The following is a 72,089-nucleotide window of genomic DNA, read 5'->3' as shown; positions in this document are numbered from 1 at the left end:
TGTGTGTGGGGTGCGTGTCAGGGTATGCATGTGGAGGGATGATACATATGTGTGTGTGGTGGGGGCTGGTGAGTTGTGGTGTGTGAGTACAGGCACATGGATACCATGGGGTACATGTAAAGGTCACAGGACAACATTGGGGAGTCGGTCCTTTCCTTCAAAATTGTTGAGGGAGGGTCTTTCTTCTTTCTGTTGTGCTGCATACACTAGGCTAGCTGGCCTATAAGCTTTGGGGAGAGTCTACTCCAGCTCCCATCTTCCTGTTGGCATGAGTTCTAGGCTTACAGATGTGTGCCAATGTATCTGGTCATTTGTTTTATTTAACGTGGGAACTGCAGGTTGAGCTCAGGTTCTCAGGCTCACATGGCAAGCATCTTAACCCACTGAGCCATCTCACAGGCCTCTCCTAAACCACTTATAGTGAGGACTAAAAAAGGACTCTCAACGTCTCTCAGAGGTTCTCCAAGGACAGATGCTACATAAACCCAATCATTGTTGCTATGTGGAAAAAAATGTCCCCATCTGCTTTGTTCAGCCATAGATGGGGCTTGATTTTGAGGACTGTTGCTATTCTCAGTGCTCCAAATAGACACAGCAGCTAAATATTGCATGAGATAGACACAGTGGCATCAGTCACAATGAATTACAACCCCCCCAACTTTCCCCCAACCTCCACATTTTACATTCTTTTTTTCTTCTCAGACTTTAAAAACGCAGCACGACAGAAAGGAGTGCACATGACCCTGTCTTTCCTGTTAACACAAGGAGGACCTTTACCTCTGAGGTCAGGCAGGGCTCGCTTGTCTAAAGAGAAACAGCCAGCAACAAACCACAAGAGTCCAGGTGGCTGTCGCCATAGATTGCTCTGTCTTTTTCTTCATTTGGCAGCATTTCGGAAAATGATGCTCTCTCCTGCTAAGGCCTTTCTCTTAGAAGGAGAAAATTGATTAGGTCATGGAGGTTTCCATAAACGCATCAGGTAACTTTCTCAGCAGCTCCTGAGGTAGTTAAGTGAAGAATCAGGACTCAATCAAAGAACGCTACCATTTCCATTTGTCTAACAGATGCTTCCTAGCTTCTAGATGCAGGGTTATTGCTCCATGATTATTCATGGCCCGCTGTGTTTTGGTCCACCCGATATAGAGACATACAGAGACACAATCTCTACTTTGACCTTTGCTTGAGATCATAAGAATAGCCAAGATAAAAGAATTCTTGCCGATTTTGCCCAAGAGCATCATTTTACTGATGAAAACATTTTTATCGATAAAATCTGTCCCAAACCACTTCCTTCCACTCCTCACTGCTTGGTATACTCTCACTTGTAACTTGTCCTCCTGCCTTTAGAAACTATCTCTTGGCTAGGGGTCAGCTCTGGGTTTACATGTTAAAGTCACACATTTTCCCTCCATAAGTTTTAACTAACAGGAAATGGCATGGTGGAATTTCCCCTCGCATTCCATGCCGATGCCCAGCAGAGTAGAAAGTGTCCATCCCGATGACTGCCACTGCTCTCAACCCACTGAGTGAGCTGGGTCAGATCCATCTAAACTCTCGTGCTTGCTGCACAAGCATGAGGGCTGGGCTCAGATTCCTCGACCCCATGTAAATGTTGGGTTGGCATGGCAGCCTTCCTGCATGTAGCCTTGGAAGATATGGACTGGATTCCTAGAGCAATCTGGCTAAATCAGGCCAGCCACATCACCCAGCTCCAGGTGTGACTGAGTGACTCCACCTCATTAAATAAGGTAGGAGGGTAACCAACAGCAACTCCTGATATCACGTACACCCACCAATATTTTTCCCCCACACATGAAAACATGCATACACACAGAGAAAAAGAGAGGTAGAGATAGACGGAATGAGAGAGAAATGGGAAAACAAGCATACAATACACATTCATTCAACAAATATACCATTTAAAATATAACTTCTCCTTGTCATTTAGTATACGGCCTTTGATAGACATATCAAACCTATCTGTAATTGAATCTTTTTAATTTATATAGTGGAGAAATCACAGAAGTAACTGCTTCATTGACCTCTTGTGAGAATCAAATGCATGACCATGTAAAAACACTTATAACTGAAATTGGCACATAGTACTTAAAAGATGCTTATCGTCACTATTATCGTCATTAGTGTTATTGCTATTTCCTTGTTCTTCATTGGACTTTGTTTCTTCATCTGCTGACACTGACTTTCCTCCTATTGGTTAAATATGGGTCCCAGTTCAAGTTCTTTTCCAAACAGCCCTTTTGGATTTGAGCCAGATTCTTTTCTGAGACACCAGCCGCAATTTTACTGAAGCCCCATGTGTGTACATATCAGTTCTCCCTTAGGGTTCCTTCATTTCCATATGAAGCATGGGATATAATCTTGCTTAAATAGTTGACCTATATATTGCATGATTGTGCTGACTTCAAGTCAATACAACTGAGAGGCATTTTTCTACTTGTGGTTTATTAATATGGCTTATGATATACACGAATACAAAAATATACCTTAGTGATCCCAAATTTTGATCTTTATATCAAATTAATCATCCTCATCCTTGGAATTTTTTTTAAGTATTTTAAAGCCTGGTTCATGTATATAGTTTAATCCCAAATATTTTAATCCATAGTAGGAGTGTGTGTGTGTGTGTGTGTGTGTGTGTGTGTCTGTGTGTGTGTCTGTGCATGTGTCTGTGTTTGTGTGTGTTCGAAATGGTAAGACTCAAGTGTCTGTTAGCTGGACCAACATTATCCAGTTTCCCTTACCCATGTGGGTGATTACTTTTCATGATCAAATGGATAACCCGAGAGTCTCTTTGTTCTTTTATGTTCATCTTAATGTTTTGGTTCTATGTAGATTATCCCCCAATTAATGACGACAGCTGTTCAAAAGAAGTATGTTAGAAAGATTAACGCTCTGAATGTCAAGAGATATAGAATGAACTTGACCAAATGTGTTTGATGGTGAATAACCTACTTTGCATCTTTGGGTTAATTTTCACATCTCAAAACTGAAAACAGGGTTTGGGGATTTAGCTCAGTGGCAGAGGCCTTGCCTAGTAAGCACAAGGCCCTGGGTTTGGTCCTCAGCTCCACAAAACCAAACCAAACCAAACCAAAACAAACGAAAACAAAACAAAATAAAAATCAAAAACCAACCAACCAACCAAACAAACAAAAACAGACAAAACTGAAAACAATGATCCTAACAGCATTAAAAAGCTCATTTTGAGATTCTGAGACCATCTTGATTATTAAGCATTATTCCACAACCAAAATAGTCAAAATACTATTTGATTTTGCTAGATTTAAGCTCGTAAGTGAAGACATCTTGACAGTATTTTGGATGTAACTCCTGAAAATATTAGGTTTTTAGCTTCTAAACATTTATGTTTATGCACACAAATTAGTGCTGCCCTTAACATTGACCAGAGAAGTTTCTCTCTGCCATGGTCAGAAATCAATGCAGAGAGTTATAAGGGGTCAACATGGTGAGAAGAAGTGACTGTGGAGTGCTCAGCCCTAATTGAGCTGTGTATCTTAATTTCTTCCCTGCCCAAACTAAGGCTCCAGGAACAGGTCTTCCAGGCCTAGAACAGCCATCAACTCACAAAATTACTGTGGCTATGGTTGCCCCCTCAAGAGCAAGTCATGATCAGTCAGCACCCCAAAAGGCAGCACTAACTGGACTTGATGGGCCACAAGCAACAATAATGATGACAATAAAGAACAGAGAATATGTGAAGTCAAGAGGAAGTATATTGGGGGTTCACACAATCCAGATACATTGTTCACCTGTTGAAATTGTCAGTGAATACAAAAAATATACGAAAATCTATTTTTTAAATTAAGGTTTTATTTTTACTTTTATTTGTGTGTGTGTATGGGTAGGCATAAGTGCAGAGTTATAGACCAGAAGAGAACTTCAGATCCACTAGTACTGAAGCAACAGGCAGTTATGAGCTACCTGATGTGGGTGCTGGGAACCAAATCTGGGTACTCTTCAAGAGCAGTATTCACTTTTAACTGCTGAACCATCTCTCCATCCCCACAAAGAAAGAAAATGTTGATTTTAACGATACTTTGAAGAGGGAAAGAACTTGTTTGCATTACTTGGTGGTAGAAACACTGATTTTGTGTGCATAGGTCTGTTGGCCATGGAATTCCAAAGGCTTCCCTAAAACCTCTTTATGGTTTAGTAGTTGTAAAAAGAATGTTACTGGAAATTCATATCTGACGGTTTCTATTAACCAGATCTAGTTGGTTGTAAGTGACAGAAATACAAGTCATTTTTAGGTCTAACTCATCGGTGTATGTACATCCAATGGACTTGATGTCCTACCACAGCGACCATTGTAAAGCAGTGTTTACTGTCACTCTTACCTATATCAAGGAAATGGAACCATACTAGATGTCCATCAAAAGTTGTTGTACAATTAAAATGTACACAATGGAATCACATTCAATTATAAAGAAAAGTGGGATTATGAAAATCAGAGAAAAACATATAGAACTGGAAAGCATTGTGTTAAGAGGAGTTGTAATGCTGCCTCCACAAGACGAAAATCACATGTTCTCTCTTATGTGATGATCCTAGCTTCTGAGTGCTTAATGTGTGTGTGTGTGTGTGTGTGTGTGTGTGTGTTTATGTGTATGTGTAGGGTGTAGGGGGTGGGAATAGATGTAGATACAGCCAGGGAATTAGAAAAAAGAAGTCTATGAGATGGGAATAGAATCATTAAGGAAGGACAGTGGAAAATCTAATAGAGAACACACTAGAACAGAAACAGAAGGGACGATTCCAGGGGCAGACATGCACCGTGGGAAGTAAGGGATAGAAGAAAGATACGGGAGGAGTGGGAGAGACTGGTGGGAATCAAGCAGAGTTAAGTGTCATGAAAATACTGCAAGGAAATTTGTTTCTCTTTAAGCTAAGTTAAGAAGTATTTTAAAATTAAAAACAAAATTAGACACAGTTGTGTAAGTAAATATGTAAATGTTTTAAAACTATTTGAATGAAAATAAATAAAATTTGTTTAGGCTAAAGGGAAGGAGACACTTGCAGCTGAACTTTGAGGATAGCTGAAGTGGAGACTAGGAAACTGTATGGACCTCTTGACCTGTCCCCTTCATGCACCTTGCTTTGCTTCCTCTACATCCCTAGGCATATGGCTGTTGTGTATCCTTGACTTTGCCACCAAGGAGGGAGACATTGTCTCATATTCTGACTTGACAACTCTGAGGGAAGACCACTTTGGACACTCCTATGTCCTCAGCCAACCATGGAGAAGTATTGTGAATGGAAGACACCATCCCTAAGACATTGCCGGATTCATAAGACATCCACTCGGTCAGAGGAGGGAGTACATATCAGGATAAGAATATGATGGGATGAGAGAGGCCAACTCATGCCTATTGCACTGTTCCCCAGGCATTAAGTTATAAGTACGGTATATAGAGTTGTAAGCCAACTGTGGGTAATGCAATGAATCAGGACCCAGTTCTGCCGCCAAGTACTTATATGACATTAAACCATATTGTCATCTCTCTCTGAATTTTGATTACTAAAAGTGGCTGATTGCTCAGTTTAACTAGGCCTTCTTGAGATCCAGAAATCAGTATTATTCATATTTACCCCTTTGGAACTAAGTATCCCTTTACAAATGCTCAATGGCATGTGTTGTTCAGTTGCTCAAGGAATTGAACACAGGGTTTTATGCATCTTAAGCTCATACTCTACTACTGAGCCATATCCCAAGTCCTTCTATAGAGATTAATAGATGAGCAGTATTTTTAGTAAGACTAATTGAGGTACTTAGAACAGATAAAATTTTTAATGACGAAAAGAAAGCAAAAAGAACATAAACAGGAAATATATAATAAGATACGATATAAGATCTTATTAGAAAATGATGATGATGCATTTGACTCTATATGTTTTAACAGTCAGTTCAAAGATGGGAGAAGGGAAGACAATCCTGCAATTAGTGTTACCAGATTTTAAAAAAAGTAACAAAACAATAATAAAATAATAGGAAGCCTAATTAAATTTAAGTTTATCATAAAAATGAATAATTGTAGTATTCTATCTTTATGCTGTATTTGGGATAACATACTAAAAATTTATTTTCAAAGCAACACATTTCTTATCTTGATTTCTTGTGACTGGGCAACACTATCTATAATTAGATTTCCCATGCTCGGAATAGAAGAACGAAGCCAGTTGCTTGGGTGAGGTTGAGATCTTTATAAGTATAGGCTTCTCTAGGGAGTCATTGAGGTGTTTAACTGTGCTTAAGTTAATGGACTTTCTTCCACTCTCCAAGTCTTCGTTGTCCATCTCTACAAGGGAAGAGTTTGACCCAGTGATCCATTATTTTTTTCCCGGTACCAGTGCCCTGTGATCAGTAGACTGGGACTTTTCCTGCCCTGGCATGGACCTTTTAGGCTCCTATGTTGCTAAAGGCTGGCAACTGGAGGCTTTCACTGAGCTGGGTTCTTTATTTCATTCAGGAGATGAAACTGTCATTCTAGCTGTGACAGGTGGCTCTAGAGATCCTGGCTCCCAAATCACTAGAGAACCATGTCCTTTATCTCTCTGACTATATATGTCCTTTCTTCGTGGGACACCTGGATCCACAGAAGCAAAGATGATTGAAGAGAGGTCACAGAGTCTGAAGCGAGTTCACTTTAAAATCTAAAGAAAGCTTAAAAAACAACCCAATTTATCCCAGAGTGCCAGGCCAGCGACTTGGTGAGTAATTCATGCCCATCTTCAATAGCCTTCCCAAAATGACATGCTATCTCATAAAAAGGTAAGCCAGAGAACATTCTAGAAGCATGCTCAGTTTTCCATAGTGAAACCCAAGAATTAAAAGAGGGGGGAGGAGACAGGGACAAGAGCTTGTTACCCAAGATAACGTTTTCTGGGTTTAGTTTTCTTTTTTTAAGATGTATTTTATGATTTATTTATGCGTATGTGGTAAGGATGTATGGACAGATGTGGGCAGGTGGCTGAAGAGGTCAGAAGAGGGTGTTAGATTCCCTGGAGCTTGAGATGCTGGTGTTGTAAGCAACCTGTCACAGAGGCTCTGAGTGACCTCCGTTTTCCACAGGATCAGCTCATACTTCCAGACAGTGAGTCACTGAGCCCTCTCCAGCCTTTAGATCCATTTCTTAACCATCACCTTACTAGGATCATTTAAAGGCTTCAAAATAAAAAGGAGCCTGGTAGATTCTTTCTCTTTCCTGGAATAGACATCATGTACCACTTATAAATGTAGGCCTCTCAGTGGGCTTCTTCTAACCTCTTCACTGGGCTTCTGACTGCCCTGAGAGGTCCTCTTAGCAGTTGTACAGTTGTGTTCATGTCCCTGAAGATGGCACACATTCCCACACTTGGAGCTTTCAGGGTTTCCCTCTGCCTTCAAGACCCAGCTCAAGAGACATCATCACTTCTGAGAGCCTGTTCTAGTTGCCTTGAGAGAGCAGCCATTGCCAGCAGCTGTGAGTATGTCCAACTCTTCACTGACACATTTCTCAGCCAGTGACTCATGAGGCTCTTGTGGCCAGTTGGTTTGTCAGCACTTAGCATAGCATGCAGCACAGCATGTAGCATATAGTCAGAGCTCAATTATTTATTAACGGAAATAAAAGAGGAAAAAGAAAATATAAAGCAGAGAAGAGAAGAAAGAGTATTTTCTATTTGTTGACATTCTCCAGAGAAACAGAAGCAGTGAGAATGTGTGGGAGAGAGGGAGAGCATGTGTGTTGATCTCAAAGGCCTACAAGTTACAACAACCTGCCCTCTGGAAGCTGGAGAACCAAGAAAGTGTATAGTGTGGTTTGAAAGGCTGAGTATTAGGAGCACCAGAGGCAACCAAAGTCAGTGCCAGTTCAACCACAAACAGAGACAGTGAGTCTTCCGTCCACCTTTTCATTCCGCTAGACCCTCTACTGATGGAGCATTGGTGAGGTCAATGTGTATCACTCAGCCTGCTGACTCAAACATGAGGTATGGAAAGATACTCACAGACATGCCTAGAAATGATGGATCCTCCAAGGTCTGGGGATCCCAAGAGTCAATCAAATTAACTATTGCACTGCTCCTTCTTGTCTCTAGAAGTAACAACAGCCACTGGAGTTTTGATTATCTGTGTTATTTTGCTTGCCCAGAAGCAATTTCATTGCACTTGTTTGTGGGCTTTAAAAACAATTAATTTTAATTCATTTTAATTATTCTTCAATAGGGAAACATTAGGACTGTAGTTTATTATTGCTTGGGCTGTGCCTTGCGGGGTCTAATTCATGGCTGGAGCCATTTTGGAAGATGTCTCATTGTTTGACTTGGCTTCTTCTGTGATTTATCTTAGCTTCTTGAATTTGTTTCTACTCTTTCCCCAGAACTGTATAGGCTTAGCTAGCTGCATAGAATACGGAATAAAGGCAACATGGCAGCACCATCCTTGTTCACATCCAGTCAACTTACCCCATGCTGCCCATATTCTACTCCTTCTCAAATACATTTCAGGTTTGTTTCATCCCTCTAATCACCCTGTGACTGCACTGAACCAAACTAAACCTCTCCCGTCTGAACTGTTGCCTCAGCCTCTGGGTTTACAGCCTGCTCCTGTTTGTCTTCACAGAATCACATTTAGGAAGGGGCTCAAAACTCCATTAGATGTTGTTCAGTTGTCAACGTTGGTCACATTCACTCTTCAACACAAAGAAATGTGCTCATTGAGCAAGATGCCAGTCAGGCTGGAGGACATTGGTCTAATGAATACACTTTGCATTTAGCTACATCTGTTAAGTTCTCCTCTGAAAGTGAGGATACATTCTGTGCTGCTGGGGAAGGATTAAAAGTTTCACATAGAAACTTGCCTTACACAATGCGACCTGTCGCATTACACTTCACTTTCAGTGTCTTTCGTACTTGCTGGATTTTGTGGACATGGGTTCATTTGTTTCAAACTCTCCCTTTGATCCCTAACCTGCAAAGTGAAAAGGTCTCAATAGATTAAGGTCTTCTATTTGTCTTCTCCCCAATTACTATATTCGTACATTATGCCTGTAATCCTTATTTCAGTGAACAAGGCTTGACTGTTTCCATGTCTGACTCTTCACCTATCCTTCAAGGCAAAGAGAGTCTAATTCAGCATTGCACGCCCAGTGCTTGCCACTGTTCCTACCCATGCAGCACAATAATTAAATGTTTGGGAGAGAGAAATTAGAAATGAGCCAGAGGAAATGACACCTGAGCTCACCTGGTGAGCATTAAAACTTATCCAAATAAAGGAAATGAACCCTTTCCAGAAAAGGGATGCAAAACCCTTTGCTAACCTGTGGACCTGTTAGTCTATGACATAGGGACAGTCATAATGCTGGCAAATGAAGATCCTGAAGGAACTTGTGGACAAAAAATGTTTGGAAAACTTCTTATATTTGTTCATTTATCATAAACACACTTACATAGATGTTGCCTTAGGGTTTTACTGCTGTGAACAGACACTATGATTAAGGAAACTCTTATAAGGCCAACATTTAATTGGGGCTTGCTTACAGGTTCAGAGATTCAGTCCATTATAATCAAGGTGGGAGCGTGGTAGTAGGCATGGCGCAGGAGCTGAGGGTTCATCATCTCATCTTGAAGGAAAAAAGAAGACTGGCATCTTCAGGCATCTGGAAAGAGGGTCTTAAAGCCCACCCCCACAGTGACACACTTCCTCCAACCAGGTCACACCTACTCCAACAAGGCTACACCTCTACATAGTACTACTCCCTGGGCCAAGCATATTCAAAGCACCACAGACATATTCATATACATATTCATAGTTGTATTAGCACACCACACCAAGTCTTCAGAAAAGTTTTTAGAAGTCACATGATCACATTCGTTTATTGTGATAGTAAAATTGGTGGCAAAAGAGAAGGTGGATTGAGAGAGAGTCATGGTTGGAAATAAGGAGGGCATTGGAGGGAGTAGCTGGTGTTCTGGCCACAGGTAATAAAGGAACCGGCCAGAAGACATTGTGACAGTTGAAAGGAAGGGATATATCACAATAGTTCTTAGAAGGTAAAGGTGAGTAAACTGGATGTCTAATTAAGCAAGAGACAGGAGAAGAATGAGAGGAGAAAACATGAATCTCATTCTTTGTTGGGTGAAGGAGCTTCTGGTGGAGACTTCAACGTCAGAAAAGGAAAGAGGAACACCCTAGGATGCATTTATGAGCAATTGAGGATACAAAGACCTGCAACCAGACACTGTAGCAAGTGGGAGACCTCAGAACACTGAGTCCTAAATGGGATGCCTTCCACCAAATCCCTCCCCTCAGTGTTATAGGAAGTGTATGGGAGATGAGGCAGAAACAGGGTAGGATTCAGAGGGGATGGAGGATGCTGAGGAAATAAGGCCTTGTAGACACAACAGGACTGATACATATATGAACTCAGAGACCATGGCAGCATGCAGAGAGCCTGAACAGGTTTAAGCCAGATCGAGTTCCAGAGCAGGGTGGACACAAGCCCCCAGAAGCTATCTCCAATTGACAACTGCTAGCAAAGGAAAAGTTAGTTCTTTCTGCAAAGTCTCACTGGGTATACAAACCACACTTCAGAGTAGGCCCCACGAGACAGATATGCTAGACTCCTGTGTGCAAGCATAGCAGAGTATCATTAATAGTATCAGGGGTTGGCTCTCTCACAAGGGAAGAGTCTCAAGTTGAGGCAGCCATTGGATGGATGTTCTTTCTGTCTCTGCTCCATCTTTATGCCTGTGTATCTTATAGGAAGGACAAATTTTGGGCTGAAGGTTTTATGGGTGGGTTGATGTCCCAGTCCCTCCACTGGAAGTCTTGCCCACCTACAGGAGATGAAAATGGATGCAGAGACCCACAGTTAAACATAGGCAGAGCTCAAGGAGTCTTGTTGAAGAGACAGGGATAGAACTAAGTAAGCCAGAGAGATCAAGGATTCCACACGAAGACCTATAGAGTCAACTAACCTGGACCAATGGGGGCTCACAGAGACTGAATCACCAATCAAAGGGCTGGACCTAGGCCCCCTACACATTTGTAGCAGATGTACAGCCTGCTCTTCGTGGTGGTGGGGGGTCCTCTAATTGAAGTTGGGGGTTGTCTTGGATTCTGTTGTCTGCTATTAGATCCTCTTCTTCTAGTTGGACTGCCTGGTTAGGCTTTTGTAGGAGAGGATGTCCCAGGATGAGGTGGTAACCAAGGGTGGGGGGCTTCCCCTTCTCTGAGAAGGAGAGAGAACAGTGGGGGTAGGGATTTGTAAGGGGAGACTGGAGGAAAGGAAAGGAGGGAGCTGCAACTGTGATATAAAGTGAATAAAAAAATAAATTTTTAGGAAAAAAGGGTAGTCCCAATATTCAACAGTAGATGAACAACACAGCAAACTCAATGGTATTTTTGGAGAGGTTTTTGTTAGTTTGTTTTTCCCTATTATGGTTTGTTTGCTTTTATTTTATCTTATTTTATTATCTTTTATTTTATCTCTGGCTTCTGCTTACTCTATCAATACTGGAACTTCACTGGAACTCCTCTTGGGTATCCTGTTGTTGCTGTGTCATGGAGAGCCTGTAGCCTTGGATCTGTAGAACCGGTCACTTTATGCACTCCAGCAGTTCATTGATGAGGTAGAAATTGGTGTGAGCCAACCCAAAGCCCTGGATCTGGGCCTGAGAGGTATCTGAGCTGGTCAGCCTACTGGCCTCTCCTCTCTCATGCCCTTGGTGACAGCTCACTTGCAACCCCTGCAACCAGAGCCAGCTCTAGCATGTGGCCCAGGTGAGGTACAAGGCCTGTTCTCTCTTGTGTGGCAGCCTGTGAGGAACAGGGATAGCTCTCCAGCTCTCAAGACCCAGGACCAGCACTCTTTCCCACCATAGGTGGCAAGGGACAAGGATTGGGGAAGGCATCTCTCTCATTTACATCACTAAGGGTCGGTGCTCTTTCCTCAGGGCTGGCTCACATGTACCCCCATCATCAGGGTCAGTTCTACTAGGCCAGTGCTTGTTGCAGGGCTAGCTCTCCTGCTCCCATGACCTCAGGGCCAGGTCTCCCCCCTGCTGCAGGTGGTGAGGGGCAAGCAGGAAGGAGCATATTCTCCCTTATAATGCCACTGCATAGAAAATGATTGGTAGGGCCTGCTCTCTCATGCTCCTATCCTCTGGTTGGCTTACTTGCAGCTCCCACAATGTGCAGGGCCCACTCTCGTGAGTACTGTGGCTGGCTAGGGGAAGGGTCAGCTCTCCAGCTCTCAAGACCCAGGACCAGCTCTCCCCTGATGCACAGATGAGAGGTGGTATCATTTGTGCTTTGCCCTTAGATATCAACAGCAGCAAGCCAAGACCAGGGATGTTCATCTGGCCTTTCGTGGTGACAGACTCCTGCTGCAACAGGACTATGAATCCATACGTGGGCCCCAGTGTCAGCACAGGCCAGGATCCCACTATGGTCCTATGTGGCATCACCGGCTGCTCACATCAGGCTGTTCCTCGCTACCCTCGACTCTCCAGGTCTGCCTCTTTTCACTGGGCCTATATCCTTCTGTTTATATTTCTCTTCCATTTCTCCACCAGTTACTTGTCTTCCTTAGTGGTGCCCAGGGTCTCTGGCTGTTTGGGCTCTGCTTTTTTGCTGCCATAACTGTACATTATGATGCATGTGCAAGGGTTATCTTGGGCATGGTCTCTCTGCCTCCAACCCCCCTACTGGCCTACATAACAACAGACTGGTGGTCATCTCGGGCTAGCCTGTATCTAGGTCCTGTGGTGCCAGTTTGGTGGTTATCTTGGGCTAGCCGCTTGCATGGCCCACCCCAGTAGTCCCTTGTGAAGGTCTTCTGTCTCAGACTCACTCCTACCCCAGGCCTGAGGTCCCAGGGAGGTTCTTCTATTTTCTGGCTTGCTCTACATCCTGGGAGCCCAACTGGGCCTGCTTGGGGCTAGACAGGTGGTCATCTCAGGCTAGCTCCCGACCTGGGCCTTCTGGGGCTGGACTTGTGGTCTCACTTTTTTTTTTTTTGAGAGTGTTAGGTTACTAATCATTCAGATGTTCATAGAACACTGAGCACAGACATAGTCTTTCTCCTCTCTATGCCACCTACTGAGGACACCCAAGTAACACAGCAGCCACACCTGCAATGCCTCTAGGGGCAGTGCCTGTTTGTTTTCTAATGAGAAAGCCATAGAGGTTATGGACTTGGGAGGTAAGGGAGATTTGGGAGGAGTTGAGGGAGATGATACACTAATCAAAATATTCTGTAGAAAAAAAACCTTTCAATGAAAGAAAAGAAAGATATGAAGAAAGACAAAAGCAAAATTTAATCATCAGTGTTCAGAGGGTCTCCACCTGCACATGGCTGGCAGACGGCCATGTCTACCACTCTGTAACTTTGGGGAGGTCTTTGTTACAGGTGTACCGGAGTTAACCATATCCATACATAGAACAAAGTCACAGAAGTTGCTTACAACCCAGAGAAAGTGTGGAATAAAGGTAGGAGCCAAGGCTAGGAATTCTGTTTTCATAGCATAGTCCACAAGATTCACCTTTATCTTATTTCTTGATAGTCATATCTATATATAGGAGGCTATAAACATCCCAAGTTCATATTGAATGCTCCCATGTAGAAAAACATTTATGAAAAATAAGTGCAAAGGGATCTATGTCTTTGAAAGGTAATAGTAATATTTATTTATTTAATGTGTGTATGCATATGTAAATTTGTGCACAGTGTACACATTGCCAGTGGAGGTCAGAGGACAGTGTCAGATCCCCTAGAACTGGACCCTCAGCTGATTGTATGCTGGGAAACAAACCTTGGTCTTCTTTAAGAGCAGAAAGTGCTCTTAACTGCTGGGCTATCTCCCTATCTCAGTAAGAGTTAAAAACAAACAAACAAACAAACAAACAACCCCCACAGAACTAATGACTCCATTTTATTTGTTTCTTATGCTAACCTTATTTTTTTAATATTTGCCATGACAGTATATTGCCTAAATATAATTATTTATAAACCAAATCTCCCCAGGATTTTTTTCAAAATTAAAAATTATAATAATTACATTAAAGTAAATTTATCAGGTGATTAAAATCTGCCTCCTCTTCTCAAGTTCCAGAAAGAAAACATAGAAACAAAAATCCTTGATCTGGGGACATAACTCAGCAGGCAGAATGCTTGCAGCACAAGTGTGAGGATGTAATTCCAAGGCTCCAGAATCTATGTAAAAGCTAGGTGTGTAGCATGAGTATCTATAGTCATAACTCTACAGTTAAGGAGGGAGGTAGCAACAGGAGCAGCCCTTGAAAGGTGGCAGGTCAGCTTGCTTGTCCTATGCAGCAGGAAGAAAACAAAGCCATCTTGTCTCAGAAAAGGTAGACGGTGAAGACTGACACACAGGGTTGTCTTTTGACATCCACATGTACCACGTTCACACCACCTGCACACAGTAAAAACCTCTACCTGAGAGGGCGCCAATGTATCCATCACAGAAAACAAGAACACAGAAATCTTCCCTTTCAGATGGACTGTTTTGTTACACACCTGTTTAATGCTACATTTGTCACTTAGCATTGCTTACACCAAATGCCTAACAACAGAAACCTAAGAAACAAAGAGTTTGTTTTGGTTCAGAGTTTAAGCTTTGATTGCTCATTGGTAAGGAACGGATTGATCAGGCAAGGCATGAAGCATTTGGTCCCATTCCTTCTATGCTCTGAAAGGAAGGAGAGATGTATGCTGATGCCCAGCAGACTTTCTCCTTGTATTCAGTCCTGGGCACCAGCCCACATGTAAGGTGGGGTGAGTTCTCCCAGATCAGTTAACCCAATCTAGGATCAAGAGATTTGTTTTTTCAGTGACTCCAGGCTCATTAAGTTGACAACCAATATTCAACCACCACAAATATCCTACGTTCTAGTTTTCATCTAGAAAATGGAACTATACCACTGTTGAGCATTGATTGCTCTTCTTGTCATTAAAGCCATCGATCCTGTTTCCTTGTCAGGCTGAGACTTTCTGCCATCATTGGCTGTGGTAACACAACACATCTGATGACCCATACACCAAAAGGAAAAAAAATTTCTATTTCCACGCATTTTATTGATAAAAGTATTAAGAATAATAATTTGTAGGGACTGGAAAGGTGGCTCAATGGTTAAGAGCACTTCTGGTACTGCAGAGAACCAAGGTTTGGTTCCCAGCATCTATGTCAGCTGCTCACAGCTGCTATGGCTTTAGCTTCTGGGGATCCCATGCCCTCTTCTGGCACCCACTGACATTGCATTTACATGCATAAACTTACACTCAGATACACACATATACGTGCAATTAAAAATAAAAGTAAAATCTTTAAGTAATAATGTGTATGCTAAAACTTTTCATTGAACTGTCATCTCTCCTAGAAAGGTAACTTTTTACGGCTCTAAAATGACATGTTTAAGAAGAAAGAAATCTAAAGAAGCTATTCAATTATATTTCTGTAACAATCATAACAATGTCACAATGCTGTGGTCACATGGACAAGGACTTGAAGGGCACTCCCATGAAGACATTCAAAACAAGTTCTGTCCTTATCTTTTGAGTTCTTAAGAGGGGTTGTGAATTCCTCATAAAAGCTTGATGTGATATGAATTGTTACTCCTGCCAATGTCTTTTAGAGAGTACGAAGCAGGCTTGGGAAAGCCCAAGATCCCTGTTAACATGTGGGGTTGAAACTACCGAGTGGGCTTTTTTTTTTTTTTTTACTGTGTTTTCTATCAGTGGTGTTGAATGCTTTTACATAACTTTTAATATTTGCTAGTAGGAATGAAATACTGAACTGCTTCTCTCAGGAAATGAATATCCGGTTCATTCCAAATTCTGTGGTTAGAAATGTAAGATTTAACACCACGAGGCCATCTCTTCTTGCTGTTACTACTGTGGAAAATGTCTTTATGTCCCATATCTTGGATTTTGAGGTGATCTAGTCACCTCTTCCTGTATGTTTTCCCATGAATACTTATGACAGGAGCTGAAGATCTCTATTGATTCTTATTTGGGGACAGTGTATCTGCCTGAGCCACCCTTTGGACTGAAACTGTATGTGCCACGATTGGGCTGTGAATGCAGAGGCTTTGTACTGTCTTTGTTGGTTGGCTCCAGCCCCTTTAAGACTGCTAATACCAGCAAGCTCACTGAATCAGAGAGAAAAGACTTGAAGACTCACTTAAATGATTGACCTATTTCTGGGCTCTCTGTTGTTGCAAATTACAAGAATATACTGTGTGCATTTTCAGGTAATTTGACACTATTACCTTAAAACTCACTGGTTGCACCTCCCCCTGCCCTGCCTTGTTTAGATGGAATATCTGACCTTTTCCCTTGGCAGACTGCTTCTCTTTTCCAGGTAACTGGTGATGATTTTATACCCTGGATGATAATCAATATGTAGAAGCTGTCTTTATTGATTTGGATAAAACCACCAATTACGGCTATTTTGAGCAGAGCTCAATGGGATTAGATGTGATTACATGGCAGTGGAGTGTGAGCCTATCAGCACCCAGAGGCGGTTGTGCGGCTATTTAATATTTACAGAAGTAATGTGGATGAATGGTGACCCAGATCCTCCTATTCTGTGGATACTGTCTCCAACCCTCATGGAGCAAAAACCCTAAGTGAGACTACCTGGCTATACACACTCCAGATTGTCTGTGTTTAGAATTTAATGAGTCTGTCTCCAGGTTAGCAAACGTGGACTGGATCAAAGACAAGCAACCCCTATTGACCCAGTCTTTACTGTGCCATTTACCCAGAATGCAGCAGCAATGACATTTTCAAGAACATGTAGATTTCAGTCATATCTCTGAGAATGTCAGTTAGCAGGAAGAGAAAACAAAGTCAGAAGAGGTCCTTGGAGATAACAGCCTGATCAAAATCCCCATATATCCTGAAAATTACAGATTCACTGGCTATAGAATTCCCAGAGACTTCCCATCATCTGTTCGGAGAGACCTCTATACCCCAGCAATGAGGAGCATGGCACACTGCAGTGATGGGGAATATGGAAGACACCTCTATACTGCAGGGATGGGGAGTACGACATAGTCCAGGGATGGGGAGCATTGCAAATACATTTATATTTCAATGGTGGTGTGAATGGCAAACACCTCTATACTCCAGTGGTAGGGGATGGACTTTGGAGCTAGCCTGATACTTTTTATTGAAGTTGTTTCCTGCAGATTACCAAATCTTTCTATATTCTTTGTAAAACAGGAACATTAGGGAAATTCTTATAACTGCACTTGACCTCCATCATTAGCCTTCTATCTGCACTGAGAAAGCAACCCTAAGCACATAGCATTCCCTATTCTTTCTAGGTCTGTGTCTATGCCTACATGCCTTCACCTGTATTAGTTATATTAGTTAAGGGTTGTGATGGCCATGGCCCATGAAAGTTACTCTCTGACTGTGACTTGTTCCCCAAACAAATAGAAACACATTTCCTTTGTTTCTTTTCCTGTTGCTGTGATAAAATCCTCTGACAGAAACCACTTAAGGGCAAAGGGGTTTATTCTAGCTCATAGTTCAGAAGTATAGTCCATCGGGTCAGGGATGTCAGGGAGGCAGAAGAATGAAACACTTGGTCATGTTGCATCCATAGTCAAGAAGCAAGAAGGCACGCATGCCAAGGATCAGGCTACTTTCTGTTTATCAAGTTCAGGGCCTCTTCCTGGGGAAAGGTCCTGCCCACAATCAAGATAGGTCTTCCCACATCAATTAACATGATCAAGATAATCTCACACAGACATGCCCAGCTTCTGGATGATTCTAGATTCTACCACACTTGACAATAACACTAACTATCACACACATATTTCTTCAAGAACTTCAAGAATGACAAGCTAAGGTCCTAATAAGATCACCAACTTATTCATGGTATCATCATTCATGCATTCATTTATTAAAAATAACTTGTTGATCTTCCTCTATTTACTAAAAAGATATTGTTCTGAGTACTGAGGTAAAGTGCTGAGCAAAACTAATGACGAGCCTGATATGAAGACTCCTACATCTCTATGAAGATGGAGAAACACCAAGCTTATATAAACAAATAAATGGGACAAGATAGCCTGAATGTTGTGGAATTACAAAGCAGGATTGAATACCCCAAAATAATTAGATTGGAGACATTGGGAGAATGCTGATAATTTGATCAGATTGCCATCAAATGAAAAACTGGAAGCCAAGATGGGTCTGTCCATGTGGTGTTCTGGGGAGAGCTACAACTAAGTTAAGAGGTTGAAATAGGCTGGAATGACTATGGGCAATGAAAGCCAACCCAGAAAGTGAATTAAGCACAAAGGAAGAATCTTCTTCAGCATCTATGGTGTCATGGTTACCATGAACTCCTGTTTCAAGATAATGGATTGATTCAGGAGCAGTCATGACTTGACTCCTTATTCCAAGTCATTATCTCATATCCTTAGACCATCCTCTATACATAAAACTCAGAGCCCCTTTTCATCAGTGGATGGATTTCCAAAGGAAATCCTAGTCCTTCTCCATACCCATAAAACTATAAAAAACCTAATATCTCAGATTACATCAGGTATGCTGATTCACACATCTAGACATCTTGGCATGTATTGATTTCATGATGCCCAAAAGCAAACAAGGATGAACTACAGAATGCACTCTGAATTTACCAAAAGAAGAAAAAATCAGTCTTGTTAAGTTAAAAAGAAAGAAAGAGAAAGAAAGGGAAAGGAAGGAAGGAAGAAAAAAAGAAAGAAAGGAAGGAAGGAAGAAGGAAGGAAAGGGAGAGACAAGAAAAAAAATACTAGGAAATACTAATCTCGTTTGCTTTTGGAGAGCATTTCTTACAACAGTTGCAAGCTTTTTCAGATCCAAAGACAGAACAATCGGAAACTCCCGGTTGTGCCTTCTGACCCCATCATTTAAGGCTGAATGCTCTTCTCTGAGACACAGTGATGGTTGCTGTTGCATAATGGAGTTTTCTAGCATGCACTTAAGCCCTATTCACACAAAGTGGATCTCAGCTTGCAGCGACGGTAGAGTGAGAGGTTGTATGCTGTTGCTGATGAGAGAAAACTTACCTGCTACCCTTCTAACCATTCTGACACTGACCTGACATATGGGAGGCTGAAAGAAGATAGTAATGAGGGTGATGTTGGGTGAGCCAAGATGCATAAAGATCTGTAGCAATATAAATGCACACACTTTGCTTCTTACATATAAAACTGATATATGGATCACCTTTTGCACCACTTTTGAACATCCTGACAAGAGCAATTCAAAAGATAGCAAATGCATTAAGGTCAAGGGTCTTCAACTTCAGAAGAACGAGTGCAGCTATGGAGTAGGTCCCCAGGTCTGAAGCAGCTTTCTCTTTTTGTGGACATGTTCGTGTCCATCTCATCACCAAAGCAGGAAGCTCATCTGTTCTGCTTGGTTTTGTTCTCTCAGCTTTGGTTGTTTGACCATCAGATTATACAATCACTGAAACTCAACACACTCCAGCTCAACTCAGCTACTGAGACAGCAAAACATAGTGCTTTCAAAAACCTGCCAGTCTCCTGAGAGTTGAATTGTATAATGTCTGTAGCTTCCCAGCGCTTTCACCATCTCCAGGCTGACACAACTAGACTGATGGGCTCTCACTGGGTGATATTTATAGTTACTGAGAAAGAGAATAAATCCATCTGAGTCCTCTGTCTCTGCCCACTGCCTGATCCCTGGACAACTCCTCTTCTCCACCCAAACAAGGCTTAGAGCCAGCACAAGGGTTAAAACCACCGTTCTTGCCCAAACTTACCAGCAATGTACCCTTCCCAAGCCGCCCAGTCTCTCTCCACATGTTTTCACATGTGTAAAATGCATGTTTGTAGAGCTGCTGAGAATTAGGAATAGTAAGGTGTGCAGCAAATAAAATACATAAAAGTTCCCATCACTGTCCTACCCAATCGTGTAATTCTTAGGTTACTAACTGAAATGGAATACAGACAGGGGATATTTTGGTTGATAATCCATCCTTTGTAGAAATCTCAGAAGATTCTCCCATGCAGAATAAACTCTCTGACATCCAAATCATCCTAAGGAATCAAATTACCTGGAGATACAATAAAACAAATTACAAATTAAGTTTTAAGCAGCATCATTGAGAGTTTGTAGGTTATCTTGGACTTTGGATGCCATTCATCTCAGCTGCAATCGCTAAGCTTTTGTTTTTTCCTGACTCTTGCCTGGTTGAGGAGAAGGTGTGATTTATACACTGACAGACAGACAGTCAGACAGAGAGACAGTCAAACACACACACACACACACACACACACACACACACACACACACACACACACACACACTGTGCACATGATGCCCACTACCAACCTTAAACCACTCTGGAAAAGACTGCCTTCACTGTAGAGTGAACATAAATTCATTCAAACTGAGACACTTTTGACAGTAAAGGGGACACCATTAGTAATTACCCTGAAGCCAGGAGCATACATCAGAATCTCCCAGGCACGATGGTACTTACTGATGGCTGCCTTCTCACACTCCATTCAGAATCCTCTTAGAGCTGTATGCACACCCAATCACAGGGCCAGGTAGGAAGCCCCTCTCACTTGACCCACATTTTCCTTCTGTGCATCTCTCTGGGTATCACGTTGCGGTCCTCTGCTCTCCCCTCTGCTAGCAATTTCTGCTTCACGCCAGGATATCTGCTTGGCTATTTGAAGCTCATGCCTTTTCTGGATGAACTAATATGAGAATTTCAAAAGAGAAGAACATATAACAAGTTTCCTGAGATTCCTTTTGCTTTCATTTTGTTTCCAAATACCACTCTCCCTCTTTCCTTATCTATGCAAGAGTCATTTCCTCTTTTGCCTATGACCATTATTTCCAGCTAGCCTCTAATAACTTGCTTTATGATGTCCACTGTATGTTTACCTTACAGTCTCCAGGGAGGGAGGCAAGGTACACATATATCTCATTCTACAAGGTGGTGAGTATGAATACTATTCTCTTGCAACGAGCAAGAAAGTCAATTTGGACAGTAAAAAATGAAGAAAGAATTCATGGAGGTGGTGGGAATGGGCAAGACCTTTAAAGACATATTCACCGGGGATGGAAAAATCCTCTCATGAGATGTGAGTGTACAGGCAAAGGCCTGGGAAAAAGAGAGACAAGAACTATAGTGAGAATTATTGCAGCCCTGAGAGAAGTGAGGGTGTCGGACAAATTAGAACCAGACGACACAGAGCCTTGACGGCCACAGTCCTCCATCTTCTATGTGTTGAGTAGGTAATAAAGTGTCACTGGGACAACATAGACTAATCCAAGCAGAATCTCATAAAGATGGGAGTTTCATGTAGTAAGAGCTCAGAGTCAGTGAAGCAAAGGCTTTTCAATAGCCTGACCACATGTTTTGATTCTCTGCTGTCCGATTCTTCATTCCAGTTAGTAATCAAAGTAATGGGTTTCATCAATTCATATATGTAAATGTATGTGTATGTGTATATGTAAAATGTTCATGATGTCTATGTATATGTACACATATATGTATATATCATTGTACTCTGTTTTTATTTACTTCCCTCCCCTATTGACCTATATGCATCTTCTTGCCACCAACTGATTTTCATCCTTTCTCCTGGTTAGTCCTCATTTCTGCTTTCCTATTACCTCTCTCCCATTATGTTATTTCCCACCTTTAAGATCTTCTCCTCTCTTATAACCAGTTTTCTAGTTTCATGACTTAGGAGCATACACATATAAACACACACACACACACACACACACACAGAGAGAGAGAGAGAGAGAGAGAGAGAGAGAGAGAGAGAGAGAGAGAGAGAGAGGCAGAGGGGCAGACTCTTGATACTTTGGGTGTTCTTTTTTCTTCCATCCTTTTAACCCCTTAACCCTAGTCAGGAGAGACAAAAGGATAGAGGAAAAGGGGGCAACACTGTCTTTGGACAACCTCCTGCTGATTAGGAGGGTTGAGTTCCTTTAGGCAAGTTCGATCTTCCACTTTAGGATATCTAATTTCTTCTTGTTTCTTTGCACATGGCTACTTAACAAACCACAACCAACAGCAACCAACCAACAACCCACTTACCAGGGCTCTAGCATTTCTACCTTCTGAAAAGTCCTCAGAATTCCAAACATCACACAATCACAAAAACTATCTGCCACTGGCAAAATCACGCCCCTGCTAGAGCACAGGGCAAATCATACTCAGCTGCTGTGAACAATTTGAAGTATCCCACACCAGGGATTAAGACAAAAAAAAAATCTAGGCACCACACAGCAGAGAAACACATGGTATTTGTCTTTCTGACAAATTCACTTAACATAATTATTTTCAGTTTCCTGAAAATTTCATGATTTCATTTTTCTATGTCTGCACAAAATTTTGTTGTGTATGTGTAACACGTTTCCTTTATCTAGACATCTGATGATGGACATCTACATTAGTTTTGTTCCTTTTATTATTTTAACAGTGCAGTTATGGATACATATACTCAAGTATCTCTGTTTTTAATATATATAGAGGCTTCTAGATATACATATATACCCACCAAGAGTGGTGTGGTGGTTTGATTATGCTTGGCCCAAGGAGTGGTACTATTAGGAGGTATGGCCTTATTGGAGGAAGTGTGTCACTGTAGGTGTGGGCTTTAAGACCCTTGTCCTAACTGCTTGGAAGCCAATCTTCTCCTAGTGGCTTGCAGATGAAGATATAGAACTCTCTGGCAACTCTAGCACCATGCCAGCCTAGACGCTGCCATGCTCCCACCTTGATGATAATGGACAGAACGTCTGAAACTGTCAGCCAGCCCCAATTAAATGTTGTCTTTATGAGAGTTGCCTTGGTCATGGTGTCTGTTTACAGCTATGTAAACTCTAAGGTGGAAATTGGTGTCTGGGACTGAGGCATTGCTGGGATAGGCCTGACCATGCTTTGTTGGGAGGGGAATGGAATTTTGGGACTCTTAAAGCAGTGGAATGCTTTCAGTGGGGCTTAATGGACTATCCTTGTAGAAATATGGAAGACTTTGCTGCTGGGGGTAGTTTGAACTATGGAAGCCTGGCTCTAGAGGTTTTAGAGAAGAACTTTAATATGTAGCCCAGAGACTGTTTTTGTGATATTTTGGTAAAGAATGTGGCTGCATTTTGCCATTGTCCAAAGAGTCTGCCTGAGGCTAAGGGGAAGAGATGAATTGCTTTGACAAAGGAAGTCTCCAAACAACCTGGTATAAATTCTATTCTGTGGTGACTAAAGTCACTCTTATGAAGAGCATTTTAATGAAGAGTAGCAAGCATAGCAAACATAAAAAGAAAAAATACAAAAATGTATGGTTGAAGTATTAATAAAGGGGCACCAGGAAGTAGAATGGAGCTGAATCCTGTGTTCAAGGAGATAAGGAGATTAAGGAAGTAGTGATCTTAGGCCAAGATCTCACCTAGATAATCTTGTTGTTTGTACTTGCAATTGAACAAAGAATAGTTTGGGCTTTTTATCTGGAATGGACTACAATACAGAAGTGGAGGGACACCTGTGATCCAGATCTTGAGGCTGAAACATACAGGCTTTTGATCCAGATCTTAAGGAACAGTGGCCATGGAAAGCTTAGGCCCAGACCTGGTGGTACACACCTTTAATCCCAGAAAACGAAGGCAAACAGATCTCTAAGTTCAAGGCCAGCCTGAGACAGAACAAATTCTAGGTGAAGCAAAGCTTAAGTGCAGGTGGGGTGGTACTCACCTTTAACCTCAGCATTCAGGAGACAGAGCCATGCAGATCTCTGAGTTCAAAGTCAATTCCCAGAGTAAGTTACAGAATAGCCAAGCTTAGGCAGTGAAGAAAATCACTGGAAAACAGAAAACTGTTATTAGAATAACAGGGGCTGTGGAGTGGGGGATGGGTGGGAGTGGAAGTTGTCATGATCCAGCTGCAGCAAGCAGCAGAACGTGTTAACTTTGGCCATGTGGGCTCTGACTTTAGAGTCAAGAAGAGAAGGGACTATTGGGACAGTTGATGCTGGTTAGCTGGAGCTAAGAAATTAGAGGTGATTAAGAAGAGACCAGCATCACTGAGGTGAAATCTCCTGGGAAGTATTTTCTGAGAGCACAAAGAAGCTGTGTTCCAGAGATAGCCAAGGTTGTACCTCATGCTGCAGCTGGACTTGGATTTGTGTAAGAGTCACCCAGGCGGTACTGGTTTTGAAGATATGAAGAGATCATGGAAAGCAGCTGAGGCTTGGCACTGTGAGAGACCATGGAAGATGCAGCCTCGGTTCCAGTTGAAGGCCCAGGACTGAAGGAGTCATTGAAAGGATTTGAGGTTTGGCACCATAAAGAGAGTCTATGACAGGCTATTGGTGAAGCCTAGTTGCAGTAGAGGACCCCAGTGTATTGGAGATGTCAGTAGCATGAGATAGATGATCACCAAGAATAGCAGCAGCAGTGAAGTGAGTCAACCTGAGCTTGGAGTGCTACAAAAGGTAGAGCTGGACAAGTGGTGCAAGCCCCTTGGAGGATCCTAGAAGATTATGTGTGAATCCCAGACATTGGAACAAGAAGGTGAAGTTGCCTTGGAGACTCCAAAATACTCAAGATGCCAGAGCTGTGGGATATCTGCTGAGGAACACTACTAACAGGGAGTGGAAACAACCCAGGAGAAAGAACTTTATTGCAGTTAACTAGGATGAAAAAGATGTTGGCCATCTGAAGACCATTTTGACATCAGACACAGAGATGGAGAGTTTGGAGTTTGCCCAGCTGGTTTCCTGTCTTGGTTTGGGGATTAAAGCTAATTGATTGGATGAATCTCAGAAGAGATTTTTCAACTTTGAACTTTTAACATTGTTGAGACTGCTATAGATTATGGGGACTTCTGGAGTTGTACTAAATGTATTTCGCATTATGCTATGTTTAGGTGTGTCCCCCACAGACTTGCCAGAGGGTGAAATGTGGTTGTTTAAATATGTTTGGTTCAGGGAGTGGCACTATTAGGATGTATGGCCCTGTTGGAGTAGGTAAAGCCTTGGAGGAAGTATGTCATTGTAGGTGTGGGCTTTCAGACCTTTGTCCTAGCTGCCTGGAAGCCAGTCTTTTCTAACAGACTTCAGATGAAGATGTGGACCTCTCAGCAACTCCTGCACCATGCCTGCCTGCATGCTGCCATGCTTCTACCTTGATGACAATGGACAGAACCTCTGAGCCTGTAAGCCAGCCATTTAAGGACTTAAATCTTGTCCTTATAAGTGTTTTCTTGATCATGGTGTCTCTTCACAGCAATGCAAACCCTAAGTTATACAAGTGATAATGCTGGGTCATATGGTAGTTCTATTTGCATGCTCATTTTGTTTTTTGCAACTCTCATTTATTTATGTGTGCCCAATGCCAGACAATCAAGTCATGACCCACTAACACCATATTTAAGTTCTTCTTTTTTGTATAGCATCTAGCAGAATGGTTTGCCACCTGTGGGTCATGACCCCTTCAGGGGTTGAATGACCCAGTTACAAGGGTCTCCTAATACCATTGGAAAACATATATATTTACATTATGATTGATGATAATAGAAAAGTACAGCTATGAAGTAGCAACAAAAATAATTTTGTGGTTCGGAGTCACTAAAACCTTGGAACTGTGTTAAAGGGTCATAGCATTAGGAACAGGGAGAACCACTGGTCTAACAGTACATGTCATGTAGTTAGCACTTAATATGTATCTGTGGAAGGAAAAAGTATCTTCAGATGCTGAATGATTTTAGCAACAAGGAATCCATAGGACCAATGCTGGTAAGGTGAAGCCTTGCTCAAGGCAAGGCTCTGGGTGTTTCACATGCATCAGTGAATTCAGCCCATACAATAACCTCATAGTGAGCACACTGCTACCCCAACTTACGCAGTGCTATCCCGATGGATGAGCTAGACAGACTGCTCTTTGTATCTCTTTTTGTCAGGGAAGAGGAGTCATGTAGAGGGCACTGAGAGACTCCACGAAGGGTCACTGGGTAAGGAAGTAAAGGCAGAAAAGTGGCTAGGGAAGATGTAGGGAAGCCCAAATTAAAAAATGGTGCCTTGCACTGAGAACATGGCATCTCTTAAGACTTCACAGTAGGCTAGACTACAAATTTAAATGTCAGCTTCAGGGCCTCAGTCCCTGCCTACTCATTTATCTCATCTTGTAGGTTATCTACGGATTTCTGAACTCCCTCACTTAGGACACTCTGACCACATCTGGAGCAGCCAGAGGCTGTGACACTTTTTCAGTGAAGGTTCATCAAGATGGCCCAGAAAGGATGAACCGTTCTCCTCCCGCCTCTGTGATAAGAAAGAGAAATCAGGCAGAGGTGGGCTGTGAGACTCCATGAAGGGTCTCTGTAAGGAAATAAAAAAGAAATGGCGTTAAGAAGATGGAGAGGAATGGAGCCCACCCTGCACTGGGCAGGAGGTAAAAAGTTGCAGTTCACATCCCTTCCTCATTCTCCTTCAATTTGGGAGAAAGCAGTCTCAGAGAAGGTAAGGAAGTTTCCCAAGGTCACAACACTGAGAAGTATCGAGACAAGTTTCTTTGAGTTCCTCCCATCTGATCCTTTGCCTCAGTGGTGTTGTGCAGGCAATGGGCAGGACCTAGGCGGAGGGAAGTGACTTTACCAGCTGTGGAGAAGGAAGATACTTGGAAAGAACACTCTATGAATCCACATTCTGGTTTTGTGGGAAAGAGTTGTTCTATGTTTTGTTGGTTTTCATTTGGTATGAAAATCAAATTCTTCACCTATTTTAGCAAAATGACAGTTATTCTTTATTAGAAGGAAACCCATGATATCAAACCACTGTCATAACAACAACAAAACCTAATAAAGTATGAATCGTCCCCCTCCCTACTCCAGTGTATAAATTAATAAAAGCTTCAGATATCTCTACTGGGGGATGCTGGGGGTTGAATTGTCATGCTCTGGTCTGATGACCTCTATCTGGAGCATCACCTGACACTTCCAGTAAGTACACAATCAAAAATAAAACTCAGAAGTTGCATGGTATGCATCAAAAGCAAGCACTGGGCTGAATGACAGTTTAATTGGTCAGTGATTCTCTTGATGTCCATGTTTTACAAGAAAATAGGATTTGATTGTTTTTATTATTATTTAAATTTCAAAATAAGAAGCAGAAAGGAAATCTCAAAGGCCTAATGGTACATCAGATCTGAAGTTTCTCCCAACCCTTTAATTGGATGAAAAACAATAAAAGTCTCTTTTAAGAACTCTTTAAGAAAGGTTCCCAGGGAGCTGACCCTATAGGAGATACAAGCAGCATAGCACAAGATATACAGCAATCTGTCCAGGACTGAAGCTCAGTATGGGGTATGTCCAGCTCAGCATGTACCAAGTCCCAGGTTCGATCCCCATCACCACATAAACTAAGGATAGTGGAGAAATGTAACCTGAGGAGGTAGACATAGGAAGAACAGGAAATGCAAGTTAAGCTGTGTAGCAAATCTGAGTCTTGCCTGGGCAACATGAGACCCTGTGAGACAGGGAAAGAGCACATTAAGCAAGCAACCTTACTGCAGTAAGAAAGAACTGTAAGCCAGCAAGCCTTCATGATAGATCTTACCCCATGTTCTGGCTTCAGACATAGAGAATACATTTGAACCACTCAATTCCTATCTAACTATAACCAATAAAGTCTGCCAAGACTATTGCTAGGCTGCTTCTGAGTCAGAGGGTGAAGCCCTGAGACGGGTTTGAGGAGGCTATTCATTTATTCATCAAAAATGTGTGGGGATCCTATGTGTCATGCTCAGGGGATACAGAGATTAATACATAGACATTTGAGTATCCCTCCGGAAGCTTATAGACTAATGAGGAAGATAGAAAATTAAAGGAAATGAAGTTGAACAGATTGTCTCAGTCTGCACAGCAAAGACAGTCAGAACTGATCGGTCTTTATAGAACTGACTAGTGTTCAGAAGGGATATGCCATAGAAGGGTGTCCCCTGTGTGCCAAAGAGCAGACCTAACCTTTACACACAGAGACGATACCAACACCAGTGGCTTCCTCGGTTCTTCAGGTGACAATAAAAACAGAAGGAAATTTGAAATGTGAAATACGTGGTATAGATGAACGTCATTTGTGTCCCTTTCCTCTGGGAATTGCATTCTAAGGCTGGACTGACAGACTCACAGCAGGACAGTGCAGAAATGACGCCCCACAATAATTTTTGAGGTAGGGAAGATGAGGGCAGAAGATCTGAATTCGAACTCTGTTACCACTAGTTGTTGGACAAATAACTTTGGGTGTGACCAACCCTCTTCAGGCATGTTTCCTTATCTGGGGCTTATGACAAACAGTATCTGTATCCCACGAGAATAAAAGAGTTAGCACAAGGTAGTCCCACACTCGCGGATCCCGGCCCGCAGCAGCTCTCTGCTCCCAGACCCCGTGAGAGAGAGACCAAACCGCCTGGTCAGGTGGGCACTCCTGAGGCTGCAGAGCAGAAGAGACCACCAACACTGCTCACCCCTGCCCACATCCCTGGCCCAAGAGGAAACTGTATAAGGCCTCTGGGCTCCCATGGGGGAGGGTCCAGGTGTGGCAGGACCCCTGCCTGAGACACCGCCGGAACCTGAAGGAAACAGACCTGATAAACAGTTCTCTGCACCCAAATCCCGTGGGAGGGAGAGCTAAACCTTCAGAGAGGCAGACAAGGCAGGGAAACCAGAAGAGACTGCTCTCTGCACACACATCTCAGACCCCAGAGGAAAAAGCCAAAGACCATCTGGAACCCTGGTGCACTGAAGCTCCCGGAAGGGGCGGCACAGGTCTTCCTGGTTGCTGCCGCTGCAGAGAGCCCGTGGGCAGCACCCCACGAGTGAACTTGAGCCTCGGGACCACAGGTAAGACCAAATTTTCTGCTGCAAGAAAGCTGCCTGGTGAACTCAAGACACAGGCCCACAGGAACAGCTGAAGACCTGTAGAGAGGAAAAACTACACGCCCGAAAGCAGAACACTCTGTCCCCATAACTGACTGAAAGAGAAGAAAACAGGTCTACAGCACTCCTGACACACAGGCTTATAGGACAGACTAGCCACTGTCAGAAATAGCAGAACAAAGTAACACTAGAGATAATCTGATGGCGAGAGGCAAGCGCAGGAACCCAAGCAACAGAAACCAAGACTACATGGCACCATCGGAGCCCAATTCTCCCATCAAAACAAACATGGAATATCCAAACACACCAGAAAAGCAAGATCTAGTTTCAAAATCATTTTTGATCATGATGCTGGAGGACTTCAAGAAAGACGTGAAGAACTCCCTTAGAGAACAAGTAGAAGCCTATAGAGAGGAATCGCAAAAATGCCTGAAAGAATTCCATGAAAACATAAATAAACAAGTAGAAGCCCATAGAGAGGAGACACAAAAATCCCTGAAAGAATTCCAGGAAAACACAATCAAACAGTTGAAGGAATTAAAAATGGAAATAGAAGCAATCAAGAAAGAACACATGGAAACAACCCTGGATATAGAAAACCAAAAGAAGAGACAAGGAGCTGTAGATACAAGCTTCACCAACAGAATACAAGAGATGGAAGAGAGAATCTCAGGAGCAGAAGGTTCCATAGAAATCATTGACTCAAGTGTCAAAGATAATGTAAAGCGGAAAAAGCTACTGGTCCAAAACATACAGGAAATCCAGGACTCAATGAGAAGATCAAACCTAAGGATAATAGGTATAGAAGAGAGTGAAGACTCCCAGCTCAAAGGACCAGTAAATATCTTCAAAAAAATCATAGGAGAAAACTTCCCTAACCTAAAAAAAGAGATACCCATAGACATACAAGAAGCCTACAGAACTCCAAATAGATTGGACCAGAAAAGAAACACCTCCCGTCACATAATTGTCAAAACACCAAACGCACAAAATAAAGAAAGAATATTAAAAGCAGTAAGGGAAAAAGGTCAAGTAACATATAAAGGGAGACCTATCAGAATCACACCAGACTTCTCGCCAGAAACTATGAAGGCCAGAAGATCCTGGACTGATGTCATACAGACCCTAAGAGAACACAAATGCCAGCCCAGGTTACTGTATCCAGCAAAACTCTCAATTAACATTGATGGAGAAACCAAGATATTCCATGACAAAACCAAATTTACACAATATCTTTCTACAAATCCAGCACTACAAAGGATAATAAATGGTAAAGCCCAACATAAGTAGGCAAGCTATACCCTAGAAGAAGCAAGAAACTAATCGTCTTGGCAACAAAACAAAGAGAATGAAAGCACACAAACATAACCTCACATCCAAATATGAATATAACAGGAAGCAATAATCACTATTCCTTAATATCTCTCAATATCAATGGCCTCAACTCCCCAATAAAAAGACATAGATTAACAAACTGGATACGCAACGAGGACCCTGCATTCTGCTGCCTACAGGAAACACACCTCAGAGACAAAGACAGACACTACCTCAGAATGAAAGGCTGGAAAACAATTTTCCAAGCAAATGGTCAGAAGAAGCAAGCTGGAGTAGCCATTCTAATATCAAATAAAATCAATTTCCAACTAAAAGTCATCAAAAAAGATAAGGAAGGACACTTCATATTCATCAAAGGAAAAATTCACCAAGATGAACTCTCAATCCTAAATATCTATGCCCCAAATACAAGGGCACCTACATCCGTAAAAGAAATCTTACTAAAGCTCAAAACACACATTGCACCTCACACAATAATAGTGGGAGATTTCAACACCCCACTCTCATCAATGGACAGATCATGGAAACAGAAATTAAACAGTGATGTCGACAGACTAAGAGAAGTCATGCGCCAAATGGACTTAACGGATATTTATAGAACATTCTATCCTAAAGCAAAAGGATATACCTTCTTCTCAGCTCCTCATGGTACTTTCTCCAAAATTGACCATATAATTGGTCAAAAAAACGGGCCTCAACAGGTACAGAAAGATAGAAATAATCCCATGCGTGCTATCGGACCACCACGGCCTAAAACTGGTCTTCAATAACAATAAGGGAAGAATGCCCACATATACGTGGAAATTGAACAATGCTCTACTCAATGATAACCTGGTCAAGGAAGAAATAAAGAAAGAAATTAAAAACTTTTTAGAATTTAATGAAAATGAAGGTACAACATACCCAAACTTATGGGACACAATGAAAGCTGTGCTAAGAGGAAAACTCATAGCGCTGAGTGCCTGCAGAAAGAAACAGGAAAGAGCATATGTCAGCAGCTTGACAGCACACCTAAAAGCTCTAGAACAAAAAGAAGCAAATACACCCAGGAGGAGTAGAAGGCAGGAAATAATCAAACTCAGAGCTGAAATCAGCCAAGTAGAAACAAAAAGGACCATAGAAAGAATCAACAGAACCAAAAGTTGGTTCTTTGAGAAAATCAACAAGATAGATAAACCCTTAGCCAGACTAACGAGAGGACACAGAGAGTGCGTCCAAATTAACAAAATCAGAAATGAAAAGGGAGACATAACTACAGATTCAGAGGAAATTCAAAAAATCATCAGATCTTACTATAAAAACCTATATTCAACAAAACTTGAAAATCTTCAGGAAATGGACAATTTCCTAGACAGATACCAGGTATCAAAGTTAAATCAGGAACAGATAAACCAGTTAAACAACCCCATAACTCCTAAGGAAATAGAAGCAGTCATTAAAGGTCTCCCAACCAAAAAGAGCCCAGGTCTAGACGGGTTTAGTGCAGAATTCTATCAAACCTTCATAGAAGACCTCATACCAATATTATCCAAACTATTCCACAAAATTGAAACAGATGGAGCACTACCGAATTCCTTCTACGAAGCCACAATTACTCTTATACCTAAACCACACAAAGACACAACAAAGAAAGAGAACTTCAGACCAATTTCCCTTATGAATATCGACGCAAAAATACTCAATAAAATTCTGGCAAACCGAATTCAAGAGCACATGAAAACAATCATCCACCATGATCAAGTAGGCTTCATCCCAGGCATGCAGGGATGGTTTAATATACGGAAAACCATCAACGTGATCCATTATATAAACAAACTGAAAGAACAGAACCACATGATCATTTCATTAGATGCTGAGAAAGCATTTGACAAAATTCAACACCCCTTCATGATAAAAGTCCTGGAAAGAATAGGAATTCAAGGCCCATACCTGAACATAGTAAAAGCCATATACAGCAAACCAGTTGCTAACATTAAACTAAATGGAGAGAAACTTGAAGCAATCCCACTAAAATCAGGGACTAGACAAGGCTTCCCACCCTCTCCCTACTTATTCAATATAGTTCTTGAAGTTCTAGCCAGAGCAATCAGACAACAAAAGGAGATCAAGGGGATACAGATCGGAAAAGAAGAGGTCAAAATATCACTATTTGCAGATGACATGATAGTATATTTAAGTGATCCCAAAAGTTCCACCAGAGAACTAATAAAGCTGATAAACAACTTCAGTAAAGTGGCTGGGTATAAAATTAACTCAAATAAATCAGTTGCCTTCCTCTATACAAAAGAGAAACAAGCCGAGAAAGAAATTAGGGAAACGACACCCTTCATAATAGACCCAAATAATATAAAGTACCTCGGTGTGACTTTAACCAAGCAAGTAAAAGATCTGTACAATAAGAACTTCAAGACAGTGAGGAAAGACATTGAAGAAGACCTCAGAAGATGGAAAGATCTCCCATGCTCATGGATTGGCAGGATTAATATAGTAAAAATGGCCATTTTACCAAAAGCAATCTACAGATTCAATGCAATCCCCATCAAAATACCAATCCAATTCTTCAAAGAGTTAGACAGAACAATTTGCAAATTCATCTGGAATAACAAAAAACCCAGGATAGCTAAAGCTATCCTCAACAATAAAAGGACTTCAGGGGGAATCACTATCCCTGAACTCAAGCAGTATTACAGAGCAATAGTGATAAAAACTGCATGGTATTGGTACAGAGACAGACAGATAGACCAATGGAATAGAATTGAATGAACCCACATACCTATGGTCACTTGATTTTTGACAAAGGAGCCAAAACCATCCAATGGAAAAAAGATAGCATTTTCAGCAAATGGTGCTGGTTCAACTGGAGGGCAACATGTAGAAGAATGCAGATCGATCCATCCTTATCACCCTGTACAAAGCTTAAGTCCAAGTGGATCAAGGACCTCCACATCAAACCAGACACACTCAAACTAATAGAAGAAAAACTAGGGAAGCATCTGGAACACATGGGCACTGGAAAAAATTTCCTGAACAAAACACCAATGGCTTATGCTCTAAGATCAAGAATCGACAAATGGGATCTCATAAAACTGCAAAGCTTCTGTAAGGCAAAGGACACTGTGGTTAGGACAAAACGGCAACCAACAGATTGGGAAAAGATCTTTACCAATCCTACAACAGATAGAGGCCTTATATCCAAAATATACAAAGAACTCAAGAAGTTAGACCGCAGGGAAACAAATAACCCTATTAAAAATGGGGTTCAGAGCTAAACAAAGAATTCACAGCTGAGGAATGCCGAATGGCTGAGAAACACCTAAAGAAATGTTCAACATCTTTAGTCATAAGGGAAATGCAAATCAAAACAACCCTGAGATTTCACCTCACACCAGTGAGAATGGCTAAGATCAAAAACTCAGGTGACAGCAGATGCTGGCGAGGATGTGGAGAAAGAGGAACACTCCTCCATTGTTGGTGGGATTGCAGACTGGTAAAACCATTCTGGAAATCAGTCTGGAGGTTCCTCAGAAAATTGGACATTGAACTGCCTGAGGATCCAGCTATACCTCTCTTGGGCATATACCCAAAAGATGCCTCAACATATAAAAGAGACACGTGCTCCACTATGTTCATCTCAGCCTTATTTATAATAGCCAGAAACTGGAAAGAACCCAGATGCCCTTCAACAGAGGAATGGATACAGAAAATGTGGTACATCTACACAATGGAATATTACTCAGCTATCAAAAACAACGAGTTTATGAAATTCGTAGGCAAATGGTTGGAACTGGAAAATATCATCCTGAGTGAGCTAACCCAATCACATAAAGACATACATGGTATGTACTCATTGATAAGTGGCTATTAGCCCAAATGCTTGAATTACCCTAGATCCTAGAACAAACGAAACTCAAGACGGATGATCAAAATGTGAATGCTTCACTCCTTCTTTAAAAGGGGAACAAGAATACCCTTGGCAGGGAAGGGAGAGGCAAAGATTAAAACAGAGACTGAAGGAACACCCATTCAGAGCCTGCCCCACATGTGGCCCATACATATACAGCCACCCAATTAGACAAGATGGATGAAGCAAAGAAGTGCAGACCGACAGGAGCCGGATGTAGATCGCTCCTGAGAGACACAGCCAGAATACAGCAAATACAGAGGCGAATGCCAGCAGCAAACCACTGAACTGAGAATAGGACCCCCGTTGAAGGAATCAGAGAAAGAACTGGAAGAGCTTGAAGGGCTCGAGACCCCAAAAGTACAACAATGTCAAGCAACCAGAGCTTCCAGGGACTAAGCCACTACCTAAAGGCTATACATGGACTGACCCTGGACTCTGACCCCATAGGTAGCAATGAATATCCTAGTAAGAGCACTAGTGGTAGGGGAAGCCCTGGGTCCTGCTAAGACTGAACCCCCAGTGAACTAGACTATGGGGGGAGGGCGGCAATGGGGGGAGGGTTGGGAGGGGAACACCCATAAGGAAGGGGAGGGGGGAGGGGGATGTTTGCCCGGAAACCGGGAAATGGAATAACACTTGAAATGTATATAAGAAATACTCAAGTTAATAAAAAAAAAGAGTTAGCACAATATCTGCAGCTCAGTAATCACTTGGTAAGTAGTGTTAAGGTTATTGTGCTGATGGCTCACCTGGCTTTCTCAAAGCGACAGAATGGGACAGAATCAGGCAGTGACATACTTGGTAATGGCCTCCCAAGTGTGCTCTGTCATCTGAGAGCATGGATTTGGCTCATCTTGTCCTAACATCTCCTTCTAAAATTGTGACCCTAATTACATAGTGCAATATTTCTCTTAGCTTTAAGCCCAGGCCTAAAAGAAGGAAACAGCTATATAGACCCAGAGTGGCAGAGCGTAGAATTGAATGTTTCCCAGTGACACTAGGCTTTCAGTACCAAGAGTGGGACAGTACCAACAACTAGAGATGGTCCATCACTCCTCAGTGGGTCTCTGGTTAAGTTATAGAAGCCATGTACTAAATAACTCTCCATGTTCTGTTTCTTCCTGTATGCAAATATGGAGACCTACTAGAAAGAAGTGAACTATAGAGAGAAATGCCTCCTAGGAACCTAGGAGGAGGACTCCATCTTTGCCGTAATTAACCTTGATCTATAATCAGCCGACAGAGACCACTCTGAGTGCTTTACTAACCACAAATATGCAAGCTTCTGGAACTTTGGCACTTGCCATGACCTGGATGAAACATGGCCTTCCCTGCTCTATACTATTTTAGATGATGAATCTAACATGTTGGTACCAACTGGCCAGGCTTATTTTTGTATCCTATCTTACAAATGTGGATCAGGACAAAAACATGGCACCTTTTTAATTCCACAACTATGTGTGACCTTTGTCTCTACTGGTAGAGGACAGAACAAGTTGTAGGGTATCTGTCTAAGTGATAGAACCTCTCCCTCCCTTCAGTAGGATGCTTCAAGCACTTCCCCACAGGACATAAAATTCAAATGCCTATAGGAACTGAGCTCTTGAACATGGCTTCCAGGTCTTTCTTCCAAAATTCATGCTCTGTTTGCTAAACTTATTTCTGTGTATGAATTCAAAGTAACTGAGGAAAACATTTTACTTTGGAGCTCTCTCAGCTTTTCTCTCATAGTCGAAGACTTAACAGCAGTCAGGACAATGCTTAGACAGAGGGCATACCGTTGGTGGAGGAATATGGAAAATAAGTCAATGGTTTCCAGTGGTCAGTCAGCTTTCTTGGTGACTTGCATGACTCACAGTGTGTTAAACCAGATTTGGTTCAAGAAGCACCACACCTCCCCTTATGATGAAAAGCAGAAACTTCTGGTGAAGATATACCTTTTTGTAACATCTGTCACTTCAACAGGGTTGACCTGAGGGAACCATCTTGAAGTATGCTGCAGCCCAAAGCCTTCCCTATCACACAACTCTTCCACCCCCAGTTCAATGACTACAGGGGTCCATCTTTCCACACCAACTACTTATTTAATTTAAATCACAATGGGTGTAGTATTACCTGTCACCACAGATAATAAGAAGGGTAGAAACAACGTATAAAGCTTAAAAGTGATTGTAACTCACTATTGGCTTTCAAAACTCAATAAATTTTGGTCAATTTCTTGCTTAGGCAGCACACAGACTTAAACTCAAGTGATACAGAAGGGCAGTAGGGCCCGTGGGCAATGGTGGTGTTAGATTTGGGACATAGTCCTTTGAAAAGATGCGATCGGAGAGAATCAGGGAGAAGGGAGAGGAGAGAGAAGACAGAATAATGGTGTGAGGAAGGAACAAGGAAGAAGTTTACAGTGCTGCTTCAATTACAAGTGACAGGAGTCTGTTCAAACCACAGCAAGGAACACAAAGGGACCTTGCTGGTTTATGTAAGGGAAAAATGTAGAAAAACTATAGCTGGAACAAGGCACCTAACAATATGCCATTAGGAATAGAGTGCTTTTCGGTCTCCATGTCTTGATATCTCCTTATATTGCTTTCATTCTCAAGATAAGCTTCCGCAGTGATAAGTTACAATTGATAGGTCTAAGATCCTGGTGGGAAAAATGCTTTCCCATTTTCAATAGTTCCAAGAAAACATTAGAATAAATGTTGTCTTTTTGGTCCTTCTTTGGTTCCAAAGAGACTACGTTTCCATCACCATATCTTGTCATATGTCCTTTTCTGGGACTGAGTGGGAGGCTGATCAGGAGGGGTGGGACTAGCCCATTCTATAATTATAAGATAAGTTGAAGAGGAACAGTTTCCCAAAGGACACGTCTAGTGATGCTTCCAGAAGGAGAGTACATGGGCGTGGTCGGATGTTTTGGGGACACCAAGCCCTATAGTGAGCAATGTAAAGAAGAGGTAGAGGAATTGAAGTGGGAAGTCAATGTGCTATCATTGACTAAGATACTAAGTGCTAGTAGACGAAGATCACGGTTCTTATTCAGTGGGCCAGAAAAAAAGATTGCTATCTTTTTCTACAAAAATCAGATATCAACTGATTTTTTAAAACACCCAAGTCATGCAGTCCTTTCAAAACTACCCACCTCTGCTGTCATGGTGGCCATAGGCAATAAACACATGATGGCTTTGTCCTGAGAACTGTCGTTTGCTGACCTTTGGTTAGAGGAAGCCATCAAAGACATCAAGACTACAGATGAGATCATTAGAATAATGAATTATGATCATTAGAATAATGATCATTAGAATTCCTGGGGATAATACCCAACTGCCAGGTAGCGAATGATAGAAGAGAATGAGCAAACACTGCAGAGCTATTTTGGTGGCCAACCAGTGCTTGCAATGCAAAGGAATCTCCACACTGTTTATAACTGAATGTACCTGGGAGTTTGTAGCTGGACACAGCTGGGTCTGCCTAGCTTTAGCTGACCCAGATTCCTGTCATCCTTCTGGTTCAGTCATCTCTGAAATCTTCCCACTGTTGAAATCTATGTTGGAGTTGGTAAGTTATCTTGGGAGGCTGATTATTCCTTTTCTTTGCTCTGTGGTGTTTTTGATTTTGAGAAGTAACTTTATTCTGCTTGCATGAGAGGAGAAAATCAATAGAAAGAAAAAGTTTAATAAAAATACACTCTTCATTGACTTTAATTAACTTGGTCTTAGGTTTATATGTTGAAAAGTATGGAAAATGAAAAAGAAAAAAAAAACAAACAAACCATGCCTCACATCTCATCCGATTCACAAGACTTTGTATGAATAAAATTGTAAATTAAAATCCAAATGGATCAGTGATTTATTTCAGTGCAACAAGTTGAAGAAAAAAAATAACATACAGGGAAGAAAAGAAATTCTTTTATTGAAGTCAGAAAAAATAGACTAGCATTTCTATGTCCTGAGGTATGAGAGTAAGTGCTGAATCTAGTCCAAAGGTCTACCACTGTCCTAGAACTCTTGTATGATCTCTACACTTAGATGACCATGACTTGGCATCTTCTCATCCCATGAGCCCAAACAGTTTTAAAATTTGTCTGCATTGCTTGTAGCTTAAGCACCAGTGCTTTCTGCTTGAGAAGGAGTTTACCACAGATGAGGAATGACCAGGACAAATGATGTGGATACCTGTCTCTTACCAGGTGTTGGCAAAGAGCTCCTATGGGCCTAGACAGTTCATAAAGTACAGATTGTGGGACTTTTTGGTCACCTGAAGTGATGCATATGTAGATATGCATGTCTATGAGGTGTCAGAATATAAAGTGGTATAATGTATAAATATACACACATACATATGGATTGTCACATATGTTGTTCATAATGTTCTGAATTCATTCATTTGCACAATAGATAAGTGAATATATATATGTATATATATGCACATGTATATAGGAGAGAGAGAGAGACAGCACTAAATAAAGCTACTATATAAATGTTACCTATTGATATCCAAAAAAATTTTATAACATAAATCTTCAACAATATACATGTGCAGTCAGTAAGACAGTTCAATGAGTAAGGGGCTTGCCACTGATTTTGATAACCTAAGTTAGATTCCCAGGACCCACAAACTAGGAAAGAACTGACCCCCATGCTGAGCTTCAATAAATAAATAAATGAATAAATAAATAAATAAATAACCCTTTTTACTTTGAGAAACACTGTAATAAACAAAAAATTACACAAAATATAGGACTGAAGTTGCATTTAAAATCAAATGCATATCCAGGCATGTGTATGATGCATACGGGATGCATCCTTGCACAGCAGCTATGCACAGTTCCTGATATGGTATGTGATCTGTTCATCGTCTTTTCTGATTGCATTCTCTGATGCTTGAATACTTCCCCCACATCACTAAATCTCAAATGATTCCTGGTTCTTCTGCGAATGCTTGCTATAGTCCCACCTCAGTGATGTTGGTTCTCCGTACTGCATCTTCTCCAGCCAAGCTCACACAAACTACTGCCTTACTTCCTTGCTTCCTCCCGCCTTCACACAAATCTCAGCATGTCAGTGAACTCTACAGAACCAGTGCACCACTCCTAAAGTGTGCAGTCCTCCCACTGTAGTACACGTCTCAGACCTTTCTCATTCCACACTGGTGGTTACACAATCAAAGAGATTATTTCTTATTGTTTATATCGAACGCAGTATTTATATGTTTGTTCACGGGGATACAAAAAGCAAGAGGCCTGACTCATTGAAGACACAGTGTATATATTTTGAATGGATGAATGAATGCATGCATGAGTACTAAACTATACAAAATCGCATCTACTAATACTGATACTGACCTATGGATATATATATATATATATATACATATACATATGTAGTTGCTAGATCAGATATAGTACATTAAGAATGGTAATGTCCCTGTCTACTCACAAATATCATGGTGAGCACATGTTTATTCAGAGAAATTGAGACCCATTGGCAGAGTTGTGCAAATATTACAGGAGAGGGGAATGTTCTGAGACATTGCAATTCTCCACTTATATAACCAAGAAATCAAGTTCAGATCTGAGTATCCATTCCTGAATCTACTTAAAATTTCACCTCATGCTTTCCAGCCTCATAGCACATTCCTTAGGGGCTATTAAATTAAATTGTTCTGTTTGTCCTTTTGAGTACCTGTGAGTCTCTTGAGACATAAGTTAAATCTTCAAGTCCAAACCACAGTCCAAACCTTTGCTCCTTGTTTGAAAAGGGAATTTTAAAAACATTAATGACAATTATGGAGATCTTGTAATTTATTGCTCAAACTGAGGTTCTGGAAAGAGCACATAGTGGCCAGTACTACTAATCCTGTTCTTCCCCTTTGTCCTTCTGCCTCCTCATCTCGTCTCTCCCTAGTCACATGATTGTTCATTAGATGCTTGTGGTAGATTCTTAGTAGACCCTTCTCAAGGATCCAATGACATGCAAAAAATAATCAATAAGAAAACAAAAGCACTGGTAAGTGGCTGGAAAGGGAGGAAAAGAGTTAGCAGCACTAGCTGCTCTTTGAGAGGATCTGGTTCAATCCCTAGCATTCACAGGACAGGTCACAATGATCAGAAACTCCAGTTCCAGGTGATACAGTATCCTCTCTACCTGTCCTAGGGACAGGCAAACATATGTTTTCTACATATACACATACACGTACACACATATACATATACATATGCATATAGGCCCAGGTGTGTTACATATGTACACACATACACACATATACACTCATGCTCATAAAATAAATACATCTTTAAAAATTAAAAAAATAATACTGTCTGTAATCAGGAAACCTGTAAATTCGGTGAAGAAGAAAGATGGGGAAAAGCTATCAAAACAAATAAGGATTCTGCCTCTATGGAGCCGAAAGCTGGAAGTAAATCACGGGACAGTTTGCAACTGTGATGAATTCTCTTAAAGAAGGGGATAGGATACTAGGACAACCAAACAATGTCCTGTCCTAATGTGAGATGTGAGGCAGCTGCTGAGGATACGATGCTTGAGGGCAGACGAGTTCAAGGGTCATCACATGAAGAGGTGTGGAAGGAAGAGGGAAGTGACCTTTCACACAGAGGAAGAGAAGCATGCAGAAAGGTCTCAGACAGAAATAAACCCAGTCTTTTCTAGGAGCTGGAAGATAGCAGTGTGATCAAGTGAGCAGGTGCATAGTAGTGGAGGGCGGTGAAGTCAAAGGGATGTGGAGGAGGAAGGCCGAAGACATCATGGATATTTTTGGGTCAGGGAAAGACCCCATCTTCCAGGAGATGCCATATCCTGAGATAATCCTGGAGATTCTACAACATGGATGAGACCAGGGAAGTAGCTGTCTGGAGTGCGTAGCTGAGATGCTGGGGGCCAGGGCAAGGAGGTAGACTGACATTCTGAGTTCCCTACTCTGATAAGACATGGGGTTCAGTCAGATGTTTTCCTGTGGTCACACACAAGAAAGGAAGTGTCATGAATAACTAGCTGAGATAGAAAAGGTCTGTGGTCATGATAGAGAGATGTGGTCTCAGCTGAGCTGACAGCGACCATGCGAGGCAGCATGATTGACAGTCGTGTGTTTATTTAATAATACTTATTGAGTCCCTATAATGAGCTAGAAACTTTGCTAGGCATTGAAGAACTAACCAATATCATAATAGATGGGATTTATGCTACCAACAAAATTACATTTTAGTTGGCAAAATATCTCTATATTTTGTATTTTAAAAAATAAAATGAAAACCATAGGTCTGATATACTATAAGGAATCCAAACATCAGATTCCAGGGAAGAACTAGAGATTAAGGATAAAGATTGAAATGTTGGGAATTTCCACAGAAGAAAAGGTAGGTCTGTAGTGTTTCGTTTTAGGAGACAGAATGTTCTAAGGCTTCTGTTGGATTATTTAAATATAAGAAAGACTGTATTGTGGGTTGAGGAATCTTAGTCAACATTCATAGAAAATGCTGGAAGTTTTACCTTATAGTCATTATAGAAGGAGGCTATATAGGAACAATTTTTGGGTATGGAATTTGGGTTTGACATTTGCAATTCCCCATTGCTCACAGAGAGTCACACGTAACACAGTTAAGCCCAGAAGGTGGCCCATTGCAAAGAGATGCTTGTTTGTGCAATGAGGCAGTCTCAAGTTGCCTGGTTATAGCCTGGATCACATAGCCCTGCCAAGTAAAGGGATGGCCTCTCTGGTTTGGGGAATGGGAGAGTGATCTGGTAGAATACTCTATCAACTTTTGGTCACACATGCAAAGGAGTGCAAAGCTTATATCTGACTTCCTTCAGATGAAAAGCTCTTTAGTTTGTCTCTGATTTTGTTAGCTAATGCATGACCAAGTGCATTCTGCTTTTTAAAAATTATGTATTTATTATCCTTGTGTGTGTGTATGTGTGTGAGTGTGTGTGTGTGTGTGTGTGTGTGTGTGTACACAATATGTGTGTGTGTTGGGAGAGGGCAACCTTAAGGAATTGATTTCTCCTTGAATCTTTATGTGACTCCCTGGAACAGAACTCAGGTCACCAGGCTTCTGTGATAAGTGCCTTTACTGGCAGAGCCCTTCCTCCAGCCCCGACTCTACCTCTCAATGAAAGTCTGATGGTAAAGTTTATTGGATGGTTTGTGAGCTGTGAGACTGCTCTTTTTCACACAAAACTGGAGCTCTCAAAGGAAACACATTCTGAAGTTACTAGGAGGACAGAGTCCTCCACTCTTGGTAATAGAGACCTGTCAAGGCTAAAAATGGTCGTTCTTAAGAAGATTTACCGTTTAGGTGCTAATTTTAGATCCTCAGATGACAGTAGCTATTTTTACAGCTATCCCTATTTCTGAAACGAGAACCAGGGTGTTCAAACAAGTAAGGACTATGTTTAATAATCTAGAGAGAGAGAGAGCTTGTGTCTGTCAGGACAGCTCAGATCATGTGACAAAAACAACCAATGCCCAGATCTTAGGCACATCAAATAATAAAAATTGAATTTCCTGCCTCTCTACTTGAATGTGAGATTGAGTGTCCACTGGGAGGCTTGTTCTCCATCATCAGAGTCCTCACTTTGGGCCCAGGCTGCCACAGCAGCTGCCACAGTAGTACTGACATCACTGCAAAAGGAAAAGCATAATCTTAGATCTGCCATTCAGAAACAATTCGGCTTGAAATATGAGCTCATATTTCACTGGTCACAGTTAACTTAAGTGGGTGGAAAATTCCATCCTACCATGTGGCTGGGAGAAAGACTTGGACTGTCTGTCTGCAGACTCAGCAGTTGCTCTTGTGGTATGGAAACATCCAACTCGCTACCTTCATCTCAGAACAGCTATGTCCTTTCCACTGGGCAGTTTCTCTTCATGTTAGGTCAGTATTTCTCAGCCCCTTTGAGAGTCACATATTAGACATCCTGTATATCAGTAATTACATTATGATTCATAGCAGTAGCAAAATTCCAGTTATAAAATAGCAACAAAATAATTTTACGGTTGAGGGTCAGGTCACCACAGCAGAAGGGATTGTATTAAAGAGTCGGAGCCTTAGGAAGGTGAAGAGCACTATGCTACATGTTGAAATCAAGACCGAGGTTGACATAAGCAATCCAAACCACTGGAAAAACCATTTGTTATTTCCTTGGTAATCTTTGCTGTTGGGTAGTTTCTCTTATTTTCCCAGAGCAAAACCTTGTGGACATTAGCATAAGTTAATTTCTTTTTCCTTGTCAGATTCTGTGCCTGAACCGTTGTGAGAAGGTTTAACTGTTATACACCTAGTTATGTTGTCCTAAGTGAATTATTCAAAGATTTACCTGGACCATAAGTCCAAAACAATAATAGGATATTTTATCTACACTGGAGTCATTCATTCCATCTATCATGAAAAAATGCTCCTTATCTCCCAGGCTGTGCACAGACTCTAGAAGCATTGTCCTTGATAATTTTCAATGTCATCTTTGACCTTGGGGACACTTAGTCTTCCAGAGTCTCTAGCTTGGACTTCTTTATTTTGAGTTTCCCATCAATTGGACTGTTATGGACAAGAGATCCTAGAATTCCTTATATCTTCAACTGATCAATCCCAGAGTTCTTGGAGTGCCAAGAGAGAAAGTAGAGGAATATCATCTGAAAGAAATCAAATATCTGTTGAGAACTCACTCAATAACAATTAAATGAATGTGTGAGCACTAGTGGTAGTAAATTCCAACAAAGCCAAAATCATAATTGGCAAGAATTTTTAACAAGATGTCTCTTCCCTGAACCCAGAGCATATAACTAGAGTTTGTTTCTGATCAGTACCTCTTTACCTTCTTATATTTCACCCTTAAAGAAACAAAGAATAAGCCATCCAGGTATGGGGATGACCACTGATTTACTCAGTATACAATTTTGAATGCTTGGCACCCATGTAAAAAACATTTTTGTTGGTTTTGACTGATTCCACAACCAAGTTAATTTTTTTTGTATGGTCCCCGATAAAATACTTCTGCCTCTTTCTACACATCTCTGGCTGAAGGGGATGATTAACCAGCTAATGAAGGCAAATTTTTTGAGAGATAGCTAAAGATTTAAAACTAAACGGCATCATCACAGGGCATTGAATATGACCTCAATGTGAGTGACGCATTGAGACATTGTAGGAGTCTCTGGCCACACAATTTCCTCATGGGTTCCATTTTACTTTCTATTCTTGTTGCTCTGACATAAGCAACACAAGGGAGAAATGGTTTATTTTAGCTCACATATCAAGATACACATCATGATATAGAACTCAAGAAAGCAGCTGCTCATGTCACATCCAAGATCAAGAAGCAGAGAGGGATGAATCATGATGCTTCAGATATTTTCTACCCTTTATCTGTTCCATGATCCCCCTTACAGGGAATGTTCCTGTGCATAATTAGCATGTGTTTTCTCACATTAATTAATATCATCAAGATAATCTTACAGACATGAACAGAGGTCCACCTTGTAGATTTTCTAAAGTTCACAGTTACCATTAGCCATTGTGGCTTTATTTGTGCTTATATAATGAACATATCCTACACAACCACATGTGATGGTTTTGTCTGGACAAATATTTTCTGGAAATGTTGATAGAATTTAGTTTATCCTAGATGGTTGCTATTCCTCTTGGCTGGCAAACTGGATTTAATTTTCAACATGAACAATGCTAATGAAGAGAATCAATAATTTTATTCATCATAGGTGAACCTGTCCATAAATATTTCATGTTTTAAAGTATATATTCAATTGTTGCTAGGGATGGACATGTTTAATGAGCTGAGATTGCAAATTTGTAAATGGGACAATAGTGAAAATATGTTGGTTGTTAAGCTTCCTGGTTACGGTGCCATCTGAAGTTAATCTTAAGAGGTTGTTTGGAAGCTTTACCAGGGGAGTGCCACTACTTACATCAACAGAAGTGTTCTCTTATCTACAGTAGTCCTTTTCTTATCTTTTCTATTCTTTTCTCTTCTTTTTTCCTTTCCTTTCTTCTTCCTTCCTTCCTTCCTCCCTTCCTCCCTCCCTCCCTCCCTTCCTTCCTTCCTTCCTTCCTCCCTTCCTTCCTTCCTTCCTTCCTTCTTTCCTTCCTCTCTCTCTCTCTCTCTCTCTCTCTCTCTCTCTCTCTCTGTCTCTCTCTCTCTCTGTCTCTCTCTCTCTTTCTGTCTGTCTGTCTTTCTGGTGAGTTCAGCGAACTTTATTAATAGTGTTCAAGAGAGTAGGGCTCCCTAGGCCTCTCTGTTATTATGGATACTTGGGATGGAAATTGTGAAGAAGATGCTCAGTGTTAGGGGCTGAGATGGGAAAGGGAATCTTTAGCAACCAAGGGCCTCTGTCTTGCTTTCAGTGTCCTTGCTGGGATGGGTGGTTCATGGTTTCTAACTCCTTAGAGGTCATGTAGGCCATGAGGTCCACCACTCTGTTTCTGTAGCCACACTATTGTCATACCAGGAAATGAACTTTACAACTTTGTCATTGAGAGCAATGCCAGTCCCAGCATCAAAGGTGAAGGAGTGGGAGTTGCTGTTGTATTCCCAGGAGATAACCTGGTCCTCAGTGTAGCCCAGGATGTTCTTTAGTGGGCCTTCAGATGCCTGCTTTACCACCTTCTTGATGTCATCATATTTGGCAGTTTTCTCCAGGCAGCATGTCAGATCCACAACAGATACATTGGGGGTAAGAACACAGAAGGCCACGTGAGCTTCCCGTTAAGTGATGGGATGACCTTCCCCCTAGCTTTGGCTGCACCAGTTAATGCAGGAGTATTCTGGGCAGCCCCACAGCCATCACACCACAGCTTTCCAGAGGGGCCATCCACAGTCTTCTGAGTGGCAATGATAGCGTAGACTGTGGTCATGAGTCCTTCCACGATGCCAAAGTTGTCATGGATGACCTTGGCCAGGGCAGTAATCAGTTGGTGGTACAGGATGCATTGCTGACAATTTTGAGTGAGTTGTCTTATTTCTTGTGGTTTATACCCGTCACAAACATGGGGGCATTGGCAGGAGGGACAGAGATGATGACCCTTTTGGCCTCACCCTTCAAGTGGGCCCTGGCCTTCTCCATGGTGATGGAGATGCCAGTAGACTCCATGACATACTCAGCACCAGCATCACCCATTTGATGTTAGTGGGTTCTCGCTCCTGGAAGATGGTGATGGGCTTCCTGTTGATGACAAGCTTCCCTTCTCAGTCTTGACGTGTGTGCCATTGAACTTGCTGTGGGTAGAGTCATACTGAAACGTGTAGACCATGTAGTTGAGGTCAATGAAAGGGTTATTGATTGCAACAATCTCCACTTTGCCAACTGCAAAGCCGAAGGCAGCTCTGGTAATCAGATGCCCCAAAGTCCAAATCTGTTCACACTGACCTTCACCATTGTGTCTACAGGATGAGGCTGGCACTGCACTGTCAGATGTGGCTGTCTCTGGAACAGGGAAGAATAGAGAACTCCTTTTCTTCAACTAAGTGCACAAGTTCAAGAGGGACACACAAGGAGTAATGAGGGGAAAAAGAGGCACCTGCTTAGTAAGCCAGTTCAGCCAAACCAACTCTAGTGAACAATGGGTTGACAGATTTAGCAGCCAGATCATCTTTACGTCCCTGAAGTTAATCTAGAGGACATGTGTAAGTCCTTTCAGTGACAGTTAAGTGGGCAAAAAGCATTGAAACACAGTATAAGTGTTCTCTACCCTAGACATTGTAGTTCAGATGATTAAAATGTCTGTGCTATACACCAGAAGAGAAACCAGCAGGGAGGTCATGAGGATGTTTTAGATTATGCAGGAGAAGTCATCTTTTGATACCATTGAGTTAAATAGATGATTAATATCAGATTTGTGGTTCACACCAATTACTTGGCTACAGAAAAGTCTTGGGGATGGAGGGAACATGCATCAGAACAGGGACACCACTTAGGAAATTTGCAGAAATGTACTCCCCAAATGGAGTAGTGTAGTGAGATTATAAGTCAAATGAAAAAGATAAAAAAGCAGGTAAAGACTAGCCCCCAGAACTTGATTCACAGGATATGGTGTAGGTGTAAACAGAGGAGGGAGCCAAAGCTGAATCCTACATTTCTCACTTGGAGGAGTGGAGAGAGGTGGTACATTCTAGTGAATGGGGACCAGAGGAGGAGCAGGTTGGGGGATAGAGGAAGGGAATCTTCTTTGGGGATACACAATGGAGATATACAATGGGAAGTTACACACCCGAGGCTGCTGTGCACTGGAGAACTGTGGGGATTTGGATCCCCAAGGTCAAACTGGGACTTATCCAAACATAAAACGTGGTTGAAGCCACAGCAGTGATGAGGTCATTCATGAAGCGCATGCCAACTGTAATGATAGCCAAGAATATGACCTCAGGGGAGATCAGCATCTTCTCTATGCCAAAGGAAGTAGGAAAGGGTGGTCAGGGAAATGGGAGAAAGGTCAAAGGAGTAAAGAGTGATGGGTTGTGAGGCAGGGAGAGGAAAGAGAGAGAAAGAGAGAGGAGAGAGAAAAGAGAGAAAAGAGAATGTGCGTACAAGAGAGCAAGAAGATGATAAAAGTGTTATAAGAAAATCAATGTATGGCCTCAGCAATTTTTACACTGCCCCCCTCCCCGTGTGTGTGTGTGTGTGTGTGTGTGTGTGTGTGTGTGTGTGTGTGTAGTCATGCACATGCATATAGAGGTCAGAGGAGAACCTTAGGAGGTTTTCCTTTCCTTCAAATTTGAGACAGGGTCTTTTGTTAGAAGTTGTGTAAATTAAGCCAGGTGGCAAGCAAGCTTCCAGAGACTCTCCTGTCTTTGTCTCTCATTTTGTACTATAACTTCAGTGTGTGTGTGTGTGTGTGTGTGTGTGTGTGTGTGTGTGTGTGTGTGTGTGTGTGTTTGTGTGTTTGTGTGTACATGTGCTACCACATCTCACTTTTATGTGCATTCTGAGGATTCCAATTTAGGCCCTCGTATGTGCTTGACAAAACTTTATTCACTGAGTGAACTCTTCAGCCTAAGGACTAAGCAATTTTAAAGGGAAGTTTATAGGTGTTCTAGGAGCCAGGATATAGGATATCAAGTATGAGATGCAGGCAATAGACAAGTGTAGACTACTCTACTCCCAGCATATCTGAGGAGAAAGTTCTTTATCAAATATAAAAGAAACAGGTTAATCTCCACATGGTAGTAATTACCTTTTTGTTTTACCATCCCTGTACCTTGTAACTTATTTTTCTTCTATTGTATGGCTATCAGAGCCCAGAGACTCCCAGTTTCAAGGATGCAAAGTACAAGATGGCTCCTCTGATGAAAAGTCAGTGTGAGAGACATGTCAAAGCCAAGGTTGTATCTGAAATACTGGGATTTTCTTTTTTCCCTAAGATAGAAGGAAGCCAGTCCTGCTTAGGCAGGAGTAGTAATGGACAAGCTTGACGCCTCTGAAACCATAGGGTTACCTGTCACTCTTATAAGCTGACGACAGTGCCAGGAAGGTACAGCCACCCATCCTACCAACTTCCCGCCCACCAAGTTTCAGTGGAAAAAAATTTATAAAATTAAGATGTGCCACTAATAAGTTAAAAATAAAATATGCTTTAGTTTTATCACTCATCAGTTTTGCATTTAAAATGGTTTAGGAACAGACAACACTGAAATAAGAACTAAAATCAACCCGTAAAGCCTCAACTACTCATTTGTGTGTGTGTGTGTGTGTGTGTGTGTGTGTGTGTGTGTGTGTGTGTGTGTGTGTAGGCATTATTTTCATTTTTATCTGACAGCATGTGTTCTTAGATAAACTCAGGCAAGAGACTGAGAACTCCAAAGTGTGGTCCTGTCCCTATTTCATGCCCCCTCAGTAATCTGAAAAGGCTGTAACAGGAAGCAGATTTTCTTTTTGGACTAAGCGTCTTCACGGATCGGAGCCTGTTTCTCTGTCTTTGTACGGACAGCAGTTCTTTTTCTCTCCCAGGACTCATAGGAAAGTGTAGAAATGCTTCCCTGGGCCTGGTGCACAGGAGGTTCCATGGATGCCAGCTCTGCTAGATTCCCAGGACGAAATCAATTGTCGATCTTAAAGGGAAAATTCCATCTTTGTAAGAGTGAACACGTTTACCATCCCTACTCACACAGTAACCTGACACAATGTACTTCTGAGAGAGTATGGAACACTCATGGTTACTATAAAGTTTGTTTTTCTCAAAAACAGACGAGCAAATTTAACCTGAATATAATCAAGCTTCTGGGCTTTACCTTTAGAGGAAAAACAGGCAATCAGGAAAAAGCTAAACAACATCACAGATCCAAATGCTCATGTGTTACAAGGCACCTTGACCTGGACTCTTCCAAAATCCGGTCTATAAAAAAACCAAAATTTCCTGTGGGGGCTGGAGAGATAGCTTAACGAGTGTGAGCATTGCGCCTGCAAGCATAAGGATCTGATTCAAGTGTCTGCATCCATGGGGAACAAAGCAACACATGGCTGTAGATACACCGTAGCTAAGTTGTAGGGGCAGAAAGGATGATCGAAAGAGTACTAGATGCTACTGAAGCCCTGGGTTTGGGGAGAGACCTTCTCTTAAGAAAACAAGGCAGAGTGTAATGCACCAAGACACCTGACACCCTCCTCTGGCCTGTTTGTGTGTACACCTACACAGCACACACACAGATTTTATGGGAAGTGTTGGTGTAGAATACGACAACAAGAGACACAGTAATAATGCGGAACCTGTCAGCCCTCATGGTTTCAAAATAATTTATAAACTATAATTTGACAGAAGTTGGGAAATATTTGAATATAGACCAGTTATTAGATGACATGAAGAATTGTTCATGTAGACTAATGCTTTGCAGTTTTAGATTTTTACATAGAAATAGTAGTGAAGTGTCATAATATACACAATAAACTAATTAAAACAAAAATACAAATCATGCATATATATATTTATATGTATGTTATGAAGAGTTCTAAAATAATATGGCAAGATGCTAGTAATTACTGAATCTAGCTAAGTAGGAAAATGCTCATTGTACAATTTTTAAAACTTTAATAAACATGGTTGACAACAATAACTATTCAAGAGAAAACTGAAAAGAAAAAAAATCACTTAGTCAAAAGATACTGAAACTCACTTAATTAAAAGAATAAGTTCAGTAATAGAATATTGAACATAGTAGTCAGGATATTTTGTGTTTATATTAACATGGACTGTTAAAAACTAAAGAAATACAAGACCAAGAAGGTTTTACTATACTATGAGCAAATTTTGTGACTTAAAATGTGTTTCAAAAAATAAGATTTCATTTGGTAGTCACTTGAGTCCCCCAGATTTACTCTGTTCGTTAAGTTGGAATACTAGCCAGGGGCTAACTCTTTTGCTGTCCATTTTGGAGAGGAGTCTCTTCTCTCTCTCTCTCTCTCTCTCTCTCTCTCTCTCTCTCTCTCTCTCTCTCTCTCACACACACACACACACACACACACACACACACACACACACTCTTTCTTTCTCTCTTCTCATTTTTGTTTGAACCATTGCAGCAAAAGCAGACAGGAGACCATTCACCCATCCCAGTACTTTTTTTTTTTATAATGCATTCCATGTTACCACTGAACCCTGGGGAATTCAGAGATGAATCAGTGTTATGAAGATCCCAGAGCAGAATGTGTACAACAGACAAACTAAAACAGTTAGGCTTTGCTCCAAGGGTGATGGGTGACTTTAAGCAAGGAAGGGGGATGATCGGCTGTAGGTAAAACTCTCATCTTGCCGCCATGTGGGGGAGATACAGAATGAAAATTTAGGTCTGAAGCTGTCCCGGGCTCTCACAGAGATACAGCCGACTTGGACCAGGAGAGAGTGGAATCTGATGTTGGTTGGGTCAGTGAGAGAGAAGTGGGAGGTGAGGGAGAGTTGAAACCACATAGCTCGTCTGGCTCCAGATATGAGTGGCTGTACTTTGCAGGGTATCCTTGATGGGAATGGAAAGGACCCTGGGAGGAATAGTTGAGTCCCAAGGTAGTTATGGCATTGAGAGTTCTGTCCAGCCTCTGCTATCTGGGATGTAAAGTAGAATTCCAGATGGACCAGTCGGCATGGCAGTTACAGAACAGTCACCACACTGTTCATAGTATGCATTTGAATTAACGTCAACATCAATAAGAAAGTAGAAGGCAGACTTGTTCCAGGACCCAGAAATCCCACCCTTAACGATTGCTACAGCCATTCCTACATGTACACAGGGGACCTGGACAAAGGCATCTGCTGCAGGATTGTTTGAAATAGAGAAGAATTAGAAGCAACTTAAATGTCCATCTCTAGCAGAAAGGATATGCAAATGGTGCTTTATTCCGGTGATAGAATCCGCATGCCGTTGCCAAAATGAATGAGAGCCATATGTATCAATGTGAGTTTATCTTATAAACATTATTTTAAATGGAAAAAAGAAGTGCAGAACAATGCAGGCAATATGACAGCATTTAAGAGATGTATTGGGGACAAATGGAGATGGAAATGGAGATGGAGTGAAGTGATAAACATGGGCCAGGACACATACCAAATCGATAAATGTGGCAGCTTAGGGAGGGGATCTCCGGAAGGGTCATATAACATGCTCCACTTTATCTGCAGAGAGCTGGTTCTTCTTATCTAACACACAGTTCAAAACAAGGAAGACTCTCTGGCATGCGCAGTGGGTTTAACTGATCCTAGCAGACCTTGATGTTGTGTGGACACACCTAGCATAGGGAGTTGACTTACAGAGGGGCCCAGAGTACTGCTAGTCTCTAGTCCAGTGTGGGATGGGAACTTGTGACTTGGGTTTCTTTGTTAAGACATGTACGCTGAGTATGAACACATGTGCATGCTGGAGTGTTTACAATAATTTTATTAACTGGGTCTCACTAGCTGGGAACACAATAGTTTCTGGATTCTAGTAGTCACCGTGGAGGAGACAAACTTACTTTCACACAGAGGTTCTAGATAATGCCCCTCTTCGTTTACAGAAGGTTCCTGGTTGCACGGACTACAGCACTGTGTAAAACAGTAGAATGAACTATCAAGGACGGTTGAGTGGAGAAGGCAGTGGCTGCTGTGGCGCTCTTCCTGTATCCTGACAAAGAACATGTCATCTTCAAGTCATGAAGAGAACAGGTCCAGCTTTGTTCTCTGGATCAGAAAGTTGAAATGAACTTGGGCAGTTTTGCTCAACTGTTGTCTTTAATTTGCCCTGAGGATGGCAGCTGAGTGTGACGGGAGCTTAGCAGAGCTATAAAGTGAGGAAGATGAGGTAGGAAGGCCCATATGGGCAGTCTCCCTTCTCTGCCTCCTTCTCTATGATGACATTACTGTCAGATACCTGGAATGATAAATATGTCTTTGTAATGATTACCTTTTCAGACCCATGGGGACTTTGTTTCTTGACAATTTCAGTTTCCTACCTTAGGTATTATTGTGCCAACTTCATTTCTGTCTCCCACCTTTTTTGTTTTTTGGACTTTGATTCATAATTCTGAAATCCTAAAGGTTAGAGAAGGACAGGCATTGTGTTACCAAAAGGTACTGTTTTGCTGAGGTGTCCACTGTGGCCCCGCTCTTTGCCAACAAGTGTGCTACTGGTTAGAGCTGGAAACCCTTGACCACTGGCTAGAGGGGATAACAAAGGAAGAAAACCCAGTGGGAATAGTTTGATCACCGAGCTTATGAGAACAGACACTTTTTATACAATGGGACAAGAGTTTGATGATAGTGCAATGACAGGGGCTAGTGCTTTTCTTCTTCAACCTTGTTCTAGGTTGTCTGTGCCTTACAGCTGCTGTGAGTCCTGGGCAGCTGGAACAGAAATGAAACTCAAGATATGATGAGAGATGGCTCAGAGATCAAGAGAGCTTCCTGCTCTTGCAGAAGTCCCAAGTTTGCTTCCCAACACCCATATTTGGCACATGACTACAGTTCCAGAGGAATCAATGACCACTCTGGCTTCTGTGAGTAACCACACACACACACACACACACACACACACACACACACACACACACACACACATACACACACACACACACTGTAATAAAAAGTACATCTTGAAAATGCTTACAGTTGGAAAATACTCGGTGGAGGTGAGCCAAAGTATCACAGCAGCTATTCGAGAACTATAGAACATGGTGGTGTAAGGTGGGGGGTAGTCTTCGGCCACCTGAAAGACAGTATGTTACCAAGGACAGTCCCTCTGGAGGTTTTCCCCCCTACTATGTGCGCACAACACATGACAGTGATAGATTGATAGATGAAATGGAGACATCTTTTTTAGTCTCTAGATCAATTAAGCATCTAGAAGTTTCCATGAGCCCCAATGAGGAGATTCTGAAGAACAGGATTTGGGTGGATCTCTGGATAAGGAGGTCACTGCACCTCCAACAGGGGTATGCACCTAGACCAGTGATGCATGTTTCTAGAGTAGTGCCTTGCTACAGATAGGGCATTTTAGCAGTGACTAACCCAGGGAGTAGGATCACCATTTGCACCCAGTGCCTCTTTTCTCTCCTCTTCAAGAATGTGCAAAGAAGCTCTGTTGGGGGATCCAGAAACTCTCTTAGGATAAAGAACAGAGGGAGGTAGCCATTTTGTAAGATGAAATATTTACCCAAAGCAAAAGAGTGTTCACAAATTGGTGAAAATGTGATCTTCCTCAAAGTGGAAGGTGAATGTTAATTATATTCAATATTTAACCTGGTTAAACAGGGAAGAAGATTGAGATAATGTTAATTTCTTGTCGCAGGCTTCCCAGCTTCCTTTGAGGTGGAGAACTGATCACCTTCAGGAAACAAAGAAGTTGTATTTTATTTGCGTATTGCAGTGTAGTGTGCAAATGTGTTACTTTGAAAAAAACAATGTTCATAATCATACCTACATTTTATAATTTGTGGGTAACATTTGAATTTATATGCTCATGGTTCTTTCATGCATTTTGATGACATCAGAGGGATGGATGTCAAACTTTGTCAGGACACACGACATTTCCATCACTCTGTTTCCTCATGTTTCTCTGCAAGTACTCATTGTGTCTTCCTCCCAAGGCACCCACTGATCTGTTTTCAATTCTTATGGGAAATGGTGATTTTTCAGTTTACTGGAGTGAATCATAGAATCTATGATCTTTTCTGTGTGATCTCTTTTGCTCGGTAAGATGTTTTTTAGATTTACCCATGTTGCTGTGCATATCAATAGGTCATTCTTTTAATTCCCAAATAGTACTCCTTTATATGAATATGCCTTTATTTACCTCGCTCTTATTAATGGATGCTTGAAGTGGTTCTATGTAAAACTACTATGAGTAAAGTTGCTAGAACATTCTCTAACGTGTATTGATTTATTTTTATTTTATATGTATGAGTGTCAACTTTGCATGAATGTCTGTCCACCATGTGTATTTCTGGCATTTGGGAAGGACAGAAGTAGGCTAGATCTGCTGGAACTGGAGATGGTTGTGAGCTCCCCTGTGGTGCTCAGAACATTTGCAGAAATAGCAAATGCTCTTAAATGCTCATTGCTCCCTTCCTGGGCCCCCTCCCACAACCTTTCCCCCATACTCCCTATCCTTCTCCTCTGAGCGGGTGCAATCCCTTGGATATTCCCTCCACTGTGGCACTTCAAGTCTCTGCAAGGCTAAGCACATCCTCTCCAAATGAGGCCAGACAAGGCAGCCCAGCTAGAGGAACATACAGGCAATAGCTTTTGGGATAGCCCCCATACCGGTTGAAGACCAAGCTGCACATCTGGTACATATGTGTGGGGAGGTCTAGGTTCAGCCCATGTACGCTCTTTGGTTGATGGTTCTGTCTCTGAGAGCCCGAAGAGTCCAGGTGAGTTAACTGTTCTTAGCTGTGTATTCTTCATTTTTTTTTCTCTTTCCTTTGTTAACTCTCTGGATTTAACTTCTTGTATGTTAAGGTAAAACCTTAGAATTTTGATTATCAACCTTTCTTATTTTCTAGCACAGGTGTTTAAAGCTGTCCACTTCCTTCTGAGCAGTGATATATTTGTATTCTGTAAACTTTGTTTTGATTTCCTTCTTGTGGAGCTCAATATGTGCTTTCTATTTTTCCGTGGAATTCTTTGACTCATCGGTTATTTATTTGTTTATTTAGACACTCATACATAGTGGCTGTCATAGTGTGATGACATGACATGACCATAAGCAAGCCGGAGAAGAAAGAGCTTGTTTGGTGTACACTTCTGTATCACAGCAGGTCATCATTGAAAGAAGTCAAGACAGGAACTCAAACAGGACAGGAACCTGGAGGCAGGAGCTAATGCAGAGGGCATGGAGAGGTGCTGCTTACTGGCTTTGCTCAGCCTGTTTTCTTATAGAAACCAAAACCATCAGCCCAGTCATGGCCTCACCCACAGTGGACTGGATCCTCCCTCACCAATCACTAATTAAGAAAATGCCCTATAGGCCTGCCTACAGAATTTTCTTAATTGAGGTTCTCATTATCAGATGATGGTAGCTTTTGCTAAGTTAACATAAAACTATTCAGGGCAGTGGGCTACCTCAAACTTGCTACATAGGCGATGATGACCTTGAACTCCACATTCTTCTTCCTCTACCTTTCAAGTCCTGAGACTGCAGCTGGGGAACAGCATGCCTAGTTTATCCAGTTCTGGGGACTGAACCAGATTCCTTGCATGTTAGGCACACACTCTACAACTGACTTAGTTGGCCATTTACTGTAAGTAGTATTTCATTCTCAAATATTTGGAGGTTTCCAGTTATCTTTTTATTTATTAGTTTCTAATTTAATTATATTAGAGAATGAATTTATGTCCTTTCTGTTTAATTAAATGTAGTTAAGGTTGATGTTTGTTGCAGTACCTGGTGTATCTTGATGAACACTTTGTCATTTGGAACAGAATGTGTTGCAGTGACTAATTGAACTGCTGTAAAAATATCCTATTTAAGTTTGATACTAGTGTATATATAACCAATATATTCATTAGTTATCTATACATTTATTCCATTGACTATTGATACAGACATTCACACCTTCCATGGCGATCTTGCACTTGGTGCTTTTCAACCACTTCTCATGAAGCATTAGGAAGTTGTTATCATGTGTATTGTCATCTGGAGCTGTTATATGGTCTTGATTATTTGGTTGATGGAGACTACTTTCCATGACATTGGTGTAGACATTCTATAAGTAATTTCCTTTTTATTAGTGTTTGTGGAGTTCGTACCTTTCTACTCTTACTTTTAAGTTATATTTATTTAAAATGTGTACCTAATAGATATTATATAATTGGATCAAATAGTTTTATATAGTTCATTAATCTCTGCCATTTAGTTGGGTATAATTAGCTTATTTATGTTTAATTATGTATATGAATAATGTTAAGTTTACTGTTTTGTTTACTTTTCATTTGTATTTTTCCTCCATTTCTAACTTACTACCCTTTAAACAATTCATCCTATGGTAATTCATCTACTTACTTTAATTTACATTTTAACTACTTCTGTTGTACTATTTCTCAGAAGCATGAGAACCTTATACTGAGAAGAGCAAGCTTTATTCTTTATCCTTTTCATTATTGTTATATCTTTTACACCTACATATTCTTTAGAGCCTATAAAATGTTATTTTTAACCTTAAAATATTTTAAAGAAAGTAGGACAAAGGTATTTTAAAGCAAGTGGGAGTAGTGTTCATTTACTTATGAGTATACTTACCACATATAAAGCATCTCTGTTTCTTCTTGTATGTCTGAATTTCAATGTGGTATAACTCTTTAAGCCTGAAGAACATTCTGTTTCTTGTATGGAATATCTGCTGTCACTATGTTTTTCTAGCTCTCATTTATCCAAAAAATGTCTTTATCTCACCTTTCTTTTTGAAGAATATATATGTCTACACACACACACACACACACACACACACACACACACACACACACACACAATCTGTATGTCTGTCTGTCTGTCTATCTATCTATCTATCTATCTATCTATCTATCTATCTATCTATCCATCTATCTTTCTCTCTCTCCTCTATTAAGTAGGTTTTCAAAATGCGTTCCCCAGCACTTTAAAGATGCATATTCCATGAGTGGTGGTGGCACGTACTTTTAATCCCAGCACTTGGGAGACAGATGCTGGCAGAACTCTATGAGTTCAAGGCTACCCTAGTCTACAGAGTGAGTTCTAGGGCAGCCAGGGTTCTGTTACACTATAAACAAACAAACAAACAAACAAACAAACAAATAAATGTTAATACACACACATATATGTTTTGTATGTATGTTTACTCAGTCTTTTGACTTGTGTTTTCTTCTGCTCTTAGGGAAAAACGTAATTTTTAAATTTATTTTTCTTTCCTTGTTCCTTTATTATATCTATTCAGGCCTCCAACTGAACATATACTGAGCCATTTTATGTTTTCCCAAAGCCAGGGGTAATTCATTTAATTTTTTTACTTTAGTCTTTATTCCTTCTCCATTCACTCCTTTAGTCTGCATGCTTTCTATTTTTGTCTTAAAATTCTCTGGTTTTCCTTCAATAGTGTTCAATGTAATATTAAGACCATTAGCTGAATTTTTCAATTAAAATTTAATTATATATATATATGTACACATATATATACATATATATTCTACAATGTTTTGCTTTAGAATTTGTTTTTTAAAGATTTATTTATTTTTATTTATATGAGCACACTGTAGCTGTTTTTAGACATACCAGCAGAAGAGGGCATCAGATTCTATTACAGATGGTTGTGAGGCACCATGCGGTTGCTGGGAATTGAACTCAGGACCACTGGGGGAGCAGTCAGTGCTCTTAACCACTGAGCCATCTCTCCAGCCCTAGAATTTGCTTTTAACTCCTTTAAGAATTTCCATTTTTTTTGCTTGACTAAAATCCTTCATCTGTTATTCACTGTGTACATTATTTTATGGTTTTGAATACATGTATATTATTATTTAAAAATCTTTACCTATTAAGGACTGTGTGTGTTTTTTTTTTCCTGTTTATATCCCAGTGTTTGTCAATAGCCTATATCATTCTCCTCCTCAGCCTGGTGAACAGCTTTTTTTACTCCTTGGATTTTTTGTAGTTGCTACATTGTTAATAATCTAGGTTTTGTTATTTTCTTTTAAATTTTCTCTAAAATAGGGTGTCCCCCAACACATGCCATCTATCCCCCTCCCTTCTCTCTGTGCCTGCCTTCTGCCCTTCTTTCCTTCCTTCCTTTTTTCTTCCTTCTTTCCTTCCTTCCTTCCTCCCTCCCTCCCTCCCTCCCTCCCTTTTTCCCCTCTCCCTCCCTCCCTCCCTCCCTCCCTCCCTCCCTCCCTCCCTCCCTCCCTCCTTCCTTCCTTCCTTCCTTCCTTTCTTCTTGACTGCCTACTTTTCACCTTCCTGCCTGACCCCTTATAAAAATTCTGCTAATTTACCAACTGTTCAGTTTGGTCACTTTAAGGCTTGGACTTAGTGTCAGCTTTAAAGTAAGTGTTATTCTTTGGCGAAGACACAAGTCCTGTCCCAAACATGTGCTATTTCTGCACTTAAGCTTATGGACATAGTAGCCAAGGACAGCCTACTTGGGCTGGCTAGAAACCTAAAGTCTGTATGCATCCCATGAGCTCTGTATTGTCTGATTAATTCATACTTTACATGTAGCTGCTTCTTCCAGGCCTGCTTCGACCTTTCCCTGCTCACTTCCTGATAGACATTTTGCTACAAACTTAAGGAAATTGTCAAACTTAGACAAATCAAGCAAATTCATGAACAAAAACCCTTTGTCTGACATATCCATGATCCATAGTACCCGGTAGACATCTTGGTCATTAAATAACCTGGGAAAGTATTGCATTTATTGTGTTAAAGTAAGCTGAAACTCTATTTCCTTAGCAATTGCTCAAAGTACAGAAATAAAGAATTTGGAAGTTAGGATAATTAGAGAAAAGTCATGCATTGCTCCAATAAGGGAAAAGCTGAAAGGTTACAAAAAGGGAAGAAAGAAAAAAAAATTAAAACTCAGCATGCTGACGTTGCCAAGACTAAGAACCATAGTCTTTTGTTGATCTCTCACTATGGTTTCTAAAGTATGTGTGGATAGGATAACCATGGTGTATAAAAGGTATAGTATGGTCTGCAATGTCAGACACCCACTATGTGGGTCAAGGCCTGAAGCACTGTGGATAAGGTATGTCTGTATAGGTTGATACACACACACACACACACACACACACACACACACACACACACACGCATGCACACCCCAATGCCTTGTTTTATATTTGCATGTGAGTGAACACGGGGTGATTCTCTGAAGGAGTGCTCTCTGTTTTTCATCTAACTGAGCCCATCTGTAGAAAAAAAAGATTAAACCGTATACTATAGGTTGGGTGATTTTTTTTTTTATTATTCCTCCATGACTGTGAGATTATCTCTAAATCCCTGATGGCTTTGTACAGAGCTCTCTCTGTCCTCTGTCCTCATTTCCTGGTATTTCATGTCCTCCTGTAACCCTCACATCATGATGCTCTTTACCTGGTTTTCCACCTGTGGTTTTCTAGATGCCCACCCCCCACCCCCATTACTTTCATGTTCTATATGCTCCATTCTTAATGCCTATAGCACCGCTATTCCTCCTTTTCCCCATCTTTAGGAGAGATGTCTCACTTTCCCCATAAAACATCTTTGCATTTCTCATTAGGAATTAATTTTTCCCTTACCTCATCTTCATCTATTTCCCTAATGTATCAGGATTTGTTTTCATGGCTCAATATCGCTCTTTCCCATCCTAATTATGGCATGAAATCACAGCAGGACTATGATATGACATGCACGGCCACAGCACCATCACATTCACAGAGTCTGGCACACAGTAGGCTCCCATGGAGTGTTTGCTAGTTACATCAATGGATGGTTATATACATGAGTGAAATGAGGCTGGATATCTCTATTTCTAACGATAATCCTCCTAACCTCAGGACAGCAAAGTCTAAAGACCAAGGCACATGCTGGTCGTGCTGTCCAACATCCATTCTTTGTCTCCTGGCTGCAGATCTGAATTGTATTATTTCTCAAAGGCTATTAAGAAGCCTTCAGAGAAAGCACATGAAATTACCTCCAGTGCTGGCTTGCAATAATGTCCTTTTGTTCTCAGATAGTCTCCAGTTGACAGCTATCAAGGTTGTTCTAATTTGTGTCAAACGGGCCATCTACAGGGAACATTTTGGAATGGGGAAGGTTCAGGAGATAGAAAAAAAAGTAATGAATATAAAGTGTAAATGCCATAGTAAAGTAATAGAGACATACAATAACAGCAAGGGAAATTTGACCTTCTGGCCAGAAACTCGATCGTGAACCAATTGGAGAACTTGAGAAAATTGGATCAGCCTCAATAGTCACAGAGTAAACATGGGAAGTACAATCCAGTCTTATTAAACATAATGCACACTTAATGCATAATTTTATTGCAGCCAATTTCATGCTAGTGCTTTAAATGAAGCTAGGTTTTCTTCCACTGCACCAGTCCACTACCATTAGTGCCTCTTAAGAGAACAGCAAGGCCAGTAAACTGTCACTGGGCTGATCTCTTCCTCGGCCCATACTTTCTGCTTCAGAGATTCACCCGGCTCCCATGGCGTGTACTGAGATCTTGTCTCTATCCAGCACAGGGCTTTTGAAGCACTACATTCTTTTGGCAAGTTGTTTGCAATATGGGAATGTGATAGCATTTCCATTTTATGCCAGCATGTAACACAGTGAACTTCTGCTTTGATGGGATGTTTGAATCACAGACCCGGAAGTTGAGGTTCCTATTAGGAATAAATTCACTCTGGGGTAAGGGTAGCATCTTTGTGGCAATGAAGAAGGAGAAGAGAGAAGCAATGGAAGTCATAATACACTCCATCTCTGAGTCTTTGGGCTTATTTTTTCCCTGTCAATATTAATTTTGGAAAATATACCCTCCAATTGTTCTGGTTGCCTTCCTCTGGAGTCTGGTCTTCATATGTCTACAGAAAAATGGGATAAGGTGAGATCCCAAGGAAGATGAAAGATGCCAAGCTGAGTGCCTAACTTTGGAGTGTTTATTCGGTTGTTATTTTCACGTGTTTGCCTTTCTCCTGCTCCTCTCAGCCCCCATGCCTTCTATAAAACTAGGGTCATAATCATCTGTGAGCAGATGCAGGCTGGCAGTGGAAGGGCTTTGTGAACCTGAGAGTGATTTGAGTTTATTATTGCAACTAAAGAAAAACAGCCAGTGTGGCAGATGATGAGCAAGCCGAACTCTGTCAAAGCCATTATTCTTTCCATAACCTGATAGACATTCGATTTCTAAAGACATCAAAATATGCACGGGATAGATACTTAATTCTTCCACAGAATTCTGAGTTCTCCTCTCTAAAATCAAAATACAAATCACAATTTCAAACAGAAACAAAATTCAGGAAAATGTTTTCTGTCTGTTGTGGGAGGAGAGCAAATTAAAGCCCATGAAGGCATTCGTGACAGACGGTCTTCACAGATCTCTGGGGCTCTTTAAATCCCATACGACGCTGTACTTTTCCATTGAACAACTCACTCCCCACAGGACTCCCTTGAAAGTACTGTTCTGCCAGAAGCCATGAAGAGTTCTGGTACTGGGGTGTGTGGTAACCTCAGAAGGGGTGCTCCTGGGTGGCCACGGGAGATCCAGAAAGGAAATTACTGATCTGCGTTCAGAATTCTGGGTTCATTGGGATTTCAAAGAACATCTATAGAGGGAAGGAACTATTTCCAGAGGGGTTTGGTAGGAAGCCAAGCCAGAGTTTTCTATGGTTTTAAAACCTACCCATGTTGTAAAGAGACCAGTGATTCAGTTGTCTATCTTGTTATGTCTATTGAAAAACATAAACGACATGAACAGATGCCATTCAGCACAGGATAGAGTCGGACATTGTGTCACTGGGGAAAATCGAATTTGGGGAAGTCAAAGTAGTCACAGGCAACAAAGTCCCCCTGCCTCCAATACAATATTATGCACTATTATTATTTATTTATTTTTTATTAATTTTAAGTTCCCAATGTATATGGTTATTTTCTCAGATCGAAATGTGTTTAGACAGAGACTTACGTTAGTTTTTGTAAGTATGACAAAACACCCAATGAAAACAACTTAAGGGAAAAACGTATTTTTCATTATGCCTTTGGTTTGCATTTTTGTATTTCTTTATGGTGGGGGTCTCATGTACCCTAGGCTAGTCTTGAACTCACTGTATAGTTGAGAATGACCTTGAATTCCTGACCTTTTTTTCCTCAACTGCTGGGAGAATAAGATTGTGCCACCATATCTTGAAGGAAAGAGTTTCTTCTAATTCACGGTCAGAGGCTGCCTGGTTCTGTCACTTTCAGTCTATGAGAGGAAGAAGATTATGCATGGCAGGGACACTTGCTAATGCATAGTGGCTCATTTCATGGTGGATAGGTGACAGAATAAGGGAAAAGCAGAGACAGGAAAGAGGAAGAAAGAGAAAGAGAGGGAGGGGTCATGGCCCAGATGATTGACTTCCTCCCTTAAGCCACACCTCCAATAGCCTATTCAACTTGGAACTCAGAGTATTAATTCACTAATAAAGTTAGTACTTTCATGATGTAATTTCCACAAGGCTTTTCAGCTGGCAACTATGTCTTTGATACATGAGTCTTTTCCACATTTGTATTCAAATCATGAGACTCATTGGTTGTCTAGCAATAGATATCAGCTAAACCCAGGACATAATTGACTGAGCCCGTGCCAAACATCAGGAATGCTGCTACACTGAAGAATTTGTACTCTATCCAGATGTGAAGTAGCACTATAAAAGATAAAGTACAATGCAAGTGTCAACATGAGATGAAATTCAGTCAGAGGAGCTCAGAAGAAAGGAAGGTCACTATAGCCCACTGAGAGAATAGTTTATTCTGTCTCAAGATTAGTTGTGATTATTTTGTTTTAAGCTGATGATAATCTTTGAAACCCTTTTCAGATCTGAACCGCAATTTAAAAATGCCTGTCCCGCACATTCTGTGTTGTCTTGGATACATGAGCCATCTATCCACATGTATATTATCTGTGGTACAGAAACTAATGCTGAGTATGCAGATAATGACACTGTAGCTGATGAGGGCGGTATAAGATACCCTTCACCCCGACCCTGGACATCTTATGGTGAACTGAAAGGACCCAGCGAATCTGGAACAACCCCAATCATCATTGTCAAGACACCAACTTCTCTGGTCACTTTCATCATGTTTTTGTATTCTTGGACCATTGTTCTGATCACATTACTCTTCCTCCACTTCACCCCTAGTTACAGTTTTCATTCCTTTTCCTTTATATTTCTAAATCAAGGTATAATTCACATAGCATATGAATGATATATGAAGCCATTTCCAGGTATATAGCTTAGTGGGTTTAATAGACACTTGAAATTGTACAACTGGAACCATTAGCATCATTTAATTCCAGAACTTTTTCTCTCATGGACCCTTCTTTACTCCCAAAGTCCATATGATTTAGTGATCACACCCTACATACTCCATTATTATCCAGCCCTAGAGGTCCATGAATCTACACTATCTCTATGGATTTGTTTATTTTGAATATTTGTTTAATTAAAATGATATTGTTTTAGTTTCTTTTCTCTTGATGTGGTAAAACACACTAACAAAGGCAAATTAAGAGGTAAAAGTTTATTTTAGCTCACTGGTCCAGGTTACAGTCCATTATGCTGGGAAGTCAAGCCCTGGGTGTCCTGAAACTGACTGGGAAGACTAAGCTGGCCTTGAACTCAGAGATCTGCCTGCCTCTGCTTCCCTAGTGCGGGGATTAAATGCATGAGCCGCCATAGCAAGCTCAGCTGACTTTCTCTACTCCTGTCCTTACTTAGGGAATGGTGCCATCCGTAGTGAGCAGATCTTTCCATCTCAGTTAATGTAGTAAAAAGAATCCCTATAGATTCAGAGGCCTGTTTTCTACATGTTTCTAGATTTGGTCAAGTTGATATTTAACAATAACCATCACAAATATAATACATGAAATTTTCTGTGTGGTTCTGTTAGTAAGTGTGAGATTTCCAAGGCTCATCTATGTAGTAGTATGAATAAGTATTTATTATTTCTATGTGGTTGAATAACATGTAGTTCATTTCTGTTATCCATTCACCAGGAGATAATCTTTTGGCTTCTACTTTAGGCGGTTACTAGTTATTACATCTGTTGTGTAGCTGTTACTTCTGCAACCCCTTAAAGCTAAGGAAGTAAACAAAGCTCAGGAAGCTCCTGATGCTTATTAGATCCACAGACCACCCTCCAAAGTTGTATTGACTAAAACAACTGTTGAGTAGAGAGAAGAGGCTTTCTGATTGGCCAGCCTGCTCCAGTGATGTACTTTCCTTGAATTGCCACTCATTATGGAGTAAGATATTCAGTGATGCAGTTGTCTTTGGTGATGAGTCATCCATATACCTATAATCTTCTCTCTCATGTTCCTGTAGACAATCCTAATAAACCCACTGGTTCACTAAGCTAGACTTGGTGGAATAATTTCTTTGGTTTGTGGTTCAAATCTCCCCCCAGAAAAGCCACACAGTACTGGTGAAATACTTGTTTGTAAGCTTTCATGTTCACCAGGAGAAGCCTACTCATTCCTTATAAAAGTATCTTGTATCTATGGATCAAATCATTATATTTTTGGTTACCATACATATATTCACCTTGAGACTCTCAAAAAAGATACCCTGCCATTCTTGATGTTGGAATAAGGAACCTAGCATCCAGTTAAGTAACGTTGATAATTGTGTTTCTCTGCAAGATAGGAGATGAGTAAACAAATGGTAAATGTTCAGCAAAGGAAATCACCCACATAAATAAGTCACATTTTTGTTTTCATTTGTGTATTCTCACAAACTAAGAGTGTGTTTCAGGTAGAATCTGACAGGCAGCAAACATCTCAGTGAGAAATAAAGTATTGTATAGATGTGGTAAGGAACGATGTTGTTTTGTAGAGTTGTGTCTTCTTTACTTATTTCATAGAGATAGCTAAGAAGACAAAGCAGGAAGGTGATTTCTCCACAGACAGCATCAATGGTCAAAGAAGACAGTTACTCACAAACTAAACAACCTGACCATCATACGGATGAAATCTGCAGATGGAGTGTTACCTTATTTGTTCATTTTAATATTATAATTCTAAAAATGTTTATCTGTTACAATTATCTTTCTATAATTTTAATACAAAGATTCGTGAGAAAAAAGGTATAGTCAAGACTTTACCTGTTCTGTATGGCCGGCATCCCAAGGTATTCTGGAAAGAAGAAGCCTTCAAGAAGCAAGAAAATTCCGTGTTGCTGATTCAGTACAGTTTATCCATCCTTCTGTATTCCAGAAAAATACAATTATCCAAGTTAGTTAACTAGATGCAGGTTTCCTTGTTCCCTCATCTAATATGGCAGATTATCTTTCTCCAGAGTCTCTGGGTGAAGGTGTGTATGTTAATCACAACCTATAGGGAAAGAGTAGTCTTCAACAAATATTCAAATATATTGACAAATATGGTTGCTCACACATACATTTAAACAGATGCATTGCTGTGTCCCTGGACTTTGGGATGGGGAAGATTTTAAGGACCTTAAAGAAAAACTAATCATGATTTCACAGGATGGTACTCTGAACTGGAGAAGCAAGAAGGGAAGACAAAGCTATTCTCAAACAGACGCTTTCAGTGCAAGCTTGTGGAAGAGTCTGAGATAGGGAAGTCCGGAGTAAAGAAAGTTAAAGCAAGGCAGAAGAAAGAGCATGAACCAAAGGAAGCATGAAAAGGCATTGCAGAGACAGTCCGTCTATATGTGTTCAGAGTGCTGAAGAGCACAAAGAAGGTTAGAAGTGGTGAATAAGTGTGACTGGAGAAATCACAGCCTAGTCATGGTTGCCACCACAGTTCAATCATGTTTCTGCTTTTATACCCTTATGCTGTGTCACTTTTTTATATCTGTGGCAAAACACCATGATCAAGGCAACTGCTAGAAGGAAGAATTCATCTGAGGATTAGGGTTCCAGAAGGTTAGGGTCTATAACGACGGGAACTGCATGCCACATGCAGACATGGAGTTGAAATCTGAGAGCTGAGGACTCGTATCTCAACCACAAACAAGAAACAAAGAGAACAGACTGGGAATAGTACATGACTTTGAAGCCTCAAATGTCACCACCAGTGTGGTATTTCCTCCTGTAAGGCCATACCTTCTAATCCTCCCCAAACAGTGTCACCAACTTAGGACAAAGTCTTAGAATGCTATCGCCCATGGGAACATCGTCATTCGTATTACACCTTTCTCACATGTGTCTGTCACTCATGATGTTTAGGGTTCCTTCACCATCTTTTAAATTTATTCACCCAAGATTAGGAACCACTTAAGTTCCAAAACTTATGTGCTTACGTTTAAAACCTGCTCATTTTATCTATAACATTTAAGCAATTAGCAAATTCTTTTTGGCAATTCCCTTACTGGCCCTCCATTCTCTTTCTTCTTTTATGATTTTTCCTCCTCTGAGGTCGGGATTTTGATGTGCCTTACAATTTGCTCATGTTGTATATGAGTTTTCAAAATTCATGTAATAATGAACACTTATTTAAAAACCCAAAGCAAACAAACAAACAATGTTCTGCCTCCAGCCCACACTGTTAGCACCAATTCTAAGTTGGTTCGAGGCTCAGCTCCCACTTTTCCTGTCAACTCTTCCCCATATTGGGAGCTTTTCTACAACAAACACACACACACACACACACCACTCTAATACATTCAGTGACTCTCATTGTTCAAGGATCAGTTTTGACCACTCAAGAACCCGTTGCTGCCTATGTTTTTCTTTTTAAAGCTATTAATGTGTTTATTTGACATACCAAATACTGAGTTTCACACATGGATATTACTGACTTCACATATATTTGTCCCCTTAGTATTCTCTCTTGCCCCACTGCCAGTTTCTGCCAGTCCACAACCTTCCTCCCAACAGTTTCCCTTAGTTTCACACATACACATTTACTTATCTGTGTGTGGTTATACTTTTTATTTAGTCTTCCCTCAAATATTACATCATGATTGCAGTTTCCCTTTCCTCCCAGTCCTTACTCCCATGGCCTCCTCCCCCAAGATCCACTTCTCTGTTTTCCTTCAGAAACGGCATACCTCACAACCAAAAATGGCATATCAAATTTTAGTAAGACTAAGCAATACCCTTATTTTAAGGCTGGATGAGGCCACCCAGTAGGAAGAAAAGGATCCCCAAAATGGGCAAGAGAGTCAGAGACAGCCCCTGCTCTCACTGTCAGGTGTCCCAGAAGAACGCCAAGCCATATAACTGTAACATATATGCAGAGAAGCTAGCTCAGACCCATACAGTCTCCCCGATTCAGTCTCTGTGAGCCCTAATGAGCCACAGTGAGTTGATTCTGTCAGCTGATTTTTGTGTTGTCCTTGACTCCTCTAGCTCATTTTATCCTCCCTCATCCCCTTCCATAGGATTCCCTGATCACCATCTAATGTTTGGCTGTGGGTCTCTGCATCTGTTCCCATAAGCTGCTGGATGAACCTTCTCTGATGATGATTATGCCAGGCTTCAGTCTACAGAGTAGAGTATCACTACGAATCATTTCACTGACTCTTTTGCTGGTCATTTTTTGGCTCTATCCTAGGTCTCTGGGCTATTCAGCCTCTGGTTTCTGGTCCTCCATGCAACGTCAGGCATGGGCTCCCTCTTCTGGCATGGATCTCAAATTGGGTCAGTCATTGGTTGGCTACTCCTACAAGTCCTGTTTCACCTTTACCCCAGAACATCTTGCAGGTAGGACAAATTGTAGGTTGGAAGGTTTGTGGCTGGGTTGATGTCACATTTTCTCCACTGGAAGCTTGCCTAGTTATAGAAGATGGCTTGCTCGGTTTCCATGTCCCTCATTACTTCGAGTCTTACTTGGTCACTGTTGTAGATTCCTGGGAGTTTCCAATGCACTAAAGTTCTACCTTATGCCAGAAATGCTCCCCAATTCCAGCCATCTATCCCACTCCCAGTGCTCTTTCCCTCCACACCCCCAACTATTTACATCTCCACCCACCCTCAGTTCACCCTCAAATTCTATTCTATTTCCCATTCCAGGGGAGAGTCATGCATCCCACCTTAATCTTCCCTTGTTACTTAGCCTCTCTAGGTCTGTAGACTGTAGCATGATTATCTTTTACTTTACAGCCAATATCCACGTATAAGTGAGTAGTGTGTGTGTGTGTGTGTGTGTGTGTGTGTGTTTTAAATAAGATTCTTTATATGAGAGGAAGCATGCAGTGTTTTTTATTCTGAATCTGGCTTATTTTACTTAACATGATGCTCTCCGGTTATATGTTCCTCATATAATGGCTTATGATTGAACAAAACTTCAAAGTAGAGAGGCATGCCACAATTTTCATTATCCTGTCCTTTGTTAATGGATATTTAGGCTTGTTCCATATTTTGGATATTGGGATTAGTAATATAATAAATGCAGATATGAGATATCTCTGTAGCATGCTAACTTCGATTCCTTTAGGTCTATATTTATGAGCGATCTACACTGGATTTATAACCATTTCACATTTAATTTTTTGTGTCTTTGTGTTTTAAGTCTTGTGTTTCCCAGGGCTCAAGCTTTATTGTTGACTGTAGCTTTGGGATGGCCTCTATGATTTCTTTTCTCCTGTCCTGGTTGTCTGCTCACTAACAAATAACACTTTTAGTGCATCATTGCTCATGGGATATTATCCAGTGCCTCATGATGGCAGTCAAGTTTTCCATGATTTTATTCAGGGTTCTCTGTCCACATCATCCTTTTTTCTTATATATTTCTTTTCCACCATGTCTTTTTCAGATGACTTAAAAACTCATTGTTTATCCAAGTAAATATCTCTGCTCATGTGAAACATGCATACATGTACCTATGTACATACATATATACTTATATAAACCAGGTAACAGACTTGTAGCAGGCACAGAAACCCTTAAGAATGATGGCGAACTTTTCTGGATGTGGCCAAGCAGAAGGTGCCATAAGAATGTTGACATTTGCCACAACAAGGACCAAAACATTCAGCACAAGGAGTCCAAGAGCCAAGCCATCTACCCAAGGTTGCTGGCCAGATAAACGAACTCCACCTTCAATCAGGTTGTGCTGAAGAGGTTCTTTATGTATTGCAATGTCCCTGTCCTAGATGATCTGAAAGATGGAGCTTCCTGTCCAAAAGAACAAACCATCTGCGGTTATGGAGACAGTTCCAGATGCTGTGTGGATTTTGGAAGTACCCAAGCTGAAGGTGTGTGCCCAGTGGGTAAGCAACCAAGTGAGCAAGCAGAAGTTGCATCCTCAAGGCTTCTGTGGGAGTAAGATACTCAACTTTGACCAGATAGCCCTGGATTTTCCCAAGAGCCATGGTACTATACCATTGCATGTTCCTCAAAAGGGCCAAGAGGTGTATCAGCAATTTGGCAAGGCCCCAGGAACCCCACAACCCCACACCACACCCTATGTTCTCTCTAAGAGCCAGAAGTTTGAGCATGTCAGAGGCAGAAGGGCCAGATGTGGCCACAAAAACTAACCATAGATCTTAGTCTTATTGTTTAAAAAAGCTATGGATGTTGGAAAAAATAAAAAAAGTCAACAATGGGGGTGAACTGAATATGGATCTCCATGATATGAGCTTACCAAAAACTAAGTGTATAATCGTGGTTGGAGTGGAGAGCAGTAAATCATGCGTTCATTCAGCAATTACCGAGTCTTCTCCTGTTTGCTGTCTGCTTTTGATATGTTACAATTCCAGTCTTTTTGAGGTGTCACGTCTTTTGAGAAAGTAGACAATAGACATATTGATAAGAATAGGGATTCATTTTAGACTGTGAAAAGATCCAAGAGTAGAGAACAAGGAGATGACTGAGAAAGACCTGACTGAACAGGAGGTGTAAGAGAAGGCTTCTCTAGGGAACTGTCTGAGAGTGGAAGGGTAGACCCAGAGTGTGAGAGGAAAACAAATCCAGGCAGAAGGATGAGCATGACAAAAGCCATGTGAGAGAGCTTAGATATTTAGAAGGTTTAATGAGCATTATAAAATGTGAATTTAGTGAATTATTACCCTTTATTTCAGGATGCTCAATATGACCACAATATGGTGTAAACATTCCATCCTCCTTTGCAAGTAATCTGTTTGAATTATTATAGACTGGGGTTTTATTGGAATGTTATAAAAAGAAGTGTACTTGTAAAAGGAAAGTGGAGGTGACATCTTGGAAAGAACAAAATACCAAAAAGAAGGAAAGAAAGCCAACAGCTCAGAAGGACTTGCTGTGATATAGTCACTGTGTTTAGAAAAAACACATCCTTTTCCCATGCAGTCTGTCTCATGATCCTACATGGTAGGTTTTCATTCTATTAGACCGAAATTGAGATTGATTGAGGTTTAGTAAGTGGCATAATTAATAAATGATAGGGCCAGCTCTAATTCTGTCTAGTGGGTGACAGTGCCCTTCAACTACCCACTGTCACAAGATCACTATTTTAAGCTCTCGAAGACTGTCAGTGGTTGGGAGGACAAGGCCCCATTACTCATAACAAAAAGACTAAAGGCAGGGAGTGTGTTTAGGGGTCTAAAACTTTATTTGAAATGGCATCTACAGAGATAGTAGAATTAGGAGCTCCATCAGGAAGGAGACAGATCAAGCACATAGACCAAACAACAACAGTCAGCACACACTGACCTAAATGTGAGTCTAGACACACTGGAGAGTTAAGGAGCTTGGAGGACCTCAAGGAGTGAGAAGTTACAGTGGCGGTTACCTCTTGGCTCCCTTGGACCCTGCCTGAACCTATTCATGTTACTGTTTCTAGATGACAGAAGGTCATTCTTGAAGTTCTGGAGGCTACTAATGTCTTCAGTCAAAGTCCTAATGAATTTAGTGTTTTGTGAGGATCAAGTTCTCGGATCACAGATGCTCCTTTCTCCCTGTGATTTCACTTGGTAGAAAGAAGATAAAGTTTTAATGGACCCTAATCTGCAGGGCATTGATTTCACTCAGGAGGGCAGGTTCTCATGAATGGGTCAGCCCTACCACAACCCAAACTCTCCCAATATCATCATACTAGGAATTAGGAATTCTTTTCTGTCTGTCTAATTTTTAAATGTGTGTCTGTGTCTGTACACATGTGCATTCGTGTGATTCATGTGCATGAGTGTAGGTGTTATGGTGCACATGTGAAGGTCAGATGACAATACTGGGTATTGGTTCTCATTATCTCATTTGAAGTAGGATGTGGTTTTTGGCTGTATATTTCAGGCTAGCTGGTCCACAAGACTCCCAAGAGTTATCCAGTTTTTATCTCCCATCTCATCACAGGAGTGCTAATACTGTAGACTTGCATGCAATTTAGTCCAGGTTTTGAGTTGCAAGGGTTCAAATCCAGATCCTCATGCTTTAATAATGATTGCTTTACCTGTGGAGCCGTCTCCTGAGTCCTGGGAGCTAGGAATTTAACACATCAACTTATGAGGTGATACCAACAGATAGACCATAATAGACCTGAAAATGCAAAACTACGACTGACAGGTAGGCATTGCTGCTGCTTGATGCCACTGTTCCTGGGTAGCACAGTTGCAAAACCAAAACCTGATCACTATTACCCAGGTCATCTGTTCCAGAAGTTTCTCTGGGAGTCTCTGAAGTTCTCAGATTGGAATTGATACCTGAAACTTTCTGGCTTTTGTGCATGTCAATGTAATAATAGTTAGAGGACATCTAAGAGCCAGGATATTGTTTCCACCTACTGTGATACCTTTGTCTTATACCTCACCTATGATGTG

General features: G+C 41.2%; 1 non-coding gene and 2 pseudogenes across 1 annotated transcript; 1 reads left to right on the top strand and 2 right to left on the bottom strand.

Moving 5' to 3' along the window:
- Positions 1-13,045: 13,045 nt before the first annotated feature.
- Positions 13,046-13,177, bottom strand: LOC120103303 (small nucleolar RNA SNORA17). Its single transcript, XR_005505378.1, has one exon. It is a non-coding gene; the product is annotated as a small nucleolar RNA SNORA17 (small nucleolar RNA).
- Positions 13,178-45,732: 32,555 nt separating this feature from the next.
- Positions 45,733-46,606, bottom strand: LOC134479065 (glyceraldehyde-3-phosphate dehydrogenase-like; annotated as a pseudogene).
- A 22,662-nt stretch (positions 46,607-69,268) lies between these two features.
- Positions 69,269-69,836, top strand: Rpl18-ps2 (ribosomal protein L18, pseudogene 2; annotated as a pseudogene).
- Positions 69,837-72,089: the final 2,253 nt, after the last annotated feature.

This window comes from Rattus norvegicus, chromosome 5 (assembly GCF_036323735.1).
Source record: "Rattus norvegicus strain BN/NHsdMcwi chromosome 5, GRCr8, whole genome shotgun sequence".
Classification (NCBI taxonomy): domain Eukaryota; kingdom Metazoa; phylum Chordata; class Mammalia; order Rodentia; family Muridae; genus Rattus; species Rattus norvegicus.
The sequence above is the reverse complement of the archived record's forward strand: the minus strand, read 5'-3'. Positions and strand labels throughout refer to the sequence as shown.